This window comes from Lutjanus erythropterus, chromosome 18 (assembly GCF_056507025.1).
Source record: "Lutjanus erythropterus isolate fLutEry1 chromosome 18, fLutEry1.hap2, whole genome shotgun sequence".
NCBI lineage: Eukaryota > Metazoa > Chordata > Actinopteri > Lutjaniformes > Lutjanidae > Lutjanus > Lutjanus erythropterus.
In genome coordinates, this window is record NC_139334.1 from 15,185,713 (window position 1) to 15,256,419 (window position 70,707).

Sequence of the window (70,707 nt, forward strand, 5' to 3'; positions counted from 1 at the left end):
AATTGGAAGCTACAGAGACATTTTTGTTATGTTTCTTGAAACTATTAAAATTCATAATTGATACTTTATGAAAACTTCTTGTATTGTTGGAAAAACACAGCCTTTACAGTTAACAAAAACATGACATTAGCATTCTGTGAGGAATCCAGTGGGAACATCTCTCTGCAAGTGAATGAGTTTCTTCAGTCTCTCAGTGAAGAATAATGACCCAGGCGGCTGACACGCTGCCTTCAGACTGATATCTGTTGTTGTAGCTGCTCCAGAGGGCGTGTTGTTCTGCACAAACAAAAACAGTGTACTCATACAGTCAGGGAGACAGTGGTGCGTTCGAGGCTTCTTTATACCTAAAGGATAAGGCGGGTATTATTCTATATTTTTCTTATTGTCAGAAAAATCCTAAGAAAAGGCAAGAAAAAACATTGTGTTTGTCTGTCTGTCAATACTTTCTGACTTCCATCCCCTATCTGGCACTCATGCTGCATCATATTGGAGTTATCTTTCTGACTTTCATGTTCATGTCAACATTTACATCATAATTGCATTACAGCAAATTCTCCCACTACATGCAGCTTCATACTTAATGATATAAAACCAAACAAAGATGGATACCTCACATCATAGTCTGCCACCTAACGAAATTACACCCAAAGTTAATGGATACAATGTCAACCAAGGTAGCCATCATACTTTCCCAGAACATAAAGGACTTGACTTTGTCACATCCCTAGATGGTCACAATGTTGAGTTATTTGGTGGACTTTTAGGGAACATTCAGGATGTTCTGGGAGTGTTTAGGGGACCATCGCAGCTATAAAATTGCACATTCCCAATACATAGTCACTGGTGCTAACGACATTGTTCCTAGGAGGTTTGCAGACGGTCACGATGTAAGGAGACCATTACTACAGGACGTTCCCTCAAGGTCTCTACACTATTTTCACATAACCTTTGCAGAACCTTTCATGACATTACAGGAGCCTTTAGGGGACTAGCCTAGAATCTATTGGTCCTATTTAGGTCCATCACATTGCTAGAGCATTTTCAGAACCTTTTTTTTTATTTTTCAAGATCTCCTGCAAAACCTTAAGGGAACCTAAATAAGTGTATCTAGAACACCATTAAAACATGGTTGTAGTTGAGCGATCCTTTATTAATACTAGTAGAGAAATTCCTTCCAAGTGTTCATCCTAGGCGTTAGGAGCATAAAGTCATGTAAAGGCAATGTGACAAACCATATGGGAACACCCTGTTAAAGTCTTCTTTCTAATGTTGCAGTGTGACCATAAAATAACCAAACTGGGACAACCTGTTAAGATTCTTTAAGGAACGTCTTCTGTATTCTGTTAAGGTTTGGTACATTCCTCACCCTTAAAGAACATTTAGGGAACTTTCTGCAAGGCTCCTAGAACGTCTCCTGCTGCGTTGGGTAACCTCCTCCAAATATGCACCCTTTTGTGTTAATCTGACAGAAATTGAACCTGTCGGTCTCATGTCTGGGTAAGATCTCTGCTCACCTTCACATAAAGGTCAAGACAGCAGTCATACCGATCACTTTCAGGACAGCAAGTCTGAATTGAATGCAGATTAAAGTAAAGGCTACAGAAGCAAAAACATGCAGAAAAAAAATCTGTTTAATAGACTATCAAATACCATGAAAGAGCCACTTTTAAGTTGTTGAGAATATCCAGTTTATAAAATCTATTTTCTCCTTGCGGTGCAAATGGAACAAAAGAGGATAAAAAAACTCTCACACAGCAATGGTTATAATTAGATCTGCACAGCCTCTTTTATATTTTCAATTTTCATTCATGCAAACTGTTGAATAAATTAGTATCCAGCGAGATGTTTTAGCTCCTGCGTGAGCTAATAAGAATTATATGAGAGTTGAAACTTAACGGCCTGTTATTCAATGGATCTTAATTGGATATTATTTTTAAAAAAGCATCATAATTCCCTCACTAACTTTAATTATGAATGATGATGGATTAGCGTGAGAGCATCCATCAAGCTCATTAATTAAGGCTTCACCGAAAAAATAAATTTTAAAATCCAGCACTGATGCAGCCTGTGACAGAGAATAACCTTCCTCCTTGTTATTGTAACATTTTTAACTTTTTCTACTCCTTCTCATGCATCAGGTGCCAAATACTACTGGAACACTGTGTCTGTAAATCCAGCCCTTACATAAAGCTGTAACTTTAACAGATAAAGCCAACAGTATTACATATACTATGACTATATTCATTTTAAAAATAATGAAACCAGTAACCTTAAAGAGATACCAACACTGATGAAGAACGGTTCTTCTTTGGCTTGCAGTGGCTGGCTGTGAACAGTCGATTCTCTAAAGGTATTGTTCTATATTTGATCACACAACTGCCTTGAATTATTTGTTGATGTGAACTTTTGCAAGCCGAAAACATCAAAAACCACAATACATACACAGTGTAGTCACACTTTTGAAAATCAGTGAGCTCAGCAACTTCTAGGTCAGGGTGAGAAAAACAGCGGGATGATTCCTCTCATTAGAGAAGTGCCTGCTGAACCTAAACAAACAAAAATCAAAATCTATTGATCCTACATGTATTTAAAGCTTGTCTCCATGTTTTTAAGATCAATATTAACATCTGTCTGTGCTATTTAATATTCTGTTGCACTGATCCACATGCACTGCAGGGTTCAGAGGTAGACAATATTTGGAAAGTTATGGATGTCAGCTTAAAGTCAAGTTTAAAACAAGGTAAGGTACAAAGTTATTATACTCCATTAAAACTTTCCATCCTCTCCATCCATTTAGCAGCTTCTCTAAAGTGACATGTTTTTGTCTTGTGGATATGATAATAATACAATAACATCTTTGTACTGTGCTTTACAACCAGGGAGGGGCTGTAAGTTTGATCTTTTAAGTGTTTAAAGTGGAGAGGCAATAAAGATATCTGGTTCCTTCTTGGTAAATCTCCAGGAGACCATAATGTGCACACTCATCCTGCTTCATCTCCCACTACTGTACATCATATATCACTCTGTCAAATAAACATGTGACAGGATTTATTGGAGTCTCACTGTGAACACATGGCGCTACTAAAATGGCTTTCAGTAGCACTACACCTCACTGAGAGGCAAATTAAGATCAGTCTATTTGGAAGAGAGTAATAACTCAAGGTGTTTTTATTTTTCAGGTATGAAGTTTTCATGGGCTGAATGCATAATTTTTCATAAAGAAAAACAAATAAATTCAATTATATTATATTACCCATTGCCTAAAGAAATTAGGTCTCAAAATCATGAAAAAGTGAGCAGTCTTCTCTGCTCTGAAACACTGTGGGTGTGTCCGCTCCACTGTCTCAGTGTATGGAGGATGCCAGCAGGTTTAAAAAGGGATCAAACCACATGAGACACATCTAGTCTTTTTGTCTCAGTGCTGCTGGACTCGTCAGTTGACCTGTCCAGTGTCTACTGGGAAGAGAAAAAACTTTCAAAACTCCAAATGGCCTCTCCTCCACCCAAAAGGACAACGCATTAGTGCTCCTCAAAGTGTCTTAAAAGCCACAATTATTATTCTTATTTTTCAGACTCATCAATTTACCCTTTAACTGAAATATCAGAACATCCCATGACGGTCAGAGAAAATCAACACAGACACACTTTTGACCCGCCGTTTAGAGGGAGGTGTTTCAAAGGACTAAACTGAAAAACAGGCCTGCACTGTATCTCATTCTCACGTGGTCGCTCATTTCCCCAGGACGGAGATGATGGGATCAAAGACAAATCTATCCACTTAAAGCTCAGCAGTTTTTCATTTCCACTTAAAACAGCCCAGAAAGGGTGTGTGTGTGTGTGTGTGTGTGTGTGTGTGTGTGTGTGTGTGTGTGTGTGTGTGTGTGTGTGTGTGTGTGTTTAGGTATGTGTGTGTGTCTATGCCAACATGTGTGCAAGTGGAGAGCTCAATTTCTTCATTAATGTGTTTTATACTTCAAGAGCCTGCTAATTAGCTTTCAAGGAGCTGGTATTGATTCGATTAACGATAAAATATACAGAAGATGGGCGAGAGAACCAGCAGCTCGATCACAGCATTTAATGAACTAACAAGAGCGCTCTTTCTGTGAATTAGTATGGATCATGTAATATGATTTTAACAGACTTTATTCACACATAGAAGTTGAGCTTTTCCGAGAACTCTCTCGAGATTAATCCTCTGATAATGAAAGGAAACGCAGCAGTGTGATGATAGTGGAAAATATTAGGTTAAATGAAGATGAGGCTGCCAGAGATATTTAACAATATTGTCAATACCAACCTGAATACTGCATTTGTTTAATTTGTTATATTACATGCTCCCTAAGGCCATGCTGTTATAATTATCCCTGATAGAGGATCATGCGATCGCTTCTGTGTGTGCGTGAGTGAGTGAGTGAGTGAGTGTGACTATGAGTGATCATTGGACTGGTACAACAATGATAATATAATAATAACTTTATTTATATAGCACCTTTTAAAAACAGTTTACAAAGTGCTTTGACAGACAAAGCAAAAAAGCAGGATCTCCAGGAGGCAATGTGAAAATACAAAGCCAAAACAATGAGGCCAAACAGAAGCAAGACAGAATCTAAAAATGAAGTAGACACTAAAACATACAGGAAGACAAGCAAACATGTAAGTAAGAATAAATGGAAATAAAAACATGGCAATAAGAATCAATAAAATAAAGGGCTAAGAATGCAGGGATGATGTCACATGATGTCATCTAGTCAATATAAATAAAGATGTAATAGATAATGAGACAACATCATGTAATGTTAATATAAATAAACATGAAAAAATGGAATAGAGGAATATCATTAATAGACAGGATTAAAATTATTTAAATGACAAAATTACATACATGCAAGTCTATAAAAATGGGTTTGAAGAAGCAATTATAAGGGGTTAACATTTCAGCTAGGGCCAGACACATATAGGCCTTAAAAGGGATCAGTAAAATCTTAAAATCAATTCTAAAAACACACAGAGAACCAGTGGAGGTAAGTCGGGACTGAGGTAATGTGATGTCATTGCCAGTAAGAAGCCTAGCTGCTGCAGTCTGAACCAGATGGAGGCATGACAGTGATTTTTGAATGCCAGAGAGAAAAGAATTAGAGTAATTGAGTCTGAATGTAGCATGCAGAATGTGGCTGTATGGGTATAATTTTGGTGATGGTTCTGAACTGAAGGAAACGGGACTGGACTGACTCGAAGGTTACCCCAAGATTTCTGGCGGTGGATTTGATGTTAACGGACAGGGGAATCGAACAGTAGGATTTCTGATTTTGAATTGCTGAGCTGAAGAAAGTTCTGTGCCGTCCAACAGTTGATATTGTTTGGAGAGTCTAAGCACGGCAGCTAGGCCTCTTGGGACAAACGAACACTTGGACTCAAGTATGAACTAATTAGATTTTGGCAGTCAGCTGACTTTTCACTCTTCTTAACCAGCCACCAGGAGTCGCAAGAAATCAGCAACTGTTTCAGTTTGAAGTCTTGTTTCAGCTAGAGACAACATATGTGGAGGTCATGATGATGTTGATCTCCACAGGTTGCATCTAGCATTTGTAGTGGCATTGCTGGAGGTGCTACTGGTGCAGCAGTACCATCTTTTGTCTGGGAGGAATCTGCACTCTACTGAGGGCACTCTTCCAGTTAAGTCTAATATATACCCTCAGGTTTACTGGTGTCTGGTGGTGCTTAAACTTTGATGCTTAATATACGACCCCAAATCTTCAATATGCCAGCCATGTCCTCAAGAAGAGGTTGCACATCATGCAGGCTTCTCTTAATGTATGCGGGCTCTATAGCTGAGCAAAACATGCATTTAGGTTTTCCTTCATCCATCCAAACAGAGGCTTCCCCAGGGGTCAAAATATTTCCTATGGCAGCTGCTTATTCTTTGTGACTGCTCATTATGGCCACCCCTGCAGAATCTCTGAGTGTGGTATCATTAATATAAAAATCGGTGAGATGCGAGTTTATCATCCATGGCATTTTCAGGATTCCTCTCTGCAGGTAGTTTTCTCAACTTTTGGAAATAATTAGAGTTAAGTGAAAACTGACAAACAGCAATCAACAACCACATTCCTGCAGCTTCATAACTAAACAGCTCCCACTTCAAGTGGAGGAGGAGAATATATAAACTGAAAGCTGTGATTATCTCATACAGGTTCAGCCTGGTATTGGACTTTCCAGTCACAGACATGTACTCACTGAAAATTTGTATATTCGTAGCCCGCCAGTCAAGATGCCGCTAACAATATGTGTGCGACACAGTATTTTAGGACATTTCCAGACTGCCTCTGCATCTTCTTTTTGTCAGTGGTGAATTTGCCCACTGTCCACTGTATGTTTCTGACCCTCATGATAACTTGACTGGATTGGGTGTCTACTTCTGCCATAGCAGTCTTGTTTATAAAGAAGAAGGAAGGCCATGGCCGGGCATACAAGCACTGAGTTCCACCCAATGTGTCCATAGAGTTCATTAGAGTGCAGATTTCTATGTAAGATAAAAGAAGGTTCTGATATTGTAAACTGTAAATATTAAATGTAATAATTGTAAATAAATTTGCTATTGCAAAAGCTTTCAGGCTGAGCTACTTTTCTCTTTTAATATGTTTTTTTCCCCTTTTTTGCCGAAACACACATCACCTGGGGTGGGGTTTCAATTAAAGTGAGGTGAACAGAGACAAAAGCCATGCTACAGCTGGGACTCAAGGCTGCTCCCGGATAATGTCCGGTCAGGAACATGAAATGGATGAAATTGGACTCATGGCTGGCTCAACAGGAAACCAGAGACTGCAGTGCCCACAGAGAGACCTGCTCCACAGCATCCTGGATCGGGCTGTTGAACCTCAGGGGCAATGTGCACGCCAACCTGACAGGAAGCAAAATGCAAGACTCTGGCAGGATGAGGGGAGGAGGACTCTGTGTTTTACATCTGTGATGTTTTGTGCAAAGAACACAGTCACAGTCGATGGAGATGCTGAATTTTGTTTCTGAAGATGTCCACCAGATATCATCACCATCTTCTTGCTGCTGTCTGGATTCAACCTGACACTATTTAATGCACAACAGAGTTATTGCTGCCTTCAATGGAACTTGTGAACTCAGAATTATGACTCAGGAAGTCATGTCCACAACATGTCATCAGAGCTTTCAGTAAACTTCTGGTTGATAATGTTGTGAATATGACACAAGGGGACTCTTTTCATAAACACAATGAACACAACCCTGTTTGAAGGCAGCCTGTATTTAGGCTGTATGTACATAAAATCACTAAATTTTTATCCAATTCCATTCTGAATTTAATTACCTGTATACATACTGTATTTTGTGTGTATTATGAAGGAACTGCAGCTCTAATTTCATTGTACAACACTGTGTTGTATAATGAAAACAAAAAACATTGAATCCTTGAATACTGTAATAATTATATTATGATAACCTTAATTTTCTACATTGCTTGAATTTGAAAGAAACGTCTCAAACAACCTGACCACCTTCCTTTGATATAAAAAGAAGTTCTGTAATGAAGTTGGAAAACTAACTAAAACTAACGAGAAAATATTACATTATCTATTTTTTTTAAATCATTGTTTGAAAATTTCTAATGGCTCAGTAAAACTACCAGCAGTTTTGTTCAGCTTACAACGTCACTGTGCTACTGAATTGTTGTCATGCTGCATTACAACAACAGTGTGTTACTGACTTGCATTTTCACTGTAAAAGAGGAAATCCAATGCATGCTGAGTCAGCATTACAGCGCATATCATGTCAGCACTGTATCGACATAAGAGTCATGTTTGTGTGGACGAGGCTTTACAAATCATGAAATTTTGATGATACCCATGCACGCAACTACTCTCAAGCTAAACAAGGTTCTTGGTACAGATTTAGACAGAGCAGATGCAGTGTATTAGTGTATCAGTGTTGTAGGAACGATTTGAGAAGTTTCTTTGCATATTTTCATACCTTTTTCCACTTAAAATCCACTGTAACTGCTTTAAATAGAAACTGATCATAGCTGACACTTTAAGTCTTCATGAGGTCAGTGTTTGATACTTGAAGGACTGATTCTGGGTGCAGTGTCCATTTAAAGTCAGGACTCTAAAAATAAAAGAAAGGATTATATCAGGACTCTCATTCAATCTCATAAAAAGGTTGGGTAGTAATGGATTACATATAGTCAGAAGATTACAAAAAACAGCAACTATAATCAGCCTTGATGAAAAATGTGTGTTTAGATTAAAGTTGAATTGTCAGTGATTATTTGCTTATATGTAGATCACATATTTGAAATGTTTAAGTTTTAAAATAATTAAACTTTTTTCATGATAAAAAAAAATCCTCTGTTAACCCCCAAATATGAATACAGCAGTCCAAATAACAAGTTTTTTTTTTTTTTTTAGTATAAGGTGCAATATTTCCATGGTTTGATTTTGAAGTAATCCAAAAGTATTCAGATAAAGATGACATTTTTTGTATTCCATTATAATCAGTAACTGACTTTGTTTCAACGTAATCTGACCCAACCCTGCTAATCCAAATATAATTCCAAATATTTCAAATGTTGTTTAACACTTATCCTTATTTATATCTTCAAGTGACTTAACCAGAATCAGATAACCATTTGGCTGTGAGAACATCTGAAAGTGTCAGGGGGCCACTGCAGGGTCCCCGCTCCCAATCTGAGAGTCTCTGCCCCACATACTGTGACACTAACGGGGCGGACTGTCAAAGAAATCCACTGAATTACTGAAACACACACGCCTGTGTGCAGTCGATTAAATTCACTGTGTGTGTATGTGTGTGAGGTGGGAGCGCACAGAGGACGCTCTGCCGTGCTGCCAGTCCCATCGAAACCTCCCTGAGACGCAGATTTGGATGCAACTTGTTGACGTTTGTCTGATCTCCCCCGGAGCGGAGCAGCAGAGTGGATCATCAGTACCGGGAAGCCCCCGTGTGTGTCTCTCCTCTCCAGGAGCTTAACTGTTGATGGAGACAGACAGTTCACAATGAGCTGCGCCTTGGTGCATCAGTTGGAGCTCTGCACTTTTTACACTTTTCGTTCATTCTGGCGATCGAACTCAGGAAAAGCCATTATTGAAGTAACTGCCAAGTCGAGAGCAGGATACACTCGACTCGTTCAAGTTTGTGGGACAACTGAAAAGACTTTTGAATCCTAAACTGTGTTCCGATGCGCTCTTTTTACACGAGCAGTCGTATTTACAGCAGCAACATCCACAGAAGCTGCGCGCTGCTCCGCTCTGAATGTAACCAGTCCGTCTTTCGTTTGTTTGTACCTGACGTGCGTAAATGAAGGACGGACTTCCCTGTTTGCTTTTCTGCTCCGCTTTTATCAAAGAAAAAGAGGAGATAAATTCGCTAAATAAAGAAAAACATGGTAAGTTTTACCATTTTTTTCCTTTTTAATCCACCACCAGTCTGTTTGTTACCATTACGCACGGATCTGAGTGCGCAGAGCAAATGATTCAAGTCTATACGGAGTCAACGCTGAAGTATACTATTTAGAAGTATACCTTTACTATGTTCACATGTAAAGATCAAGCCCTCTGCAGCGAATCCTGATATAATCCCATACACTGAAATGCATCAGAGCATGATAAGGTCACTTCTGATTACCGCTGGCAACGTGTAAGTCCGGATAGCACCACTTCAGAGACACCATAGGAGGTGAAAATGTCACAAAGTCGGCTGCGATAAGGTCACTATAAGCTGTTGATTTCCCAATGGTGAATTAACAAGAGCTTTACATGGCCTGAAGATGTTACGGGATGCAAGACATCCACTAAAACCTGCATGAAGCCTCAGTGTGCCACAGCTGATTTACAGGGTGAGTAAACAGCTAGAGGATGCTGAAGGATGTTAACCTGAAAATTTTTTTAAAATTCCAGTTCCTCAAGGTCGTTTTTTTTTAGTTTTGTAAAACTTTACAGACCTGTCCTTTAACTTTGATCACGTATTTTTTTTTTTTATGAAAATAATGCCCATGTGAATGTAGCAGGGACTTGTTTTTCTTGTTTTGTTTGGTTTGACCTCTAAGTTAACAGGGTTAGACTGACTGATGACATGTAAGGAGTTAAAAAATGTGATAGATGTTATTTAATTTCACTTCAAAGAGCTCTTACCTCATAAGGCTTAAATTCCTATAAGGTGACAGCTGATAGAGTGTAATATGCTACACTCTTAGAAATAAAGATGCTAAATAGAACCATAAAGTGTTCTTTGGGTTGTTCCTAGAGGAACCACACAGGGAACCTTTTCAGAGTTATACCTATAACGAACCATCTGTGAAAGGTTCCACCTAGAATCCCCTACAGAGTTCCACCTACAACACTCTCTGGTGGTTTTATCCAGAACCTTTCCACCTTCTAAGGGTGCTAACAAGAACCCACGCAGGGAATTCTAATAAGAACCCTTATATATATTATGATCCAAAACTCTTGACAAATCTTTGATGAAAGATTTCATTTCAACAATCCTTAAATAACTCTTTCTTTCAAAAAGGGTTCTTTGAATGAAAACTGTTCTTAACCTCTGGGGTTCTACCCAGAATCTTTTGACCTTCTAAGGGTGCCAATAAGAGCCCACCCAGGGGCTTCCATGGAGAACTTTCTTATATTCCAGGGATTTTATCTCAAACACACTACAGATAACCTTTCTATGGTGTAATATTTCCACCTAGAACCCATCCTGGGGGTTACATCCAGAACTTTTTCTTCTAAAGGGGCTAACAAGAGCCTACTCAGGGGGTTCTACTGAGAACCCTTTCATATGGTGGTACAAAGAACCCTCAACAAAAGGATTTCAACAGTCACTGAAGAACTCTTTCCTTCAAATAAGGTTCTTTGGATGAAAGGGGTTCTTGAAGGATCCTTCTATGGTGTAACGGTCATACCTAGAACCCTTTCTGGGGGTTCAATCTAGAGCCTTTCTACCTTCTCGGAGAGCTAACAAGAACCCAGCCACAGGGTTCATACTGAGAACCTTTTCATATACCAAGGGTTTTTATCTATTGGTTCTACAGAATGCCTTTTAGTTTTCAGTGGTTTTATATAGAACACACCACAGGGGTTTCCTCAGAGAATTCACTCAGGAGGTTCTACAGTGAACATTTTTATATTCTTAGGGTTTCATCTAGAACCCACCCAGGGGGTTCTAATGGGAACCCTTTTATCATATGGTACAAAGAACTCTTGGCAAACCCTTAAAAAAAGAGTTCTTTAGGGATTTCAACATTCGTTGATGAACCCTTTCTTCAAAAAATGGTTCTTCAGAAGCAATTGGCTCTGGGTAGAACCTCAGCCCTTCAGGAAGAACCATATGGAACCCATATTCTAAGAGTGTAGTGTAGCAGCAGCTTCAGAGAGAACGTGCTGGTTGAAGGTATTTAACCCAGCACAGCCCAGTTGTATCACATGCAGCTGAATTCATTAATAAACAAATATAGGGCAGGAGAGTGGTGGTGATTATCGGTTATAGGTCAACCATTAAAGCTTATATCGTTTGTAGGAAACATTAAAATGCATGTGTGTTGTGGTTATTTGACTTCTTGCTGAATGAGGCGCTTTTGCTTTCATTCTCATATTCAAATTGGCTCTTTGCGGACAAGAATCCTCATAATTTCACAGCCTCTTTCCATCTGATCATCTTCACTTTGAAGAATATTTGAATAACATGAGAAGATGCTTCTTTTGCTGGTGAGGAGGAGAGGTGAGCAGCCCCGGCCAGCATTAAGTCCACTTCAGGTTAGGAAAAAAATAGACCTGTCCTCTGTGCTCTCAAGCTTTTCAGAAACCCACCTCGGGCTCTCTTCGCAGAGGGAGAGTGTTGCATTTTTGCTTTAAGTAGCTGACTGATGTGAGGGATACTCAGCAAAATGAAAGAGAATCACCATCACGGTGCTCTGATGATGAAAAGTATGTTTTCAGCACACAATGTCCCTCCATTTCATTGAGAGACACACACATGTGGGTTTTCCTTTTTTTCTTCCTCATCCTCTCACACTCAAGAAGCTTGCCATTGTCATTGCCATTGAAATGACATAAACCCATATTCACATCATACCATCCCCTCTCCCTGCTTAATAATGACACTAAATTAAAAAATATTTGAAAACAATGAATCCTGAGATTTGATACTGTTGAATATATCACTTTCTTGTACAATGATGGGAGAGTTTTCTGCCCTCATCTGGGGCACGAGTAACCATATCACAAAGAAGACTCATTTGTAGCTCATTAAGCAAAGTATGAATTTCTGGTTTAATAATTGATGTAGGACGAGGCAATTAATGCCTGATGGTTTCAAGAGGGCATCACACGTGCATAGAGGACAGTCCTCCCTAATGTCTTTTTACATGTAGGCTAGACGATACAGGGGTAAAAAAAAAAAAGAAAGAAAGAAAATTAAGTCACCATCGAGCTCTGTCTCCCTCACCTCCCTGGATTTATATTTTTTGTTCACCTAGAAAATCAAGTCAAGTGAAATCCAGCCCCCCCGCACCTGCTTGAACATTTGCTTTTCTGGTCCACAAATCACTGTCCGTCATGTACAAGTGAAGCTGACAGTCAGGGTTGTATAAGATGATGAGCTGAGGCGAATATAAGGAAAATCAAAACTCTCAATAATGTCATCTTTTAAACTGACCTATAAAGATACACCTACTCCTGTCCCAGAACAGCATTACATATACGCATGTAGATAAAGAGTTTGGAGGATGGTATCCTTTTTTTTAGCTATCTTTTTTTTAAGCCCCAAACCAAAAAAACAAGGGAACACGTGTAATGGCTTAATTCCACCAGACACGGCTGCATTGCGTTACAGCTGTGCTGCATCTGCCAAATTTGATTGCGTCCATTCTACACAGTGGGTGCGATTCTACCAGCAAAGCTGCAGCGTGTCCCGGCAGCAGCTTTCTGCTCTGCTCTGCTTAAAATACACGCAAAGTCTATGTTTGAAAGATGCGGTGTCAATCTGCACAGAGCAGATCGAGCGGTCAGGAAGTCAGACAAGTATAAAAGAGACATCTGTAAAACTGTTGAAATGCTTAAAAATCTGTGGTGTCATCACAATGTAAAGTCTGTGGTCCAACTGGAAACTTGTTGGTGGCACCAGTGAGAGAAACACTGCTGCGTATATTCAGTGGGCTGCATCCTGTGGAAGTAAACCCAGAAGCCAGAAAACGTTTTGGCTTATGTGCTAGCAGAGCAATTCTCATTAGACTGAATAGATGCCACCTTTTCACCTGAGATCACGCTCTTCATAATACATTCATGTGTGCTATTTCCCCTGGATGCTACCAGTGTTTAGACTAACATTAGCAACTCTGTCGTGTTCTTTATTGGATTTGGACAAATTTATACAATTAAGCAACCTCAGCTAAACTTGATACTCTACAACTGTGAACAATGTCAGTTAGCTTAATCTCTTGTAATACAAGATATGCTGTTTCTTTATTTCATGTCCTCTACATCAATAATCAATTATGAGGAAGGTGACGTTTTGTTTATGGCATGTCGCTTTAGCATGACATCATGGAAGTAATTATCAAAATTATGTGGATTAGAGCGAGTCAGCTCGAAAAATGAAAAAGTGAGGCAAAAAGCATTTCCTGCTTCTCTTTCCAACATTGTATCTCATCAAGCTAATGTTAGTTTATTTATTTGGCTAGCCACAAGTGATAAAATCTCCCAGGGACAGTTTTCATTTTAGTCAACAAAATCATCAGTTGTCTGCTAGAACTGAGAAGTCTGCTTTCTTCTACCACGGTCTGAAATCAAGGACTGTTTCAAAACATTACAATGAATTTTGAATGGTTAATCTGCCACTTTTATCAGTATAAATGCATGATGTGCCAGAGGAATGGAAAGCTTGACAGTCTTAGCAACAGTAACTATGGGGGGCAGAGCTAATAGTCCATTGTAAAATCATGACTTACATCATAGATATGATAATTAGTGTAAAAGCTCCCAGTTAGACACATACAGAAGCTTCCTCACAGCATCTTCATTGTTATTCACAGGAAGGACCAGAAACATGAACAGCCCTCCCTCTAATGTACTACATGTTTGCTTCAGCGTGGCGATGCATGACAGATAATTCACTGCAGGACTGAGCTGAAACTCAGAGAACAAGAAGCAGATGTACGAAGGCTTACAGCGTCATTCCACAACTTTAGCTTTGTCGCTACCTGGCGTAAACCTTGTAAATTCAAAATGATGTCATGTTTTCAACATAGCAAACACACTAAAACACTTCACTTAGCACAGTGTCACATCATTACATTGTTTGTCCTGCAGACTGTTTACAATACTGTGCAGCACGTGAGTAACAGCCTCACAGCTGAGCAGATGGTGGGGCAGCGTCTGTGAAAAAGACTTTACCATTCATCTGTAAAACACCCTGTCTGACTACATAGCTTTGTCACAGCTCTTTGAAGTATCAGAGAACCACATAATCATGCAGTGGAAATGTAAATATTAGAATAATGACCAGGATATACTGGAAGTGCAATGAGGAAGGATGATGAGATGAGCGCCTCACCTATTAACTGGCCCAACTGCTGGCATGAAAGAGACCTAGCAACTGTTACAAACTACACTTCCTAAAGTCAGTGCAAGAAGCGATCAGACAGTGTAACAGCAGGCCTCAGTGTCAGTCTTTCTATGGTCGCTACTAATACACAGGACAATTGGAAAACTGTACACAGTGTCGCTCAATGAAAGCAAGATTGAGTAAACAAGTCAAGATAAAGAAAACATGAAAAGCTTTAAACTGTGGCATCAAAGACTGAACCTAAACACTGCAGGAAGAGCAAATGGGAGAAATAATCGTCACATAACACCAATCATTAATGGCACCCAGAACAGAAACCAGCCACCATCACACTATCAGGCTACAACAAGCTATAAAATAAAAGCCATAAAAACAGCAGCACCGAGACCCAACATGATTCACAAAGAAACAAATGAACGCGTAGCAGTATTAATAATTAACTAACATCAGGCCAAAGACTGGCTAACATAAGTAATCAGGTGATATAAGTTTAAGTGGGCACGCCATCAGCCTCCTCCTCTGCGTGGACAACTTTTAAATTGTGAGCATGAAAGTGGTAAATGACTGACTTAAAGATCCACCTTCACAGAATCTATAGCCTTAATATGAAGATGTTGGTCAGACTGGAGGTGGGGTTAAACAATACAAAGCTGCCTTCAGATGATAAGAAATTTGTTCTTCATTCAGCATGGGGCAGGAGGCTTGCAGAGGCAAAGTGAAGCCCAAGTATTCATCAGATCTGCCTGGCAAAACTAACGTACATAAACAGCTAAGCTAACTTTACCAATGGTTCACAAGTCTGGTAGTCCCATCTGACTGGGGCCCCATCTGATATTTTGCCATTCATTACTTTTGGATGGTATCATGGTTATGTTGTTATTATTTTGATATGGTGTTTTAACTTTGAAGGACTGTATGAGTTTGGTCAGCGGCAACCGAGGTCAAAGTTGAAATAATTTGCAGCTCTCAGTGGCAGTGGTGCACCACAGCAAGGGAAGTACATTTTCCTAGTTGAGCGCCTCTGCTTTCTCTGAAAACAGTGACACAGAGGAGCAGGTGATTGTGTGTGGGCACATTAAAGGTAGAGAAAGTTGAGTTTGTCAGTCGTTCTTTGTAATCGTGCCAGAAAGATAGTTAGCCATTAGCCATTCCCGGGATGTGAAATGCCAACGTTTTGGGCTGGTAAAACATCCTTAGCACAGCAAAATAATGAGAGAATACGTAAGAAGATAAAGGCAGAGGGCAGGGTTTTAGCAGATGCAGGTGCTGGTATACACTTCCTGGTGTGATTAAGACAAATTATTCTAGATTTATTTTGAGTCTGTGCATTGTTTCTTGGGAAAATCCTGCCTTTAATCAACATAGAGGGCCGTTTCAAGAAACTATGGGCTCCAAAAACAAAACAATAGGGCCAAACATAATGACAAAGGAGCAAGAAATGCATATAAAAAAAAGAAGGTAGCCATATTTAAGTACCACCACAGAGTAAGACAGGTAATAATGTGAACAGAACACAGAGGTTTAGATAAGACATGGAAGCTGCTGAGAGGTTACAACACTAAAGTCCAGCTCAGCCCAGAGATGCCATCACAACATACATGGTTTATTTTGCAGCATTTTATGGTGGAGGTGGCTCACCTTTCCTGAGATAAGAGGCGTCAGAGGAATACATTTTTCTGAAAAGTATGAGTTTCAGCAAAATTCTGCAACTACTTATTATTTGCCTTTCTAGTTGAGGTTGTTTGCTCAATGCATAGATTCACCTCTCACCTCACTTAAGTTTAAAGTCCAGATGAATTGGCATTTCGAGGGTATGTTGCTTTCATATGAAACAGGACAGGCAGGCGGGACAGAACAGCGGGAGGAATTTGATTTGAACGTTGAAAAGCAGGCAAGTCATAATTTGACATACCATGCCACAGTTAGATAACTAGTGAATTTTGCTCTTGATGGATGAGCTGACGTCTTTTAATTTCATTAGTTGTAATTAATTAGACTAGCAGCAATTTCTTTTACTCCTGATAATTCTGTTTATTAGCCCCAAATATCCAATGTTATCCTGGTGTCATGTTGACTTTCACATGTATAGTTAAAGTCTTCCCTTTGAGCTTCACAAGCATGAGTTTCAAAATATGAATACATTTGCAAATCCATGTGAACGTGCACACAAATGCGCATATCACCTGGTTCAGCCATCCCGGTCTCTATTTCATGATATGCTTCACGTCTCTCGTCAAATCCTCTTGTCACTGTTTGTGCTGCTGAGTTTTCTCTTTACACTGGAATTAAAGGAATCCAGAAAATTGAGACTGTATCAGTGATAATCCCAACGGATTTACAGGCAGGATTATTCACGAGGGATTGGACTGTGTGTGAGGAAGCAGTCTTGCACACACAAAATAACATCCCTCTACCCGTCTCTCCTCCTCATCATTTTCTACACCATTGTTTCAGCAGAGGGTTCAGTCCACTGCACTGTGGCTTCTCAGGATGATGTTAATCATGCTTTGTTTTTATTCTGGATGATTTTAACCTCAAAGATCTTTGTGTTTCTGCCTTCTTCGATCTAAACTTTCATTGCATTCTTCAGTTTTCACAGTTTTCTGCTCGTGTCTGTTTTTTTCGTTCCCTCCTCTCTTTTACTCCATATCCTCAAATTATCCGCTTGTATTTTTCCCTGCTGTATCCCTCCGTCTCTGACCAATTTAGTCAGGCAACCCGTATAATTAGAGCCGGATCCTAACATTGGGCGCTCCAGATAAAAGTCGTAATTATACATCATGACAATTTGTCACTTAGCATGAAAATGACTGCAGGGGTCATATCAGAATCCATACGAGCCTGCACTCACAGCCACTCAGGCCATTAGCGGTCAATGCTTGAAGATCGACTACTTGTTGAGAGACGTCTGTTTCCATTACTTGAACCAAGTTGAGGGAGGTGGCTGAGAGGCTGTGATATGTGGACTGAAAGCCTGTAGGGAGACAAGATTAGATAAGTGAAAAATACCACAATGCGGTACAGAAAAATACAGAGTTTTTGGAAGTGTCTGCACTGTAGCTCTCACCTGGATGGAAATGCACAATTTCACTGTTTCTACTTGAACAATGAACAGAAAAAACTTCAAATATTATTAAAGCTTTTGACCCTGTTTTCATGGTATAATTATAATGACTTTAAATTATTAATCCATCTTAGAGAATTTGTACTAGGGAGTATTATTACTATTCAAAACATTACAGTCCTAGTCATAATAGTTCTTTTGCTATCCTACGAATGTTTCAGCGAGTGCTGAACTGTATATGAGCTTTGGCTGCAACAGATACTGGGGAAAAAAAGTTATTTGTGGGGTAAATCACATTTTTAATAGTATAATATAACATGTATATATAATATAAAAATATAGGCCAAACTAGAGGACAAAGTGCATCATGCAACAAGCACTCTTATAAGCTTGTTCTTAAGTACGATGTACAAGCAATTTAGAGAGAAGAGAGAGAGAGAGAGAGGGAAAGGTTTTTAAATGTCTGTGTGTTCAGCTCTCAGTCTAGCTTGTAGCTTCTAACTGAATCTCTGTAAAATACCTGGGTGATATTATCGTGAAGAGGTAATAGGAAACATTGTGTTCAAGTGGGTGCAAACTCCACTGTGCGCTCTGAGTCAAACTGAGTCAAGCCAAGCAGCACATGTGTATGAAAAAGGAGCAAAAGAGTCAGAATAGTAAGCTATGTAGGTGAGAAGCCTTCATTGCCTCCATCAGAAAAGTCGGGTCGTTGACGTGCGAGGTGCTGCTCACATGCATGCACATGAATCAGGGACACACGCACATATTCTAGTTCAACTGCTTTACTGCACTCATAATCTCGGTGCAATACATTTTTGTCCAGATACAAGTGATTTCACAGAACTGCCGCTTGTAAATTTTCCCTCTGCAGATGAATAAGTCTATTTATTCATAACTAATATAATTTTCTAAAATCAGTTTTGTTTCTCTATCGTTGGAAGACAGTTGACTGTTTTCTTTCCAAAACTCGTCCTTTCTGGGGGATATTCCCATACCAAGGCTGCCGTGAGTCATATAAAATGTGCCTCTTCCGAAGCCCGTTAATTACTTTCTCATCCTCCCTGTTCACTGCTTTGATGAAAGGAAATAGAACCTTCAAGGATGTCAGCATCGATTTTGACCAAATGAAATATGTAAAGCTAAAGCAAGTGCCCGAAACTTCGCTAAAATAGAACCAGGGCGCGTGTGTTTTCAAGCTGACACATGGAGCAGATTACGTCATCCTCATTTAAAAGAAAAAAAAAAGGGAAAATGAAGCAATTGGCTGTTTATTCCCTCGCTCGTTCACATCAATTTCAGTTAGGAAGGTACGCTATCACAGTAAAGTAGCCCAGTATGCATGCTGGGGCTCAGGTATATTCACTTTGATTTTCATCTCATTTGCGTCAGGCATGAGGTCCTGTAGAGGGACGAGGCTTTGTACAGATGCACACTTCGCACAACCCACGTGACGGTTCTTTGACGGTCAGTCAAACTGTCAAAGTCGATTGTACCGTTCACTGAACACAAAAGCATGATGTTAGCTGGTGTTAACGGGTTAGTCTAACAGGGTCCTGTGCGAACCAGTTAGTGCACTTATAAAAATGTTGAGATTTGTGAAAGAGGTGCAGCCACAATGTTTGAGCATTAGAGTCAAGCATGTGCATAATGTCAAATGAAGCTATAATGAGAACAGAGAACATGAATATAAAAAACAAACAAGCAAACCCCTGTGTACTTGTTAGGTTCAAAGAGGCTCAAAGTTTGCTTAATAGACAGGTGGCCCCTGAGTTATGGTGTTTGCGAACCTCTGTTTTAAGACTCAGATGAGGTTGAAATGTTGCAGTGAGTATAAAATACTGACCAAAGACAATAGGAATGGAGTTGTTTCTTAAATTTGTTAGGACTATGGTTATATCTCTTATGTTTAACGCATAACACACACAACCATAGACACAGAGGTTTCAAAGCCTCCGGCATCTTTTGATTTTAGACAACACTTGTGCCCCTCTGTCTCTTGTTCTGTTCATTTTGTTAATTGACAGCTTCTTCGTATCAGAAACTTGATTCTAATTTTGCTCGGTAGTTTGTCCAAAATCAGAGTCAAGATGTCAGAATGTCTCTTCTTTTTACAGATGGGCTTCTGCCTGATTTCTCTGCTTAATTGACAATATAATCAATACAGCATCTCCATGAAAGTTACAGCCGTCCGCGCATGACTCACCAACCAGCCTTTGCAGAAATATTAAAAACATGGAACATTTTTGACTGAGAATATGATAAGAAATGTGACAGCTAACACTTTTTTAATCAAATAAAAGAAGCCATTAGCTCCTTTCTCACAGAAAAATACTGTAGTTTTTAATTATTCTGAACCTATTTTCATGTCAGAAACAAGTTTATTTGTGTGGCATGTTTCAAACAAAAAGGCATTAGAAGAATGAAAAAATGAAATCACAATGAACAACAGACAATGCAGTGTCTCTAAACTTACATTTAGATGAAAAATCTCAGTGAAAGTACCTGTTATCCAACTCATATTGCTTATTAACAATATTTCTGAGCAATTCAAGTCTAGTGGAGCTTTCCATAATGCACACAAGGCACCTTTTAAAGAAACTAATTACCTTCAGTAAATCGTGGCTTATTGTTTAATGATAAACTTTGGAAAATGCTTTAATTTAAATTGCATGCCTGGAGTTATAACCATCATAAGCCTATATACGGTGCACAAAAACTCAGACGTTTGTGTACTTGGCAGGAACCATACAGTGGGTTGATAAGATTGTGCAGAAGATCAGATCAGCCCACATGTGAGCGTCTCTACTGAGATCTCTCTGCACTGGATCATCTGCTGCTGAAGCTACAGAACAATCTCTCAGAGCGGCAGCTCTGCCTCCTCACAACATTCACAGTGCTGCAGGGCTCAATTCTCGGTCCAATTTCAATGCATGTGTTAACCCTGAGCCATATATATGAATCTTAATGTTTCATTTCACTGACATGTTGATGACACTCAAGTATTTCTCCTGAAGAAGCCGTGCGTCTTAGGTCTGACTTCTGAAGATCAGAGAAATAACATAGTTCTTTTTTTTTTATTTTAAGTCTGAACAGTACAAACTAAACCCCTGAAAACTTGAGACAGTCCAGAAAATTAAAATTAAGAGGTGCGGAATTCTTTGCATTTAATCAGCCTGTTCTGATGGTTCTGAGGTTGTCAAATAGCTCATTGTCACGCCCGTCTGCATCTCATACAAGTACCTTTGAGCAGCAGGCTTTCAAGTGACCTGTAATGAGCCTATAAATAAAGAGAAAGACCACGTATGTTGGGGGTGTGGTGGATGGATGGGGCAAACAAACACAGGACTTCATCACCCAGGAGCCCAGGATTCATGTCCTGTTTGAAACCAAAAGCCAACATTATCTAAAATTTTAAGTTACATATTCTACATGACTCTTTTGTTTTGATGCCTAAACCTAACCAAACTGCAACAGTTTAACAAAGAGAACCACATATTAAAAAGCCTTTCTGGCAGCATCTCACACAGAGAAAATTGCATTTAACACATCAGTATGAGATGTCCGTGACAAAGATTTAACCCTAAATATTTTTTTCTGCATGAAATTTGATTACTTATTCTGATCTTACCATAGCATGAAAAAAGTGACTCACTGTCCCTTTTTTTATACTTTTTATAAAAGCTATACACCGTCAGGGTACAAGAACCCTTTCTAAGAATAATTTACAGATTAATTAAGTGTTTATTAAGGGTTTATAGAAACTACAAAGTACAGCAAAGAACACAGAGTAAGAAAGAGAGGATGCATGTGCTTGAGAAAATTAAAACCGGGACAGGTAGTCTTACAGTAGAGGAGTATTGGTTGGTTTCTGGGCATCAAAATATAATTAGTGTAGTTCCCATTCGGAACATGTGCCCGTTCAAAAAGGGACGATTGGAAATTGCTGCTTGCAGCGCTGTTGAGAACTGAGGTACGACTGCTTGCAGCATTCTCAAGAACCTTTCTTCCAATTAACTTTACACTTGAAACTCCCTCGGGTCTTCAGAATACACCTGCCAAGTGTGAAGTCGACTGGATGAACGGTTCTTGAGATATGTAAAGAGAACAGTCAGCAAAGACAGACAGAGATTCCTTCCTTTATAGATTAATGTAATTTACAGTGCCATCTATCCGCCAAATGGTACCTAATTTGTTGTTGTGACTCAAACACCTTTGTATATCCACCAAATGTGTTTTCAATAGCTCAATGCGTTCAGGAGATATAATTTTTTTTGTAATAAAAGCCCTGCCTGCAGCATTTGAGTGAACTTTGAGGGCCATCTGTCATAAAAGTGCATGGAATTTGAAAAATCAGAAAAAGCTCATTTTTCAGGCTTCACCCAGAGACATTCTTTACCAAATTTGGTGATAACTGTTCAAAATTTCCAAGTAATGAAAAAACTGATTTGGACACAATTGAAAATCAATCTATATGTTTATGGCTGTGGCTTATATGGATGGAATTTTTCTTTCTGAGAGTGAGGCTTTGCTCCCAAACAGGTTCATCCAGCCATCATTGTGATCATGGGTCTGTTTAATATACAAACATCACCACAAACTCCCTGGAAAAACTCTGTTTATATATAATTTTCTTTTTAATGAAAGACATCAGCAATCTGAATGTATGAAATGGATTTAGTTTTCAGCTGCGGTGTTTGTCTTCAGTATTTCAGGTCTCTTGATCATTTTTATTCCCTATCTCATATATTCCATGTGTTTTTACTTTCTATGCAAAACAAATTGGGTTTTTTTTTCAGTCAGGTGCTATCTATATTATTTATTCTTCTTCTACACATTCTTTGTATCATTATGCCTGTCAGTCTGGGGAAATGAAACCTCTAATACACTCTCATGTTGTCCTCTTCAGCACTCTCAAAACAAACATCCGCTGTTGTCTGCTGGATGGATCATTGTTTCCTAACCTCAGTTGTATCTCTGCCCCTTCACTTCTATGACTCACACACACACTCAAACAGATAACAGCCCTCCAGTTTGTCATCATCCGTTTCCTATGAAGTCATACTGCAGAACTTCTTCGCTTACGCTCATCAGATTTAGATCTGTTGATACTGATGAACAACCATCATGACATGCAGAACCTGAATGATGCATCTCACCACTGCAGTATTTAATATTATTATTATTATTGTTGTTGTTGTTGTTGTTGTTGTTGTTGTTATTATTAGTATTATTATACTGATTGGGCAAATTATGTTTTTTTTGGGGGGGGGCTTTCGGACAGACTGACAATTTTTAAAAACAACCCAGCAGAGCAAAGAAAAAACAAGCAAAAAAGGAGAGACAGACAGAGACTGCATGAGTGGGCAGGGTCATTTTATGTAATTTACACTGTATGTGAATGTGTTTGTGTTTCTGTGGCTGAGTAGTGTTACACATGAATCTACAGTTTTACACTTAAACTGTAAACAGTCATGACAGCAGTCTTATTTTCAGGGTTAGATATAGGTTGAACGCATGTTCACTGAAGCCTGTAATTGTGATCCTGATCTCCTGTAAAAAGGGGATATTGAATTCTTTATATGGTTTACATGTATTGCCTTCAGGCAAGTTCAAATGCGAGGCTGGGATGGCAGCTGGAATTTGATGTCTTCAAAATAAAAATCCCATCGTATAAAACCCAATTTTTGATGCTGTTCATGGCTGGCTTTTATTCTGCTGAAGCCTCTCTTTATAGAATTAATCACAATATTTGTTTACAATAACTAGGTGGAAAAAACCCTGTGTCACATACATGCATTTGACATCCATAGCAAGTCAGGGGAGACTAAGACTATCCACTGTTGTTAGATGAAAAGGTGCCAAGCAAATCTCATAAATATAAATTCTAATATAAATAAATACTCAAGGCTTGCAAAAATGATAGCTAAAAATTAAAATGTTAAAAAATAACTTATTCATTTCCATATACTCTTTTGTCAAAGCCGCAGGTAGCCACTGGAAAGGGGCAGAAGAGCCACACGAGGCTGTGGAGCTGCAGGTTGCAGACCCCTAGTCCAAACAGTGGTGATATGTCACTGCTGGTTAAATTTGGTTCACCAAAGACTCACGGTAAATAAAATAAACACAGCAGGAATGTCAGACAGGTCAGACTACTGTAAAAATGACAACCGAAATAAACAAATTTGCCAGTTTTACATATCTCTGCAATTCAAATCAAGATATCAAGATCAAGATAGAGGAGATATGTGAGTTCTATTTCTATTTTAGGGGAGGATACATTCACGGCTATGTGAGATGTTGTGCAGAAGATCTTAACTGACTGCATGGTTTGTGTCAAATACACAAAGGTCTGTGTTTTTGTGTACCGTAAATATGATGGTTATAACTCCAGTCAGCACAGTCTCCAAGTTTATATGCAGCAAATCATTACGAGTGTTCTGTTAAGAGACGGGCTTGACATCATGAAGACTCACCAGACACAGTAGATCATACAGAGCTGTTCTAAAGTCTGTCTCTGTAACTCTACATCACTGACATTCCTGCAGATCTGCCTGTTCTCAACTATCTTTACTCTGTGTCTTCATACTAAAAGGCTTTGCTGGCAGGAGAGCAGCATCGATATACTGCACGTCTCCTCTGTGAATTTCTGTGGGGGCTAAAATATTATGTTTTTAATTATGAACAACATTAAATGATTCACTTGAAGTGGTGTATTTCTGAAAAATGGCCCTGATTTCAACATCTTTAATGGATAATTACCTCAGTCAAGTAAACTGGATTAATATGGGGAGCTCAAGCACTTTGAGTTGAATTTCTTGCATTAAATCGTACCCTGAAACAAATGAATCTGCAGTGCAGTTCACATCCATTCTGTGTTATTTGGCAGAAAGTAGCACTGTTTAAAAATGCAAGTCAGAGGGGAAAATTGTGAAATCATAAAAATGATTCAGTAGTTAACTCCTGGATAAAACAAGAGTTTTTGTGCATAGTCCTACTTAAAAAATGTGAGGTAGATTATAGTTTGGCAGCTGAAGTAATACTTACTGTATAGCCTGGATGTCCTACTCCAATAAAATGAATTTAAAGTTAGGGTACAAGGTTAGATTGTTCATAGAAATATTCAATTTAGATAGAATAGAAATGGTTTGCTGATGCAGAACTTGGTGGAGCTTGTTGGGGAGATGTGCTGTCTGTGAATAAGCACTGTCTGTGAAGATTCAACACTTTCTCACTCCCAACAAATGCAGCAGTTTGGTCAGTGGCCCTATGCTTCAGACTATTACACTGTAGGTACCCCTTTAGCATCAGCATTGCACGTACAGGGCTCTGTGGTTATGTAACTTACATAGGTTACATAAAGTATGTACGTTGCGTACGTTACGTAAGTTAAGAAGAAATCAATGTTGAAAACAGGTTGGTTTTTAGCCCCACTTCTTACGTTGGTGTCAAACCAAACAAAAGAAGGTGATTTAAGTTGGGTCCACATATTTTCACAGGAAGAACTTTAGTTACACCATCGCTAAGACTCTTTTCTGATTTACTTTGATTTACAGGACACAGGTCATTTACTCACTAACGTCCTTATCTAACCTCTGATGAAGTGTTGGTCACAGATGTACAATTCACATATTAACTGGCCCGGCGCTACAGTGCCTGATTTTACCAGATGAAAGTGATGTATGTTGTTTAAACCACTTGAGACAGAATTCAAAGAGAATACCCAACACTTCCCCATTTTCTACACAGGGTGTACAATTTTGACTGATTTCGACAGGGCCATGTGATGTCGCAGGTGTGGCATAGTGTTGTTACCCCCACCCCTCTAACCCCCTGACCCTCACTTCTTTTGTGATTTTGGTTGAGCTATGGGGTATTTTAGTCAAATTCACCTTTACTGTTCCTGTTTTTGTCACTTGCATTACTGTAAAATCACATTTTCCTGGCTTGTGTATTGTACACCAGCTGTTAGCATGGTGAGCGAATTATCAGGGCTACCTACAGCATAGTGGCACGGTCCAACTTCCTGTAGGACTGACAATGGGCTGGAAGGCGGCATTGGGGTAAAGAAATTTTCCAGGCTTTAATATGTTTCCAAAAAATTTAGTTTGTTAATGGTGAGGTTAAATTTTATTTGTGCTCACAACAGTGGGTGGAAATCGGATTATTTTATGTGGAAATTTTTATTGTACTGGAGCAATTTCCTATATTTTGCAAGAATACTGCGAGGATTGGGAGAAATCCAAACTCTCACAAACGATGCACAGACTGGTTGAATCTGTGTTGTCTCCTGTTATCCGACACAGGATCACAAATTTCATGAGCACCTTCAATTTATTATTTGCTTTGTTAATGCACAGCAGGCACTAACAACGTGCTAATTGAAAGCTCTTTTATCACCACAGATTTAAACCAGATCTCCATTTGTCCCATCAGTTTCTCCTTGTCTCTCCTAACACAAACACACATTTGTACACATTCAGCTGTGACAGATAATCTCTGCATCAGCTCATCCCAGGTCCACTCTCAGTGAAGGGCCTCTCAGGTGTCCTAGATTTGTTCTGGACCTGTTCCACTTTCTAAGGGTCATGTACATAGTGTATATATATATATGTGTATAAAGTGAGCAGTGTATCACTGTGGAGTGGTGTAAAAAAGCACTGGTGGGAAGGTTGTCTCTGCAGTAGGAGGCTTTGGTAAGTTGTTAAAGTTTATTTTAGGCAGAAATGGATGCGGGAAAAAGATGCTGAGAGCTGCATTTGAAACAAAATAAATTGGGTGATGTTCATTAACAGAAAAAAAACATGCTAAGAGGCTAAATTGTCCCCTTTTCAACAATCTGTTCATTTTCTATCGGCTTACAGAAGAGCTGAGATTATCTCTCCCAGCTTCTATAATGAGTGCTGAGGTTTTTACCCAGAAGTCTGAGCAGGCCGCTGTCACTGTGTCACTGGTTAACTCCATCTCCCTCACACCCGCACTGCAGTTCATTTACCAGCACAGGAATCAGTCACCATAAATCAACACAAACCTATGAAACCCCCTCAGTGTCCTCCACTGCCAGCTCCTCTGAGGATTAATTGGTATTTTATGTCCATGCTTACATTTGTGTGTGTGTGTGTGTATGTAGGTGGGTGGATGGTTGGAGGGGTGGTGTAGATGGTCCATGTGTGTGTGATTGTACATGTGCATGGTTTTGCACACGTGCAGCCCACGCAGCTGGAGAAAAACACCAACTCTCCACGCTCCCAGGCACCTGCAAACAATGGAGATGAGATAAACCCCCGAGAAATAATGCAATTTCATTTTACTATTTCCTGAATTGTAGCGTGACACGCCAGCACATTGTAATTCATACACACCAACCATTCATGAAAACTGCTTCCATTATTCTAGAATAGCATATGCCTACTGGTATTGCTGTTGTTGATTCTGATTTTATGGACTCCATCTCCTCTACAGTCTCTTGGGATTGGTTCTACTTTAACCTTTAGGCTGCACTTTGACAGATATCAGTCATGAAGTCATGGTGACTGTTCAAACATTCCTACTAATCTATATTTTATACTCTCATTTTCCCATACATGATGTAGCCCAGCTATCTATAATTCAGTCTACAGTCTATTTCGGGCTATAATTCATGGTGCTGAGCAAACTGCATTGTAAAAAAATAATTCTGTTGCTAAATCAAACAGTTGCATCCTGGACTACTACATAACGAGTGTACTGATGAGCAAAGGGACCCAAAGACTTTGGCTATGGCACAGTTAAAAGGTAGCTGAATAAAACAATTCAGAAGTGGGGGGGTGGGGGACGAGAGATGGGAATAAAGAATTAGTTCCAGTTGAGAACCTGTTCCAAATTGTCCGATCCCTCAGAACATCGCATGCCACTGAGCTCCTTTTATTGATGGTGGGATGTTTTTCTGACGTCAAATTCATGCGTCTGTATTTCTGGAAACCGATTAGTTAGGGAATAGATAAAAAGTCCTTCCAGATCCTCCCTGATTGCTCCGCCCTGAAAAAAACATATTGGTCGATCCCTTGTCTGCAGGCATTTCTTGAGGCTGCATGTAGCCCCAACAAAGTTAACACTAGCCTCTATGTAGCCCGAGAGACAAAACCCAGGGCAATAAATGTCTGCAAGGCCCCTCACACTTTGGCTGCTGCTTGTTATGATAACTGCTTTGAGCATGTGGTGACTAAGATGAGCCAGTGTTTCCTCTACATTCATAAATCCTAGCCGCCACTCCTTCAAATTTCTTTTTTTTTTCTTTTTTTTTCTTTTTTTTTATTGTTGACGCAAATACACCACCGCCGCATCTCTCCACCTTCAAAACAGAGTCCTGCTACTTGCAAGCACTAAGGTAAACTGCAGATATCTATCTTGCTCAGTATGGAAATATACTTGTGCGTGCTCATTTGCATGATGCTAGCGTTGTTTGGGGGGCGCGGTCGTCAAGCACGTCAAGCACCTAGGCGACAGGGCAGAGTCAGAGGAGCGAATTCCCGAATTACAAATGAACAATAAAGCAGCGAATTACCGGCCGGAGAAGAGGTAGACATAAGTTATTAGCTTGAGATAACTCGACATAGATTTTACAAGTTAAACAGACATTCACAATATGTTGATGACCAGCTAACGTTACGTAACTTATCGGTAGTTTAAGTTAATTTGGCCCGGTGCCAACTCAGTGTCACTAATGTGAGTAAACTAATTGATAGTATTAGGCTAACGTTAATATCTACACACCATTATGTAACAACTGACTGCATTTTTCAGATGAGTTTATTGAAATATTTCTCTAAGAAGAGAAACGGAACGCCTGCCCCCGCTGCTGAAAAAAATCCTAGAGGAAACACTGTGAGCCTATCAACATACAGTACTTATCAACTCAGATCTTCTCTCATCTGGACTGAGGTGGCAGGAGAGAAATATTCTGCAGCACAGTGAAGAAAAATGTTCACACTTTAGAAAATCGATCTGAAACAGTAAAAGTGATCAGTGATCAGCCCCAGTGGGAATGATTCTCTTGTTTGAAGCTGAAGTGGTAATAAACTGTTTCACAACATGATTCCTTGTAAAGCTGCACCACAGATACCCTGACTCATTCATCAATTTACCCCATCACAAATCCCCAGCCTCTTATGCTATTGATGTGAACTTCCACCTACACACACACACACACACACACACACACACACACACATAGGCACACAGAGTACATCCCTGCTCACCTACCGTTTAGTGCACGCTTGAGTAAACACCAGACATTAGCTGACAGCGGAGGTAGCGATGGCTCTACCTCCTCTGAGCTAAATCAATTAGCCGGTCTCCAGTGGGGCCATGCGGCATTTGCAGGCCTGCCAGGTTCAGAGGGTATTGCTGTTTCACCACGGCCAACAAACAGGCTGCCGCACACGCTGCAGCATCTGCTTGGATTTGGCCCAAGACTGAAAGAGATGAATTGCATTTGTTGTGAATGGGTGTGATGCAACTGGGCCAACTGGGCGGGGCCGTGATATCTTATAGACATCCACTTCTGCTTTTCCTCAGACCCACAGGAACACATTTCTAATGTTTTATGCATGCTTTTATTGTGGTCTCGCTTTGTTGTACCTACTTTTTGTCATTTTTATTTTGTTTTAAGGATGATAAATGTACATCTCGTCTTGTTTGGCTTAGCCATGCCTTGCTGTGTTACATCTTTCGTTTCAAAGCCAGATGTAGAGGCTAATATATTTCGCACAAACCGTATACAGTCCAATTCAGGCAAGGTCTGCTCTTGATTGAAAATCTTTTCCTCTCATTCATTCATTATGAAGCTCATTATCTCATTGTGCTGTAAACCAGACCCATAGGAGATAAGCCTTGTCCTTGACTTGTTTGATGTGTAAACAGATAAGCTATTCAGCCATCGATCAAACATGCTACTGTACGTGCGTGTGAAATAATATGCACCAGGAACATGATACAGTGTGGCAGCTTGCAACAGTGACAAGTGAATGAACAAGTTGCTGTCTATGACAGTCTTCTTGCTGGAGCTCACTGTGTGGTGCTCTCAGTATTGCAGCACTTGGACTGAGCACTGTGCTCATCAATCTCTTCTCCACTGATGCAATGAAGCGTGACTGTTAGTAGCCATGCTGTGCGCTGCTTCACCCATCAGTAGTTGCAGCGATCTCTAGTACACCTGCACATGGGGTTCTCTTCTTGGAATCTACAACACATGGAAAACAAAAAATATTACAAGTTATAAAGGGGCGCTCAACCCACTTTACACATGAAACCAGTTTCTCGTCATGAGGAATACTACCTTAGCTAGTCAGGCTCGATATGACTTTTTTTTTTATGGCCCACAAGAGGTTGCCTGCACATCAGGCTGGCATGTGTGTGGTTAGATCAATAAAAGTAAGGTACATATCTCTGGGCTACCTGAAGACATGTGAACAATAGAGTGTATGAGCTTGTTCAGTATGATATTTGTTACTTCTTTTTAAAGCCCCAGTGTGCTGTGATTGGCTGCAACAGGATTACACCAACTCTGTACCTGCCATTCGCTCAGTCAAGCCTCGCACTGCACTCTGGGCTGCTGGGTCACAGAGAAACTCCTGAGAGCAAAGCACAACAAGCACAATAAGCTTCAAAATGTCTCTCTTGGTGCTAAGATGACACTACGTTAATTGTGAAAATGGCCAATTCCAGAGCAAATGGATGACAACTATTTATATACTTTCTCAGCCGCAACAAGTAATAAACTTGTGCGTTAATTGTGGAACAGATGAATTGCTGTGAGCCATTACAAGTCTAATCATGGTTCATCTGACAGTCTGACAGTGTTTGTGGGGGCTCCAGTGAGAAGTAAAATACAGAGAAAAGTAGGATCCAGGTTTTATGGGGCATGACTGATGGTAGGGATCGAAGTCCCCCGCCTCCATCTTTATTTAAGCACAATACTAAATTGCAGGACTACTCCTTTAACATCCACCAGGTGTTCAGGAAAGAATAGCACAAAATGTTTGTACTCTCAGTTTAGCATAATACTTTCACACTCTTACTGTGGCTCAATTGGATTACATAAAGTTTTTACTTTGATCTTGAACTGAGATGTATGGATGCACCTTGGGTTTGGACTGTTTATTCTTATGTCTTATGAATTTTACAGGATACTGTTTTGCCATAAAAACGCTGATGATCCTGCACATGTCATCCAGTTCATAAAACTTCAAGATTCACAAGATGCAGAGGCACATCATAAATTAATTAAACAGATTAAAAGGAATAAGCGTTATTGTCTAGGTACTTACTGCTATGTAACCTGGGGTATAGCATTGGTAACCCCAAGTAAACTCAGTTTATCCACTTCTTAAAATGAGACTGAGAGTTTACTCATCTATTTTCAGATCAAATGCATCAATCAATAAGGAGAAACCCACCTCTGTGTTTACAGCTACACCCCTGGATATAACCAGGAACCTCAGCAATTAATTATTCTCAAAGCATAACTGCTTTTCCACTGTCTCAACATGCAGAGCTATAGGGAACATTTTTGATCCTTGGTAACAACCTTCTTTGTATTTAAATTGCTGCATGTAAAGTGAGAGAGTTAGTACACTTAACATCACACAATAACTATAAAGAGATATTCCTGTTTTGAAGGATTATTTAAAAAGGGCTCAGTGTGTTTCAGCCTGTGTTGAGCACGTGTTTGCCTAGGTGGGTATGATCAGTGTTCTGTGCCCTTTTCTTTGCTGCGAAACAGTACGTACAGGTCTTTGATGGAGGGCAGCCAGTAGACGTCTACCCTCGCGGCCATTTGAATGTCACGGTGCAGAACAGACCAGAAGCAAAACATATGTTTTTATTATATATATGTGGCCACATGTTTGGAACCTTTAAATGAAAGGTTTTCACATTTCCTGCCTGGGTTCTGTTGGTTTCCTGTCTTTTTAGAAAGTTAAGAGAATGTCACCTGCATGCAAGGTTTAATTTGTCTCTGTTAGACTACCAGCTGTTATAAAATGTCTTGTATACATACTTTTTATTCCTCTGTATAAACAATTTATCAGTGACAGGAACTGAAGAGATATTCAGGGTTCCAAGCCAATCATTTCTGATGTTGGTGATCCCCTGACTTTGCCTCGAGTGCCACCAAGAGGTTGACATTTGAGGTTTTTAGTAAAATTTCTCAGCAACTACTGGATGATTGCCTTGAATTTGGGTTTCTTTTTATGTTGTCCAGTACTTTGATTTATGGCCAAATAACAAATGAATGACATTGCCATTAGTCTCATCTGTGCTGTGTTCAGTGCTAACCATAAACTGTATAAAACATGGATGTAGTCTCCATGGGGTCACCCATTGGTTTCTGAAGAGCCATTCTGTGCTCATTCTGAGGTCACTATGTGGTGGCTCCCACAGCAGCCACTTTGGCAGCTCATCAAATTCTGATATTGAAATTAATCATTTGGGTGGATTGTGACACTCAAAAAAAGTCCACCATTTTACAGCTGCTTCTTTCACAATGTACAGTATGTCTTTTGGGGCTGAAGGGCATCATGCAACGTTGTCGTACACGATTTGCCAAATTGGTTTCAATGCCTCACTTTTGGTGCCAGCCTCAGGTGGTCATTCAATGAAAAATTTTTGGCATTTCCTTGATGGTTTCATTTTTCAACTCAATGGTAGCATCATTATTATTTGCATGCTAGCATGCTGATTTCAGCATTTAGCTCAAATCACCATTGTAGGTACATACAGTCTAACAGACCTGCTAGAATAGCTCTTAGTCTTATTAATTTACACATTTAAAAACAACTTATGTCTTTTATAGTAGTCTGTGTCTCATATGGAGGAATGATAGAAAGGATCCTGACTGGCAACATCATAAACTGGCTGAAGACAGGAAGACTCTGCGGCAGGTGAATAAAACCTCCCTCTTTTGAGCATCAGTGATACTGATGAAGTTAGGTGTTGGTGCACAGCCTGATACTAAAAGACAATATCCACCTGAGCTACAGCCTGCTGCTGTCTGACAAGAGATACAGGAGTATCTGCTGCTGTACCTCCAGACCGAAGAGCAGCTTCTTCCCTCAGGCTGCAAGACTGCTTAATTCATCTTCAGCAGTCCACTTTACAAAATAGTTTGTTTTTTTGTTTTTATTTGTATCTCTTCAGCAAGTCTGTTTATAATTTTAAATGTTTCCTCTATTAGGAGCAAAGAGGGAACGAAACAATGAAAAATAAATAAATAAATCTTGTAACTTGTGCAACATTTATCACTGAGGACACTTATTCATTTCTGACCCCCAGAAACTGTTTTCTCCAAATCATTTAAATCAGTGAATTATTTTTTTCCTTTAAGAGAACAAAAGGAGATTTTCTTTCAGTGATTCTCTAAAATTATCACCACTTAGAGGGAACACTGCACCCAAGGCTCCAAACTGATCAATACTGAGTTTGGTTCATAAAAAAAAAAAAGTTCACCTGGGAGTCATTAAACAAATGTGCTAAAGAGACACAGTTGTTTTCATCCATTATTTATTATGCCTATTTATCGTCATAGCCGAAACACCATAATCCCCCTCAACAGCCAGCTGCCAATCAACACTTGAGTTAATGGAGAATTTGACAATACAGAGTTGTATCAGGAACAAACATGCTCTCGGAAATCAGCCTTGACACTCGTAATGTGCCGGCAGAAGGATGTGTTTACTGTGAAAGAGCAAACATTTGTAATTACTTTGGCAAACAGTGTTGTTTGTTTGTTGGTAGCTTTGTTCCTTAATATTCCAACATCACTTCACAGCTTGTTGATGCGTGAAATACAAAAGAGGCCTAAGAAAATAATTAACAACTTTACAAACCTTATCCAAATAAGTGAATCTTGTGTGTTTCTCTCCCTAATCCTTTACTTTTAATTGTGCAAAATCTGGCTTTTATACACACTTCAGTCACTTTGGCTTGTGCAAAGCATTGAAAATCTCTTGGTGCACATGTGCATAACATTTAGAAATACATGTTACTAAAGCATTTACAATTTGTCACAAGGTTCAGTATAATGCTGTAAAGTCTCAGCAGTATTTGCTCTGAGGGTTGCGATACAGTAAAAGGTGGTTTCAGCAGTGAGTCCATTAAATTTGTCACTTAATGTATGTTTCTCTTTTTCCTCTGAATTACAAGTGGTCAGTTTTCATGCTGCTGCTCTTAAATAATAAATTAAAGCAAACCTAACATATACAGTAGAAGGAAAGCTCAGGGGGAAGGAACGCCCTCTGCGATGATTAACAGTCATCTGAAGTCCAGATCCCCACTGGGACGTACATAAGACCACATTTCCACATTTCACTTCTCTTTCATTCTACTTGAAAGTACGTCCGCTCGCCATCCTGCGATAATTCTCTGTTTCTCTTACCTGGAGGCGACATGGTCAGTTTCTCTTTGTACCACTGTGCTCCAGTTTCTGAGCAGCATAACATTAGCAATAATGTGAAACAAGTAGTGATTATATGATACAAGACCAGAAGTCTATCAGAGTCATTCTAACGCTGGTGACACACAGAAACAGAACCAAAAGCGCATTTCTCCGCACCAGTCAAAAAACGATTCTGCTACCTGATAAAGCTGGCCTTCATATTAACCTCACAAATTCAGCTTTTTAAAGTGTTCCTGGATCAGCAGACCATCACTTTGTATGATCAACTGATCTGCAGGGAAGAGCTTTACTCTTGTGTGTGGAATAAGTACAAGTTAAATTTAGTTGCAGTGGATTGGCAGGTTGTGATCGTGATGTGGGGGGAAAAGAATCGGAGGAACTGAGGACAGCAAGGAGAGAAATCAAAACAGTTGAAAAGCATGGGATGCATATTTCATCATTTATCAAAATCAGAACATTTATATTATATGTATCATCTCTATCATTTAGAATAGATTACTCAGTGTGTTTTATTGCCAGATTTGCAGTTTATGATTTAAGGAATGCAGGAAAAAAAAATAGAACAGATGCTAAAATTATCTTTTCAGTTTGCAAGTCGGTCACCCTCGCCCTCAACCCTTTGGGGCACTTCTGCCTCTGTTTTTTTTTATATTAACAGTCAGTCCAAAATGAAATCCAGCAGGAATCAGACTGAAATGAAAATGTATGAAACCAATCGTTTCAAATATTTTAAGTGGTTTTTGGAAATGCCACTTTTCCTGATAAAAGAGACAGAAAAATACATGCCAAAAAAGTCTCCAGCCAGTTTCAAACCACAGAAGTTGCAATGACATAATCAGCAACACAAACCACTAGGCAACCAGAGTGAATTTTTAGTGAATAGTAGGTAAATAGTAGGAATAGTAGGTAAAACCTACATCTAAAGCAGATAGCTCTCATAGCATTTTCCAAATATAGGGTCACAGGCCCATTTTTATTGCATTCCCAATTGACAGAGTAAATATATACCATATTTCTTTAAATACCATTCATAGAGTATGGTATAAGAGACAGAAAGCAACTTCAAGCAATGTCAACACTTTATGTAGGTGATAATATACAGTAAAGCATTATGGCAAAAAAACAACTGACAGAGAATCTGTAGTCCATATACACCAGAAAATATCACATCACGTTTATGTTGGAAATTTATGCACATGAACACTTTAGTTTCAAAGTGAACTGTTAACTGAAATGAAATGATTTAAATTCATCTTGACCTGATTTCAATGACAGTCTTACAACAAAAGTAATCAATCAACATAATAACTGGAGATTTGTAGGTGTTAGGTCCGTATATCAAGTCATAATGGTCCATTTACGGGTCGAGTTTGAGTTTACATGCTGTTCATGTGCATTTATTGCCCTCACTGTGCAGTAGTTGTCATGTAGGTGGTTTGTTTGTGTCAGCATGTGTATAGAGTGGGGGAGGGGATGATGGTGAAGTTGAATATAACCGACATTCCTTTCTATTTCTCTCTCTTTTGTCTCGCCTAGGATGAAGATGCTGCAGAGGAAGCTTCATGAAAGTCTGACAAAACCTTCTCAGCTGCATGGACACACCAACCGAGAGTTTATCTGACAGCGAGGAGGAGAAGCAAACGCATTTAACACTGGGAACCTTAAAAAAAGCTTTGCTGAACACTGCATTTCTGCAAAGTTCTATTTAACTGCCAAAAGCTGTATGGATATCGAACCATTATCTCCTGGATGTCTAGGATTTTTCCTCGACTGGTTTTGATGTGGATCATGTGACTGTAATGTTCCAGCTTTCCAGTCTCATCAAAGCCAAGTTTCAGTAGAAACCTCAATTTAGAAGACGTCACGTGGACTCGAGGACAGATAAGAGAGAGAGACAACAAGCGAACCTGTGTATCTGTCATCATCTTCTTCCCACATGCAGCTCTCCGCTTGGCATTATTGAAAAGGAGGAGCCCATTAAAGCATTTGATAGATAGGAAGGTTTGGTCTGAAGGTGTTGTTCCCGGCTGGCTGCCGGTTGGAGATGAGATAAGAGCACTGGGATGAGAGAAAAGAAGTGTCTGTCTCACAGGAGCTGAATACAAATTAGGCTTCGTCAAATCAATATTGGAGAAGCCAAATGGACAAATTAGTTGGCTTCAGTTACAAGAGCATAAGTGAAGTGTGAAGTGATGGAATTATATGTTTGCTAAAGGTTGATATGAAGCCACGTTGTAATACAAGGGATGGGAAATTCATGGAAATAAAAGGGATAAAAGACAAGCTTCTGCAGTTTTTACAGGCAACACCAACAGTGCCAAGCCACTGTACAGCCTCCGTCAGCGTCATGCCTGACCTGATCCATGTGTAGTTTTAGATAACAGTGACGAGGCTGGTCTAAACCTCGGAGAAAAGATGGAGCTGGATAATAGCTCACTGGACTACTTCAGCAGCAACTTCACAGAAATCCCTGACACCACTACGACACCACCCTGGAGCGAGGCCACGCTGCTCGGCTTCCAGATCTCCCTGTCTGCGCTGTTAGCTCTCGTCACTTTGGCTACTGTGCTTTCAAACGCTTTCGTCATCGCCACCATCTTTCTCACCAGGAAGCTTCACACACCTGCCAACTTCCTGATTGGCTCCCTCGCGGTCACCGACCTGCTGGTGTCTATTTTAGTCATGCCGATCAGCATCGTCTACACCGTCAGCAAGACCTGGTCACTGGGGCAGATCGTTTGTGACATCTGGCTGTCGTCTGATATAACCTTCTGCACAGCGTCCATCTTGCACCTGTGCGTGATCGCGTTGGACCGCTACTGGGCCATCACAGATGCGCTGGAGTACTCGAAACGCCGTACCATGCGCCGGGCAGCAGTCATGGTCGGGGTGGTGTGGGTGATCTCTATATCGATTTCTATGCCTCCACTCTTCTGGCGGCAGGCCAAAGCCCATGAGGAGCTGACGGAGTGCATGGTGAATACAGATCAGATCTCTTACACCCTATACTCCACCTTTGGCGCCTTCTACGTCCCCACAGTGCTCCTCATCATCCTCTATGGACGGATCTATGTTGCTGCCCGCTCCAGAATCTTCAAGACGCCGTCGGCCTCTGGGAAACGTTTCACCACAGCACAGCTCATCCAGACCTCCGCAGGCTCCTCTCTGTGTTCTCTTAATTCTGCCTCCATCCAGGAAGCACACCTACACTCTGGCAGCGTGGGAGGCGGAGGAGGAGGGGGAGGATCGCCTCTGTTCATGAATAGTGTGAAAGTGAAGCTGGCAGACAGCGTGCTGGAGAGGAAACGTCTGTGTGCAGCCCGTGAGAGGAAAGCAACCAAGACGTTGGGCATCATCCTGGGCGCGTTCATCGTCTGTTGGCTTCCGTTCTTTGTCGGCACGCTTGTCATGGCCATTTGTAAAGATTGCTGGTTCGATCCCGTGCTTTTTGATGTTTTCACCTGGCTGGGATACCTGAACTCCCTCATCAATCCAGTTATCTACACCGCGTTCAACGATGAGTTCAAACAGGCTTTCCAAAAACTTGTCAAATTCAGACGGTGATCCTGAAAAACGTTACGGTGGATTAAAACTGACGTTACCTGGAAAGCAAGGAGCAAAAAAGACAAAGAAAAAGATAATGACGATAATGAGAGGACAGTACACTTAGAGGGAAAATTTGGCACTTTTCAGGTGGCTGTCCAATCAGTGTTGATGATAAATGTGGTCAACAAAAAAAATAAATTCCTCATTTTTTGCAATATTGACAGAGAAAGCAGAGCGCAGTTTGGTTTGCCAAGGAGCCAGTTAATTAACAACATTAATAATGTTATTTATCAGATAAAATGAATAATCAGGAAAAGGCCTATAACTCATCTTTCTTTGCAATTACATATTTCCATATTAAATCACTTAATAACTTAATTTATTAACTAAATTAAGTTGGTACAAGGATTGACACTGGGCCGATATGACAGATAAATCAGATATTTTAATGCATTTAAAGGAGAAATGTTTAATATATTTACTGTAATAAATCACAATGTCCATTATATGACATCAGAGATTAAGGAAACATGCTGTTGAAATAGCTGAAATACTACCACGAAATAAATACTACTACGACTTCAGCCGCAGTGTTCTCATTTGAAATTTCTATTTCAAGCCAAAATAACTGTTTTAGTCTGCCTGTTTCACGTCAGTTAGAAACGAATGAATTAGTGTCTGTTTATGAGTTGTAAGAAATCATTAATAGTATTTTGTAATGATTAAACTGAGCAATATGTTAATGGAGTCTCGCAGGCAGTAAGACAGTAAGACTGAACTTAAATTGTGTGTGACTGTGTATTTTCAGAGCAGTAGGCTTTTGCTTTCGGGATAACTGGCTGAACTTTACATTAACAGACAATGGACAGTTATAAATAGCTGATCAACTTACAGTGGAGGACTTGTCGTCTCTTGTCATTGTCAAGTATAATGTTGTGCTCGTCTTGCGCTCGGACAGTTTTCTTGCAGCCTGTCTGAGCTTCCTCAAGTCTGGGAAGGAGGGGGCAGGTTAAAACGAGTCATTTCAACCATAGATCATGGACATGCAATTGCTACATATTGCTCCTTTAAGCTCTTTTATTGTGTACACCAATATGCAACATCCCAAGAAAAATCTGAGCAACATTATTGAACATTTACTAATTGGCATAAACAAACAAACAAAAAAATCCCAGTTTGAATCAATTAATTTTTGAAACAGAAAACGGTCACCCAGCACCCTATTGTGGGCCAGATTTGGTCCTCAGCCCTAAGCTGAGTATCACTGAACCACAGGGTATTTCATGATGACATTACAGCCTGGATTTCTCTGAGTAACCAGGGTGGTGATACACGGCAATATGGGCGTGGGAGTCGCAAGCTCATGCGCAATGCTCCGGTAGGCACTGCCAGCATGGCTCCACAAAGCAGGAGGACTCACTGAGAAATGTACTGCTGCAATTAACTACATTTACCATCAACAGTGACTGGACAACCACATGAAAAGTGTTGAATTGTCCTTTTTAATGACCCATCTTGTGAACACATGCTAATTGTTTTTTTTTTTTTACATCAACCAGTTCTGTGCCATAGCTCCTTAGATTCCTACAGCATATCCTTCATATAGACTTATGCATGCCAAAAAAAGAGAAACTCTTCACCCCTAACAATTGTGGAACTTATCTTAAAAAGATTTTTTTTAAAAGGGGGGGGGTGTGTGAAGTCTATTTCATGTCACAGGGACTCTGCTGTTATTTCTTGGACAAAAGCAAAGAAAGAGAAAAGGATTTGTGTAACTGTACGGAACGAGCAAACTCAGAGTGACTGGATTTAATCCTGCAGAAATGAAAAGCCATGAAATATATGTTGTCTTACTCTCTGTGTCATACTGTATCTGCTGCTCACATATAATGTTTCTGTGGTACAGTAAAATACTACAATCTCTAGAGATTCAGTAAATGTCGCCATATATGCAATTATATTTGAAAGTGGTGTGTCTGTGTGTGTACGTGTGTAGTTACTTTGCTGTAATATATGCGTGTTTGAGGACGGGAGGACTGTCAAGTGTTCGACATTTATACATGCTATTCTCCAGCGAGGCTCGTCTCGTCATTACACAGACTGAAATGGAAACGGCATTTTTCACCCTGAATTTTAAGCAACACCCAATGTCATGGCAACAAATAAACCCTTTCAAAAAATTTTAAGAAACCACATGCTCAAGCGAAAAGAACAAGGTAAGGGCAAATGCTCAGATTCACGGTTACTGAGGGCAAAATTGATTGATTTAATGTATTTCTTTTCTAAATGTAAATGCTTGTCTTACTGTCATGTGAAAGAGTGGCATTGGTGGATACTTGCAGGGAAACTGACTCACTGATTTTAAACATAACCATGACAAATATGACATGGCTAATTTCAGTGTCTTTAATAATGTCTTCATGAAACTGATTTCATTTTAAATCAACAGAGAAATTTTCATTCTTCACAACAACAGGCTTACGGGATGCAAAAAACCACTAACGTTTATGAGAGATGGAACTCAAGCACTGGCCATTTAATATGCAGTGGCTAATCACAACCCTAGCTGGGGCTAGTGAAGTATGGGTTTACTAAGCCTACTCAACCTGCTAACACGATCCTTACAGAAGAACCAGAAACACAAAAGGTGGACTGTGAAAAAACAAGATGGCAACAGAAATACAGACTCAACATGCTACTTACTGTTAAATGACAAGCACACAAATGCAATCTTGAAGGTTTCTTTATCCATAAAATTTACTATCACTGTCTTCTCAAGTCAGTTTTCTACAGGTGTCAATGTTTAGCCCAGAAACACCAAGGGCTTATTGGTTTAAAACCAGCTAAAACAAAACAAAAACAAACAAAACAAAAAAAGACAAAACAGTAATATTAAATTAATAACTAAATTGCACCATTTGTCTAAAAAACTACACCATCTTTATTTAAACATATAAAGCCTATGGAACAGACTTTTAAAATATTAAAATGAGTTTTTAAAATAGTACTTCCACCCACCAAAGACATGTCTCCCAAACACATCGAAAACCCAAGAAATCATGTTGTTTATTTTGTCAGAGGATGCCTTTCATTCATTTTTGTGTTTACAGCGGTAACAGTCTGAATAATTTAGCACCTTAACATGAATTTCTTTATTAAATTCTACAGCAGATATAAACAACTTTTAACGCACAAGACATTCAATGTCAAACTGCTTTTCTTGTCATTCTAATTTGCAGCCAAAACACGAGAGATGCAACTTTAAAAAAGTGTTGGTTCATAGTGGGTCATAAGCACCGTACAATATTTCTCTAAAGATATTATGTTACAGTGAATGCTGCATATGGTTGTGATTTCCGCTTACCTTTTCATGAGTGACAGGCAAAGAGAAATTCCATCAAATTAATTGATTAACAAGTGATGGGTTGATGGATTTTAAGAAATTAGTAAGTTTGAGGTAGACTATGGAAGAAAAAGTAAAAGAAAACAAAAAATAGTAAATATAAGAGACCTCACTGGTGGTGAATGGGAAAAATGTAACCTGAAATGCTACTTTATTTGCTGCAGGTATGTATGTGTGGAGAAATCAAAAAAATAAATCTCATTTATATCCCTGATTTTTGTCAATAACTTAGACAATAAATCTGAAAAGTCGAGACTTTAATCTGTGAAATCAACAAACCAGGAGTCAAACAGAGCAAGCTGGATAACCTTCACAAGTTTGTCCGTTGGATTTCCAGGAAGGACTACTGGAGTGGTCATAGTTCAGTGTTTGCCAGCTGCCTTAAATTTATTGTAGGCAACAGTTCAGGATGCTGGTGGGTGGCAGGAAACTCATATGAGTCAATGACTTTGTCTGTTCTTTGTTCTTTGTTCAGTCCAGGAGGATACAGAAATGATTACGTCACTAAATAGACACTCTGACATGAATGGTTTCAGTTTTGATGCACGTATGTTGAGTGATGCAGTGTAGCCTTGCTGAGAGAGTTGCTCACAGAGTGACCTAATGGACCTCCGCCTGGTTCTGACATCAATTCTGCATGTCCTTCTCACAGAGTGCCTGCTGAGCATACATACTGTATATACATCTCTTTGATACCATAACCTGCTCTCACTCTGTCTCCACTGGTCTGTAAATGACTGTCTGGATGAAGCAGTGGAGTGGACAGACCATTTCTGAAATTGTCAATGCAATCATGCTGGACCAGACTAAATTAAGTTCACAGGAAATATAACTGAAGACTAGCTTAGCCACTTACAGTGTATGTAATATTAATGTGCAATTTATTTGTTTGCATTTCCAGTGAGAGCTGAGGTTGAACTTATGGCCCACTAAAGACAACTGAAAAGTAAGACTCTTGTAAGATGCTATATAAGCCATGTTTCCAGTGAATGGTGCGGATTGGTTTGACTTGTCTCTACTGGGTTTTTTCCTTTTTTTGTGGATAGTATCTGGTAGCCTATCTGGTACATTTTTGCATCACATCGTAAAGGTTTCAAGGAAACTGAGCCGATATAAAAAGGTGACGACTAGGGACGTAATGATTTACTCATGCATATACGAGTGCATCGGTTCAAACAGCCTGTATCAGTAAAAAGATGAACATGAATTAGATATGAGAATGGATTTATTATTTTCATTTATGGATTTATTAAAAGACACCAGACCAAAGATGGTGCCTGTTCAGTCCAATAAGAATTGCTGTTTCTCCTACTATTAAAAATTCACAATAGAAAGGGTCATAGTTGACCTTGTTGAAAGTTCATGGTGTCCTGTTAACAGGGTTACACACATCTCTTTTACCGTGGCGGCTTCTAGGGAAAATGTTTTTTGGGCCACAGGGGTAATTTTTGCTGTAATACTGCCAGTGACCCCTGGGAAAAATTGGAGACAAGGCTGAGCGGCAATGTTGCACGTAGGTCATATTATACATTCATTCATGTCGTCATGTGTCATGTTGTCACACTATTTTACTATTATGAAATGGAGGAGCAGCTCACAGCTGGGCCAAAACAAATAAATAGTAGGTGGTGGTAAGCAGCTCAAAAACTTTTATTTAAAAGAATAAAATCATAGAGTATGTTACATATTTATAACAGTATACAGTGACAATTATTAATGTAGGGCATACTGTACAAATTAGTATGTAGGATGGGCTTATTTTTATCTGAGAAGTTCAGCAAAGTCTTCTCCACGTTGGCTGAACATTAACATGTAATGGATGTAATTTTAATGTGATTTTTATGTTCAATTGTCTGAGAGAATTAAATCAGCCTGTGGTCAGACTTGTGGTCTCAGTTGTGACTGCAAAGTAGGACAGAGGTAAGAAGGGGGACAAAATGCATTCATACTTTTCCTTTTAGCTACAGCTTTAAATAAATAATCAATTGTCGTGGAAGCTAATGGCTAATGCAACCCTCAGAGTGTCCAATTAATTACCCTGTGAATATACCAACCTCTGTGAAGAGAGGCCACATTACCCTCGCGGTGCAACAAAATGAATCTTCCCTCCAAATTTGTAGGTGGGTCACATTTAACAGTGTTAGACAAACCTAATTATTCAGTATACAGCGTTAAAGATACCACAATTAGCCCAGCAGCTATTGATTTATGCCTTTGGGAATCACTGAGGCGAATAAATGTCTTTTAATTAATTAGTATGTAGAGAAGATATTGAAACAAATTACATTAAAGGGATATGCATGAACCACGATAAGACACAACAAAGGCATCCTGACAGATGTGTTGGTTAAGCAAATGCCATGAAATTCCCTACATCTTGGGTTTAAATCAGACTGCATGTGGCTCCCTACATTGTGATCTATTAAATAAAGGCTAAAATGCCAAAAAAAACTGTGTGCTTAAAAAAGAAAGTGAGCCAAAAGTAGTTCTGTCACTCTGGATCAGCACGGATTGGAGATGGCTTCAGATAATATTAGGCTGCCTTGAGCAGTGAAACCAAAAGGTCAGGATGCACTTAACCTCATGGGATGGGGACTGTCACTTCTCGACTCGTGTACGGAGTAAAGCTGAAAGGGAGCACAGAGGAAAACAGCTGGAGGAGGGGAAGTGAATGGAAAGAGAGCGACAGCCCTGCAAAAAACAAAATTATTCCCCTGAGACAGAGTCCAACAGGCACTGTTAACCGAGACAGGCCAAAGGATAATAAGGTGCCACTTCAACATATACATCACATTACTGAGCCAGCTAAACATATCAGGTCCAACAGATACATCAACTCCATATCAGCTACTTTTTTAAAATAGCGCCTCTATGGGATTTATTTCTCTGCTGCTGTTCCTGAATAACTTGTCCACCGAGTCACCTCAACGACTTTGTGTTGTTTAGTTGGAGCGATACAGATCACTCATGTAAATGTATGCAAAGTGATGGTATGCAGCCTGATCCTAAACTGTCGCGTATAATTGGCAAGGTTCATTTATTCATGGTGCCTCCTCTGCTTCACTCGACTGACAGCATAACAGCTGCTTCTTGTTTGTTTCTTGTTGTGGCAATGTTACTCTAAGGCAGCTGCATTTGATACTTGATTTTTATATGTTGTCCAGAATGCCTCCTCATGTTTACTGTCAGATAGTGTGGTGTCATTATTATTAGTTCAACACAGTTTTCTCTGATGGGAATAATAGCTGTATTTATTTTTTCCACATTCAAACATGTCTGTGAAGATTCTCTGTCATCCAGGTCATGGTATTTTTGAGCGGTATGCAGGCAACTGTACTTGCTCTTGACGTCTAGTTGTCGAGGTACAGCTCTGGGAGAGAACACGATCAAACAATAGTTCAAATTGTCAAATATTAAGACTAAGAGTTATGCTAGTGGCTCTGTGAGGTTGTAGCTACTTGCACACAATTGTGATCTGAGATAAACATCAGCATGCTAACATGATCAGAATGACAGTGCTAACAGGTTTATGTTCAGCTGGTGTCACCATCGTAGCTCAGCATGTTAGCATGCTATCATCTGGGAATGTCAATGGATTTGCAGGTCATAGATATTATTTGGTCATAAATAAAGTATTGGAAAAAATAAAATGTATCCTGATGGTGGTGTTAGATGAAAAGTGGAAGGATCATGAAAGTTGTTAGAATGAATACTGAGTGTTGATAAATGCGTTCACCATATTCCACAGCAGTTGATCCAATAGTTAATCTTCTGAGGATCATAAACGTTCCTATAATTATTAAGCATTTTTAGTGCAGACCAGACATTATGATCCCTAGAGCTTGCCACTAGCATGGCTAAAAAAGTGGCAGTCCTGATACCATTACATTACGAAAGTACTACCATTAAAAAGAACTTATTACATTATAGTGTTACATCCTTACTGCTTCTTTCTGCCATCTCGCTAGCTGAGCTACACATTCTGACACTGACACCACCACAAGATCTGATATCGTTCTCTAGTCCACAGCTGTCTGCCAAGAAGGATTTTGGATTTTCCTTTTTTGTCGCAACAAAATGAACATTTTAACAGCAAGGGATTGAAGAACTAGTAATTAATAAACTAAATAACACATTACTTGTTATGACAAAGAAGTACTCTGAGTGCTCTAACATGTTACTTTGTAGCATGTTACCCCCAATACCGAGCCCTTACAGCATGAGTAAAGATATTCTCACTTCAAATTTCTGAATTTCTCTCAGTCAAAATGCCTCTTTAATCAGACTATATCTTTCCCCAAAACCCAGATCTAAGTGTCAACATCCTGTGAGAGAAACACCTTCTTTCTCTAGTCTGAAAGAAAAAGTTGCAGTGTGCTAGAAAGAGAGGATACAGTATATAAATAAATGATGTAGTGTTTTCAACATGAGACGGAGTGCTGTCCACAACTGGCTCACATTTTGATTAACAAGCACATATGGAACCTGACAAGCTCCTCTCCTCCTACACACAGTCGCTTAGGCTGCACCATATGCATATATTCAACACGGTCTATATACTTTCAGTGTATACACGTCCACACACACTCATAAAAACACCTTTGCTAACACAACATACATGATCGGAAGATAAATGTTTGAAGAAGCTGCATGAATATTTTACGTTTCATGTCTTGCGTAAGACAGTCCAGTCACATTCATACATACTGTACTGTGAAGACAAGAGAAAACATGGAGTAGTAAATGAAATGCAAAAACATGCCAACTGTTTTGGAATGAAATTAATTATAGTGATACAACACCAAAACTACTGCAAGAGAACAATTCTTCTTACATACAGAAACAGAGGAATATTTTACTCCAGGGAAAGAAGAATAAATAAAACCTCCCTCGCAACATAAACCGAAATAATCAATCACTGGTTAATTAAATGCATCTCCCAAAACTCACAGGAAAGCTGCGATATTTGAGTCTTAACTGAAATTCATTATGAATAAACCAAGTCAATACAGAGATCAGTGTCATCTGTGTTTACTTGCACTTTTTTTTTTTTTTTTGTTTGTTTTTTTACAGTTTTCACAATAGAAATGAATAAGTAATGATGATAGATTGTTTCAAAGATTACTTTGCTCTTTTCCCACTCCAGTGTGTGGACAACAGTTTCTCCACACAAGTCAAGGAGTCATGTTTTATTTAAAGAGCCAAAGTAGCAGGAGTCCCTGAAAACATTTGTTTAAAACTTGCATGAGCTTCTGACACTTTACTACAGACCTCTGTCATATGGCAAAAGGGTAGTCTGAGTTTTTTAAGGTGTCATCTCAGCTACAACATGAAGGAAGTACTGCTCTAGGTTTTATGGCAACCTATAGGTTCCGACCAAGGCTTTGAGGCTTTGATTTTGACCAAATGTGGCGTAGAATAAGGTAAGAAAGAGTTAAAAATCAGGGAGCACAGGGAGCGTGCTGCTGAGTATTTGCTGATTCTACAAGAAGCTCCAGATTGGACTAAGGTTAACCAAGCAAGAAAATGGACTCAGAGGCAACAGTGTTGTGCAGAGGTTGGTTGGCAGGCCAAGGGACTGAAAACATGATAAATAGCTGTAGGGGCAGAATTTGTAAGTGAGTAAATCAGGGTACGGAATGAGCACAAGTCAAACCATCTGTCTAGTTATCTTCCAGCAATGCAGTTGCTCACTCTACTCAGTCTTACCAGATCGTTTTTTAGCACCAGATATTGGCTGTTTGGATATTGGAAAAAACATCCACCAAGAATCAAATAAACCCAGGAGCAGGAAGCAGGAGTCAGTGAAATCTGGTGTGTAGTTTATATATTTATGACTCCCAACAGCCAAAACATTGTGATTCAAACGGAGCGTCTTTGGTTTGAGGCTCTGAATAAGTTACAGGTTGGTTCAATTGGATGTAAAAGATTTTGGCCTAAATATATCAAAGATGCCCCAAACCAAAACAATGTTTTTCAAGACCATACTGAGACTGCCCACTATCCTGAAAGGCCCTAAAGGCCCATTGCTCTGAAAAATACACACTCTTGACTATTCCTGGAGTTTTTGCCTTTCAATAACTTTGTTCACCTTGATGTGCAAATGTTAAATAAGCTTTGTCAGGTGAGCATCGTCATCACGGTGACAATCATAAACACATGCTTAATGTTGTGAACAGTTTGGTTAGGTTTAGGCCCCCAAAAAACTTACTGGGTTTGGGCAAATATCATGCCAGTTAGTTACGTCAGTTAGGTTATGTTGGTCATGTTTCATTATGTTTTTCTATCCCAGCTCCACCACCATGTCAGCACATAGAGCAACAGTGTCTTGTCACTAAAGAAATGTACTATTTATAAATGAAACACCATCATGTTCTGGGTAGAAACACTTTTTCTTACATTTAAATGAAAATTGTCAACATCAGTTTTTGAATTTGTTGTAGTGAGACATTCAAATATTTTAGTGCTTTCAGTTTCAATAAGTCATTAGCTCCTATTTTCAATATGAAACCTTCAATATGTAACATTTTCTTCTTTCTTATCTTAAATTTATCCTTTTATTCCCTTACATTCCAAGTTGGATTCACAAACTCTCATAACTTGACAAACTTTCCGTACATCACTTATTTCAGCCTGATGAATAATACCACCTGTTCAGGAGTAGGTACCCGTTTGTGAGATTTATGATTGCTGTCGCTCATACTGTTCCACTCTGTGTGGCAAATTTGATTCACAATAATGTTTCCAAAGAGTAAGAAGAAGAATGCAGGGTGAGGCTTCAAGTGCTGCTTGAAATCATCAAGTCTAGCAGTCTTAATATAGAGCTATTAGAGGACCTGAAACAATTAGGAAATATCAATAGTCAGTGGCAGACTGCAGATAAAATTGTTTTATCGTGTGACTTAAAGTACAGCAACAACTACAATTCTGTAATAAAAACAGACAAAGAACTATTAACTCTTTAGCCATTTAGAAGAATGTAGAGGCCAAATGATTTTCTAGCATTTCGAGCTCCCTTTCTGGCACTGCATCTCATTTTCTCCACTGAATGGACACCCTTGAGTGCACTATAACATATTGTCTCAGAAATTGGGCCACCCTTGAGGCACGTAATAATGTTTTATCTACCATAGTGGCAACTAAGAGGGCACTTTTCCTGCCGATTGTATCAAATATGGGGTCCCTGGGGGGCCTTGGGGTAGTTTGCCTTCCCTGGAGTCCACCAGTTTTAATAGCACAGGTGTAAATGTACTGTGACAAAAATAGAGGGAATGGTTTAACACGAGGATACATGCTTAAAAAAGCCTTTCTAAAGCAGATTGATCCATGACTGATATGAGAGGTAGTCATAACATCATGTAACAGTGGTCATAACATAACGTAACAGTCACTAGACAAGAGGATATTGCAGCCTACATGCATAAATAACTACAGCTGAAAGTTTTTCGAGAATATGCCATTTGTAGGGCACTGAAGCTTCTTCTCCTATCCATTTTCTATCTCTGATTCTTTGAACACTTAGAATCAAAACTTTCTAGCCCCATTTACAATCAATTTGTACCTGTTATCCTTTGAAATGGGTTACATAAAAGCAAACCTTCGAGTAGCCTAAATATTCAGCAAGCACTCCCTCTGAGAGCTCTTAGTCCCTCTTTGGCCTCTTTCTCCTCTTTCAAAAGAATCTGTGATACAGCAGTTTAGTCTTGTCTCATGTGCTTTTCACAGTCAGGGAGAAGTCTCACGACAAGGATTTATACATTTTTAAAGCAAGACGAGAGCAGAAAGAAACGTTAGAAACAGAAAGGTTAGAAAATGAGGACTTTTTATTTGCTGCTAGGTGGCTCTTGATCAAAACAATAACAAAATATAGACGTTGATGGCATCAAAACATATAGCGATGGGATCACTGGAGTTGTTTCTTTCATTCATTTATTGACATTTAGTCATGTTTGACAACCTTCTTTGCTCTCTCTCTACTTTAAATAAATCTGGTTTTGAACATTGTCGGACATTTGGGATAATGTTAAGTACCCAACAAAATATGTAACATAGGCCTGGTCATTTTGAGACATTTTATAGGAGCAATAAGATATAAGACCCAAACATTCAAAAATGTATTTTGTAGTCCAAATGTCAAAAAAAAAAAAAAAAAAAAAAAGTTGTGATGTTGTGTAAGATGTAAATAAAAACAGAATGCAGTGAATCTGCAAAAACTTTTTGATCTTATATCTTTATGTTCAAACGGATTACCTTTATTGTTTTTTGCATAATAACACTAATTCTGATTTTGATGCCTTCAACACGTTTCAAAAAACTTGGTATAGGAGCAAGTATGTGAGAACTGAAGACCCTATTTGTTGGAATTTTCAAAAGTGAAATTCTTTCTCATTCATGCTTAATATACAACCTCAGTTAATTAAGCAACCAGGGTCTCTTTTGTTGTATTTTGTGCTTCATAATGCACCACACATTTTCAGTGTGAGACAGGACTGGACTGCAGGCAGGTCAGTCTAGTACCTCAGCTGTTTTAATACAAACCCACACTGCTGTAACATACGCAGAATGTGTCTTGGCATTGTCTTGTTGAAATAAGCAGGGTCGTCTCTGAAAATGCATATGTCGCTCCACAACCTGTATGTACCTTTTAGCATTAATGGGACAGATAGTTACCCATGCCTAGGGCACTATAACCCCCCCCACCCCATACCATTGCAGATACCGAGTGTTGGTAACAGAAATGTTTGCAGCATTTCTGTGAAAAACAATAAAGTTTATCAGTTTCAAAATTTAATGTCTTATCTTTGTACTGTTTTCAGTTGAATACAAGTTGAAAATCATTGCATTCTGTTTTTATTTGTGTCTACACAACATGCCAATTTTTGGAAATGGGGTTGTGTTATATATTTCTCCTTTAATGCAGAAATGCTACATATTATTACAGCTAAAACAGACTTTACAGCAGTGTAACTTTTCTGGTATAGCTAAGTCTCCGATTTTTGTATTTTGTAAATTTTGAGCTGCCTAAAATATAAGCTACATTAAAGTTGTATTTCATAATGTCAGCCTTGCAGTTAGTTGTACATTGCCATGACACAATTAGCCTTTGATATTCTCTTCTTTGGGCGCTGGTGAGGTGCTGGACAGGAAAAGGTCAGGATATTAAAGGTGACTAAAGGTCCCCGTAACATTTTGGTCACTGAGGCTTCAGCAATTAGCCGACACATGGCAGGTAAAGCCTTTCGTAGAGGAAATGGGCAGTCACTATGGAAGAACAGATTAACCTTACGGACCCCCTTCTGTAAATATAGACGCCTGTTTGCTCAGTAAAGGCAGGTGAGGGATTAGTTTGGGGAAAAAAATGCTGAAGATTAATGTCAGCTCCCATAACAACAGAGAGCGATCCGGAAAATGAGAAGACCTTTTTACATACATGCACACGTGTACGTGCACTGACCTGGGAAGACAGGTCACACATACAGACACACAAAGACAGACAAAGCAACTACGAACACGGCTGCCATAACAACTCCGCAGTGACAGTGTGTACCGCTCACAACAATGTTAATCATGCTGAGGAGCTGCTGGCTGAGAAAGTACGAGGTTTTAAACTGAGAGGACAAAGAAAGAGAAATGGAAGGAGGGACAGACATATAGTAACACACACACACACACACACACACACACACACACACACACACACACACACAGAGCCCAGAGGTTGTCTGTTCCAGTCAGTGATCTGTCTAGTTTAGAGCAGATGAACCACAGTTGAACCCAAATGGAATGAGGCATGGCAATCATCTTTATTTAATGAAGAATTCACTATTCAGGTTATTTAAAGCAGATGTTTTCAGTGACTGTGGATCCAGAGGTGGGCCATGAAACTAATTAAATAATCTTCCAATTATTTTCAACACTATTTTTAATTACTATTTCTTTTTCTTTAGCTAAAGAGGAGCTAAAGAAGAGCTGGAGGAGCTGTCATTTTAATTATGACCTCCAGGTAATTTGAATAACATTTTACACAAAGTTAGAACTGGTGTCATATTTAAATAGCCACACTAAACCTACTGCATTGGATTGCTCGTAATTTGCAGCTCACAGACCACCAATTAAACACCTGAGACTATAGTCAAGCAAATACATGGCTGCCTTTATGTTCCCCTGTATTTAATGAAGAAAAAAATTGTGAAAAAAAGACATCAGTCCTGTAATCCTTATGTCATAAAAACAAGAAAGAAGCCTTTACATCCTTTAAAATTTCATTAATTATTTAGAGGCAATTTTTACATCAAAAGTCGCCTTACAATCAAACTATCCAGATACAACATGATCTTAATATAAAATATATAAATCTCATACTAAAATCTGTCAATACTTTTACAAAGATGACTGTATTAGATTCTCCTTTAAAGGAAGAGTTAATATTTTTTGAAGTGGGGTTGTATGAGATACTTAACGATAGTCAATGTATTACCTACAGTAGATGGTGTTTGACACAGCCTCTGTTTGGAGTACAGAGTCAGCAACAAAACATATTTTAGGCACTTAAAAAAGGTCCACCAGTTATGCTATATTTAGCATAATCTTTTAAAATTTTTCCTTGCCATCAGTTTTTTTCCCCAATGGGAAACCACTGTTAAATAAGCCAATATTGCTTCCTTCAAACCAACCAAACTCCAGTGGCAAAATCAGTTATTTTGCCTGGCATAACACAGGAGTTGCTGGTCTGCTGCTGCCTTGATCTGTTAGCTAGTTTGTGTTACTTTGTGACTTCCAAGTTTTAAAAAAGGTTACTTCAGAAAATGATTTTGCCACTGGAGTCTGGTGGAGCAAGAGAGAGAAATATTTGACTTACCTAACAGTGGTTTTATGTCAGCAAAGGCTGTCATACGGCAAAGTAAAGCAGTGAAAATATTCTAAATATAGTGCACACACTGATGAATGTCTTCCTGTTGAACCTGTCCACAGCAGCACTTGCTTAGCTTCTGTGCTGGTATTCCTCTCTGCTTCTCCAAACTGGCGGCGTGTCGACCCTACAACCATGTATGTATTGACTACTGGTAAGTACCCTGCTTCAAATAATTCTAATTATCCCTTTAACAGGAATAATAATAATATATTATAGGCTTTTCCATTTGACAACTGAAGAAACCGAAAGTCAGAGATTGTGGAATACATGATTTTATATATATATATATTTTTGCATTCCTGTGAATTAATATCCACTTTTATGTCTGTCTTTTCTATGTTGTATATTTTATGGATGCTGGTAATAGCCGCTTCAGTTGCAGCTTGAATTCTGTTACAATAGGACTGATGCCATCAGTGGTGGGCTGCATCTGCACCACAGACTGTATCATGCACTGAGTGGACAAGCCAAACACACTGATTCTCCTACGCTGTCCAGTGCAGCTCCAATAAATACTTCATAGCTCCTGCTCCTTCAGGAAGCTCCCCCAAAGATAGAAAATGCGTTATTTGTCAGATACCACAGCAGTTTTGTCAATCAAATTCACAACAATGCCTGCAGAGGGTAATGTTTATTTTGCTTATATATATTTTAACAGTTATCAAGTTGGCTATCTGGCCCAGACAAGCTGGGGGGAAAAATCCATTTTACTGCATTAGTTACACATTTCTGTTTGTGTAAAACACAACTAAGAATCTATGGCCATGGAAACAGTTCTCATGGACGTACTGCGGAGCATTAGATACTGCATTCAAAGATGGTGCCTCTTTCTTTCCTATAAAAGCTGCTCACTGGGCACACACACCAAAAGCCTCAACAGGCTTCCTATACTTCTATGTTTTAGGGCTCTTCTCTAGCCGAGCCAGCTGAGATCACGCATGTCTAAAACTTCCCCTGGTAGAGCCGTAGGATGACCAGATGTCCAGTCCTGAAATATGAACAGTTGTCCCAAATCCCGAATGTTGTCCTGTTTGTCCCGAAAATCAACTGTTATAGTAATAGATAATATGAACAAGCTTAAGCAAGAGCTGTCTGTTTGCTGTATGCTGAGATCTGAAGGGAAAATAAATGGCGAGGACAACTGACTTGGTGAAAACTGAAAACTGCTGCACTGAATAGTCATTGTGTTCTGTTTTCCAAGTGACAGACAGCTGACTTCATGAACAAAAATAATACATTTAGTTTTGAATTTCATGCATCTTACTGTTCACTGACATTGACTGCAATGGACTAGAGGCCACACCCACCACTGCCATGTCACCGCATGACCATTCCCAATCCAAAATCCTCTGTCCCAAATTTCACCCATTTCACCCACTTCTTGTTGACCCCCAGCACACATGAATGCAATGAAATTCTGATAATAAAAGGAGTAATTTTGGGGTGTTTGTCTGCTAAAGTAGCTCACTGTAATTGTGACTGTAGCTCTTAGCTGCCATTAGCCAGCAACAGAACTGGGCTCTGCAGCCTCCCAGTGAACACGACGATTCACTGGGATGAACAGAGCCTCCTCCTTATGGAAAGACAGGTTCATTTGTTGCTAAAGTAAGTTAGCTAACCCGTTACTGCAATCAGATCTGTTAGCCATGACTCGGTCTCATCATGCTGGGTACCAAACTCATCAAGAAAACCTCAGTTCTGGAGCCCAGTGGCACCAACAAGGCTCCTTGAAAAACAAAAACAAACAAAAAAAAACTGTGAGACAACATCCCCTCAAACTGGGGATCTGTTGTCTAAAGTGAAGTACTGAAAAGTTTGGGAACTCCTGCTGTAGCTTTTTCCCTGTCATCAAACTGGCCTCCGTTGGTCTCAGAGGCTGTTTTGTTCTGGCCATGTTTGCTTGGCTTGGAGCTCTCACTTTAGGAAGAGTCAGCCAGTGGGAATGCTCTCCCTCCTAACATTACATTCATGGACCGCTTTAGCTGCATGGTGGGCGGGAGACGTAACGCACAACGCTTTTGGCTACTGTAAACACCAATCAGTGTCTGCAACAAGTCAGTCCCTAGCAGCCTGTTTTACAGGAAACACATTAGCAATAAGCACTTCACTAGCCAATTCATGGGAACTCTAAGAAAGTTTGTTTTCTTCCAACAAACCCTCAGCGTTAAGGACTAAAAATATTCTGAGCTGTCCTGAAAATCTGGTGCTCCCTTCCAGCCAAATTGTGCACTCACACTCACAAAAGCACACGCAGGCAGACCATCTCAACATTACTTTACCTAAAGGGCACCAGAAATCCCTGAAGATTTCCTCCCTGCCTAACTTTGCCAGAAAAATAATTTCATCCCAAGTTCCTATCTTTGCAAAGTGCTGCCTTACAACCATGGGGTGAAATTAAATGGTTAAGTAATTTCCATACTTGCTATATTGCCTCCAAAGTAACAGTGGGACTAATTAGTGTGGAATGGCATAACGAAAAGTCTGGTTTTCTGCACATTTTGAAATACCCCATTAAGACTAATTATGTGAATCCATACCTGGCAAGGATCACATTTTTACATTTTCTGACTCTGTGCCTTGAGCTGCAACATACAACCCAAAAAAGTTCTCATTGCAGTGATAAAAGGATCGAAGCATGAATTAACAAGACCCTCATTAGCAATCTACAACTCCCCCACACACAGTAGTACAATTATGTAATTACCCATTCAAAAAGCTACTTATCTACAGACGTATGATTGATGTAAAAATGCTCCATATTATTATTCCTCTGTTGATGGTTTATGTTTTTTATCCTCAAAACTGCCAATAAACAGAACCATCTTTCCCATCATTCTGAGGTCCTAATGTCAAATTTAAATTCTTACTCCTGCAGGCTGATTTTGAACTTCATTTCAGTGATGGAGCCTCTCCAGACTTGAAGCTGCGTTTCTTTTTCTGTGGCGGTCGAGTACATTTATAGGTCAAGCTGGACGCTATCTGATTTGAGACACGAGCACAGCCTTTTATCAATGTGGAAAAACTGGCCTTTCTGTCAACCTCTGTCTCGGTTTCCAGTCGCCTGTATTCTCCCGATTAGCCCGGGCAGCTGGCTCATTTTCTGACCCGAGAAACGCAGCAGCAGAGAGGAACTGAGCCGAGGCGGAAGGAGAAAGCGGAGGGTGGAGTGTGGAGGAGATAGGATGAAGAAATGTGAGGGGAAGAGAGAAAAGACGGTATGAGATAGTCGGGGTGCAGAAGAGAGGGGTCGAGTGACCACTGACTGACGGAAACAGAGAGTTATTTCATTTCAGAAGCACTTCTCTGGAGGACTTTATCTCTAATGAAATGTGGTGTCTGAAAGCAACGAAACAGACAGTTTTAAAAGCTTCAATCATAAGCCACTAGCTCCCACACTCACTTGTGAACTAATAATTAATGCTCTTGTGGACTACATCACAAGGGTGGACATATTGACTAGGGCAGAGGTCTTTTTTAGTTTGCTGCTTTGTGTTAAAGGAAAGCTCAGTGTCTCTTCATTTGGATGCTCTTGTCTTTAAAATGAGTATATTTCAATGCTTCAGGAGTTGAACCATGCTGATGCTTTAATCATTTAAGAACTGTAACAGTATCAGCATGTTTCAACCAGAGTGCTTGTCAGATGTGCTAACAGCGTCTAAAACTCCCACCCCCCACATATTTCTGATGGGAGAGCTGAAAGGGCTGCATCCTTTTCAAACCCAACAATCCTACAATTATGTTTCATATTAGTTCAAACCCCTGTGATGTCATTACCAGAGACGCCCCTCAGTCAGGTGGCATATCATAAAGGGGGCAAAGTCTGCATATGGAGGAGGTGGGGTGGATGGATGGGTCAAACAAACACTACTTTCACCCAGGAGACCGGGGTTTTGTATCCTGTGTGAAAGTGTTGACTTCTTTTTAAACTTTTTAAACATGTAAGTTTTTTTGATAGGAAGGAAGAACGCTTGGAATTAAAAAGACAATAAATGTGGTTCTGCTGCATCCTCTTTTTTTTAAACTGCCCAAGTCTGATATTATTGATGGAGAGAAATGCTAAGATTACTCTTTAAAGAACTTAGTTTTGTTTTATCATCTGAAGCGACAGAAAAGTCCTGTCATGAGTTATGGTAGATTTAATTATCTATCTACCGGATGTTTCACTTTGAAGAGCAGTTAAAACATAAACTGTGTGCTGTGCTCTCAGAGCTTACATGAAAGTGTTTCTTCACGTTCATGAAGGACAAAATTCCAGTCAGTAAATAAACAGTCTCTGGGGTGTTAACCAATCAATCACAGCAACTGTTGGTGAGAAGAACAAAGAAAAGAAGCTTTTATATTACACCGCTGATATTATTTTTCTTAAAGGGATAGTTTGAATTATTTGAAGTGAGGTTGTGTATTATCCCTCGTCATTATTACAGTATCAGTATTGCCCCCAGTTTGGAGAAGCAACAGGAGTAATGGTGTAGGAAGCTAAGAGGGAGGTACTGCTGTGGACAGGGTCAGCAGCAAAATGCATTTTAGCATCCTGGAAAAAAGTCCATCTAAAAAAAATGAATCAGTTTAAGTGTATGCTATATTTAGAGTATTTTCACAACTTTACCTTGCTACCAACCAGCCTTTTCTGACAGGACGCTGTCGTTATATAAGCCAGATATCGCTCTCTCTCACTCAACCAGACTTATTTTGCAACAACAGCGGCTTTACCTCTCAGAATATGGCAGTTGCTGCTCTACTGCTGCCATGATTTCTTAGTTTGTTTGTATTGTTGTGTGAGTTCACTGAATGTGAGGAATCCTTACAATTAGCCACACAATAAAAATGAGAAATTAACTGGTGGTAGAGCAGCAACTCCTGTGTTCTGTGAGGTAAAATTACTGATTTTGACAATGTCCGGAGTCCAGCTGGTTTGAAGGGAGTGATATTTGGTCTTTTTAGTTTGCTGGCATCTAGATAAAGTGGTGAAAATATTGTAAATACTGTAAAGCATACACTTAAACAGCTGACTAATATATATTTTGTTGTTGACCCTATCACCACAGCAGTTCATTGCTTAGCTCTCCTACACCGGCACTCCTGCTGCTTCAACAAACCACTGACCACCACCAACTGAATATCTTTAAGCACCTCATACAAGCTGCCTTCAAATCTTTAATCTGAAGTATCTCTTCCAGCCTTTCCTCTTTTGCTCTCCCTTCCTTTACTCCTTCTTGTACTGACAGCTGCAGCTGTGGCAGGACTTTTCATTCCACTTTCCTACTTATTTTGTGCTGGATAAACCGAGGTAAAGACAAAAAAGAAAAGAAAGGTCTGACCGCCACACAGGGAATTCAGTTACATCGCAGACATGTCCCCCTGCTGTGTTAAAGCAGTCTGCAGATTTTATCTCTTGCTGCAGCAGCAGGAGAAATAAGTGCCACTCTATTACAGGAATCCAAACTCCAAGGGGAACCTCAGCTTGCTCCTTCATTATAAACCAACAAACCGGTGCTAAAACAAACGCTGCACTGAGATGACAGCTGTAGCAGCTGACTGTCAATCCCTTCCAGCAGAAAGAGCCGGTCACACACAGATGACAGCAGGTACTTTATGAGGTAACTTACAGGTCAGAGAGTTCACCTCGACCCTGTACGTACTGCACTGGACAGTAATTGGGGCTTGTCAGAGAGATTATTTCATGTTTGAGAGGATGTTTGTGGGTGCCTGTGCTGCTCTGTGTCTGTCCATGCAGGCATGTGTGGGTGTACAGATGCTATTATAAAAGCAAAAGTCTAGATATTCAGAGGTTAACATTTGAATACTGCAAAAAAAAAAAAACTTTTGAAATACAAACAGCTCAAGTTATCCAGCAATTTTTCACATAATTACATGAGTTATAGTTGAGAGCCACAATAATGATCACATAAAGCTGTTTTAATTTGAGGTTTAAAGAGATAGTTCAATATTTTGGAGGTATGCTAATTCACTTTTATGGTGAGAGTTTGATAAGAATATGGACCACTCTGTCCATTACATAAGAAGATGGTTAGTTTAGCTTAGCATGGAGAAGCAGCCAGCCTGGTCCTGCACAAACAAAGCTAACAAATTAAGCTCACAAATTAACATCTCGTTATCTTGTTGTTTATTTAATCTTGTTGTCTTGTAAATTCAATCCACACAAAAAACTGAAGTGAAAAACAATGCGTAATTTGTTGTAGTGAGTTGAATCATGCTAATAACACAAAGACAAGGTAAAACATGAACTTAAATACAACATTAGGACACTCAGAAGATGATGGACACCTTGCATTGTCACAGGAGGACAAAGTCGCAGCAGCAGACTGGAAACTTGACCTGAATTCTTCCACCATCGCTGCCTTAATAAGGAGATTTTTCCAGAGTCTCAGTTAAAAGATCTATTTCCCCATGGAAATTCTATGCATGTATTATGTATGTCTTTAACCTTTCTTTTTTGTCCTTTTTTGACAATGGAGGGATGTAAGCGAAGGTGTTTATAATCAGGATGAAGGAGCAGCTGACATGTGTACAGATGTTCTGAGGTTCATCTCAGAGGTGATAGCTAAGAATGTCTTGTAGGATATCTGTCTGAGGAGTGTCCATGTCCTCAGCATCCTCCAGCAAGTACTTGTCTCTGTCACAGCGCTGCTCCGATACTCCTGGAAGAATTTCACTCATTAGTAGCCATTGCTGAGCAAATCTTTAGAAAGCTCATTTATCATAAATAAAAGTTCACTGACGTCCATCACTTTTGACATGTGTGAAAAGGTTAACTTAGCAATGTAACGTTTAATTTCAAGTTCCTGAAATGTCATTAACGACCTTAATTATCTCCAAGAGCAGAAAAATGGTCCCCTCTCAGTTTTATCTCCAGCATTTTTATAAGAGTACCATTTCCTTGATACAGTGGAGTGTCTGAGTCAAAGAAATGCACAGAATCTCTCATATGCCTTTCTCGATATTCACATTAAGAAATAATGTAAGTACTGTAAATACAGAGATGATCAAATATCCGGCATGTTTTATCAGTTTATATCATGCTGGATGAGAGCCAAGATGTTTCAACCTCAGGGATGTAAAAGTAATTTATCACATTTTGACATTTACACAGGATTTAGTCTGGGTGATATTTTTTTAAATGAGAGGTAATATCAGGTAAAGTTAGCAAGGATGTGATTGTACAAATGGAACATTATTGGTGCTATTTGAGTAAAAACTGAAACTGACATGCTTGGGAGTGTGACTTTGGTGAATATGAACTAACACTTAAACAGTTACATAACTAACCAATGGAGGCAACAGCAGACCAGCAACTCCAGCAACTCCTCCATCTGAAAAGCCTGTGAATATATTCTAAATATAGCAGACACTTAAATTGATATTGATTTTTCTACAAAATAGCCTGGTCCTCCTTCACTGTCAAGGTCAACTCTGTACAAAGCCTCCATTGTTCATTCATTAATGACATATACACAGAACAGAACGACACCTTAAACCTGAGGGATTGATGTGGCAGCGTTTCAGTGACCTGCTGTCAACCTCTGTGACCACTACTATATGTACTTCTGTACTTCTATATGTTCCCACAGAGTGAACACTTAATCTGAAACAGTTAAGACACTTAGTCAAGATCAATACCAGCATTAAACTCTTAAACACCTTCTCTCTTATCCTGGATTAGTATGGTTATATATCTGCTGATGGTGGACTTCTGTGTCAGCAAGAAAGATGTGAAAAATGAATGTTGTGTTTACTGAGGTTTAACAAAGTTGGTATAATCATTTTTTGCAGGATTATATAGGTAATGCCATGCATATGTTGTGCTGAAGGTGGACCTTTATGTGTTTTACTATAAAAGAGAATGACCGGTGCCTTCACAGAGCATCATCTTGCTACTTTCTTATCTGAAACAAAGAGGTAAAAGTAAGTGGATGATAATCCTGCTGCACTAGTTTTTGCTCTGACTGGTGGTTTGTTTCAGCCTGCAAGTTGTTCTGTAGCATGGCAGCGATGAAGTGCATCCTGGGTCGCCTGGCCCTGCTTGCAGTCTCAGCCTGGACAGAGGCGGGGCTGAGTCTCACAGCTGGAGCTTTAAGTCAGTCAGACATTAAAAGTTATTTCTCCTGGAAGCTTTTGACTGCAAACACATCTGTAGCTACAGGAAAAGTTGTCCAGCTTTGCTGTGTTTGCTCAGTACTAACAGGATTGTAATTTCTATTTTTCTGACCATTTATGCCATGTTTACAGATATATAAGGGCATAAGGGTAAAAAATAAAGGTGAAAGATGTTTTTTTTTTAATTTACCTTTCAAGAATAACAAAGTCATCATTAAAAAAAAAGTCAAAATTTCAAGGATAAAGTCAAAATGTCATGAATAAAGTTGAAATGTCATCAATAAAGTCAAAATGTCAAAGATAAAGTCTAACTTTTGATATTAAAGCCAGAGATAAGAAAAAATATATCAGAGGATGAAGTTTGTTTTTGTTCTATTTTGAGAAAATAAAGATCTGGCTATTGCTACACAAAACATCTGTCATGGTAGCATTGTCTCCTCGGTTGCTTGATAACACAATAGAAATGCTGTCGATTTCTGTTTGCAGGTTGTGAAGAATTATGATGCAGATAAAAATGATGAAGATGAGGGAGACCTGACGGTCACAGAGCAGCTGGAGAGAGCCAACAACAATCTCAGTGAGACACAAACAACACAAACTGGAGAATATTTCTGGGTCATGTACTTTGTAAACTTTTAAGGAGCCACAAAACCACATTTTTGTAGCTTGACCATCATTGGTTTCTGAGTTTCATGTCCTTAAAGGGACAGTTCAACCCTAAATCAAAAATACCTCTTCCTGCCTGAGCCTAGTGTTTATTCCTCTAGCTGTTTTGGTGTGAGTCAGGGCACTGGAGATATCGGCAGTGGAGAAGTCTGCCTTTTCCTGAATTTAATGGAACTAAATATCACTCAGCTTGTGGTGCTCAATGAATCTGCTCACACCAAGGTCTGTGGATGATCTTGAGTAACCAGGTCATGATTTCTGTAAAAAGACATTGCTATTGAGTTTTTTACATTTATTTTTTATTGCTGTGAACACTGAGCTGAGTGCCATCTAGTTCCAATATATTATAGAGAGGCAGACATCTCTACAGCTGATATCTCCTAAACTCAGCTACTCACACCAAAACAATCTAGAGGTAAAATAGCACTACATGCTAGAGTAAAAGTATTTTTTGATTTTGGGGTGAACTGTCCCTTTAAGACAGAGCTGGGCTATAGGATTGAGGTCATCACTGTATAAACCTTTTTCACTGCAGATGTTTTGACTTGTCATAGTTGGAAAAGTACAGGTGGGATTTAGGATTTATGTTTCATGAATATACACATAATTTGATGTAAATTTAATTAATCAATTTCTATATTAACATGTGGCAAACAACCTATGTAAAATAATTGAGATAAGATCTGGGATGTGAAAATATTGCATCAGGAAAAGGCACTTCAGCCACAAGAGGATATTTAGTGAAAAGAAGGGAAGGAGGAAGGTAGTATGGTTTTTGATGCCACTCGCCAATTAAATACCTTAATTGCCTTCCTGGGCTGTGTGTCTCGCACTACTGCCGCGTCTAACCACTGACTCAGTGAACAGACTGCATCAGCTGCAGACCAGCAGTCGCTGGATACAGATTGGTTGCTGTGTGCTTCAAACCCAAATAGTTTCCCTAGAAGACCAGTGTCGAAGGCATCATATATTGTAAGTTTTGACTGACTTCATGTCACGACTATTTCTTCCTCTCACACTCTCTGCAGACAGTGACCGCGATGGTATTCTCAATGTAAAATGATGGTCGTCTCTTCCTTTAAGGCTGGCTTTCTCCAAGGACAACTACAACCCCACCATGATGGCTGTTCCAAATCCCAACGCCGTGTTTGGCACGGCGAGACAGATGAGCCACAACGACATCAACCGCATCAACCTGCTGTACTGTAGGAACTAGCTAGCATTTACACTGATGCTTCTTTGACCAATATTCAATTACTAATGTGAACTTCTGTAGGAGGAGAAGTCTGTCATTACAGTGGGTTCAACATCATAACACCATACTGGGATGAATCATTTAAAATAACTATGCAGATAATTATTCATTCTGTTGGGTAAATGAAGTCGCATGATTGCATGCAGTTTTTCCTCCTCAACAAAGAAAGTCTGAATTAATGTGAGTGACAGATTTTTCTGTTTGGTGGTGGGAATCACATTTCCAGTTTCTTTTAATCAATAAACATTCATCTAAAACATATCTGTTTAATGTCTCCTTATTTAAAAATCTATTTTCTCATGATTATTTTTCTGTTTTCTTACGAGTGTTGCTGTGAGCAGTGAGTTTGCTGCGTTATGTGAACTTTAACCTTTTAATATAATTTAACAAGATTAACTCTCAAGTTTTAGCAGAAGAAATATTCTTAACTACACACATTTTGAATTCAAGTTTGGTTCAGTTCAGTAACCAAAATAAAACCCCCTAAAGTATGTAGGGAATTTTGAAAAGCAGCACTTTCAGAACCAAAAAAAGACATTTTAGGAACGCCCCTAGTCTTTGGCAAAAGACATTTATCACCTTTAGAGAACTTTTAAGGGAAGTTACGCAAGGTTTCCATAACATCCTCTCCTACACGGATTTACCTCCACTTTAAGGTCAAGTTGAAATGTATGTTTTAAGGAAAGATCCGTGGTCCTTGAGTTTTTCATGTAACCAGACTGTGTGGACCCAAAGAGTCAGCTGTTTTCCTCCATTTTCCAGTCTTTATGCTAAGCTAATCTAACCAGCTGTTGGCTTCATCTTTCTGAGTCGTTGTTGACCTGTAGATGGTCAAATTTCCTTTCTTTCTGAGCACTTCAAGTACCTCTCGTCCATTAAAAAATACCCTGGAGGTGGCTCTTTATGCTGCTACGTGTGCAGACACTGTTTCCAGTCTTTATGCTGAGCTAAGGCTAACCAATGCTGACTTCAGCTTTACATTAAACTGACAGACATGAGAATGGTGTGATTTTCTCATCTAAATCTTGGACCTATACTGTTGTCTTTAAATGGAAGACCAAGTAATATTACAGGAACCCAAAGCACTTTTAGTGGCCACTTAACTGTTATGATGCAGTATTGATTCAAATGTGTGTATGTTTCTGTGCATGCAGGTGAGGAAAACGTGTGTGATGACAGTCCCTTTTAAAGTTTCATAACTGTCTCACAAATATCAGTGCTTTTACAGGCTTTTCTTCACTCCTGAAATCTCGGACATGCTTTTCGTCTAGAGCCCTTACAGACAAAAGGCAACAAATATCTGCGGTGAAATCATATTATCACCTCAGTCCCAGTTCAGTGCTCAGGGGAGAAGCTGAAATCTCAGGTTTCCACACAGAGACTTTGCCGGGCAACAATGATTCAGCTAAAGTACAATATTTGATTCAACACAGATTCTGTATGTCTGATTCACAACTTGAGTTTAAATAATGCTCACCTCAAACAGACCTACATTACCTCAGATATGCAGATCTCAGAACTATTACCGTAATGTCATGCAGTGTGAATGTTAAATGCTAGCTGTATTCACATTTGTATTCATGTGTGAGCTTTCTGAGAAATAGATAAAAAAAAAAACCAAAGGCTTTTCTTAAAAGGCAGACCCTTCTGACCCACCACAATCCAGACAAAGAGTCTGTGCAAGATGCTATTTGTGCTCTCAGGGTGATGAAAGAATTTAAGTTGAAAGCTGAGGATCTGGGTGGTTCTCACAAAAACCTTTCCATGACCTGAATTTACTTCTTATTCTCTACCTACATCTGGATTTTTAAAATCAACAAAGTTTTGTACAGTTTCAGTCAGTGGTTACAGACTTTTAATGAGTATAACCAGACAAAATACATGCAAGACCTAACAGCCCACACTGTGAGTCTCTAACTTTTTTCTGGTGCTGAAATAAATGAGGAGGTCAGATACCGGCGCCAAAGGGGATGTACGACCTGAATCTGAAAAGGCATTAATTGCAATAGCAAGACAGATGTGAGTATGTTGGTATGAGTCCACTGAAACAAAGTGTAACAAGTCAGCTAATCGATAGCCATTATGTCTGTTTCAGAGCTGAACAGTTGGCGTAATTGTTCATAATGAAGTTGAGGATTAGAAGTGACTTGTCTGACATCAACCATAATGACATGTAATGGATGGAAGATAAAAAACAAACTTCCCCTCTGACGATCCTTACCCTCACATTCCCTCTGTTAACTTCTTGCACCGTACAGGAATCTACCTAAAATTAAGAAAGATTAAAAAATGTATGATTAACCAGCCCTGTCTCCCAGAAATTACTTTTATATACAACTAATTTGCACCACAAAATATGTTTTGAGGGAAACATGATGCTGACTAAATTACATCTTCAATTAATATATATTTCATTTTATTTGTTTTCCACCAGAATAAGCATTCTTGCAATACTCTATCCAGTCGTTGTGACTAGAGCATTATTCAGAGGTCAACAGTGACTTTAACCAAAATTTGTACTGCAGTGTTGCTTTTATTCAAAGATAATCCAGGCAGGAATTACACTGTCACCACAATTTATATTATGCAGACAAATCAGCAATATACAAATGCAATTTTTAGGAGATAGGATTTGAATATCAAACCTGGGAAATGTTTATGTGAGTTTTTTTGAACCACCGGCAGCAGAATTTACATAGAGTGGGTTCAAATGCTAAAAATCAAAGTATTCGGTTTTATTCCAAGGGATACAAATAAAGCTGATGTTAATTTGAGAGTGAAAACACATCCTGGGTTTTGATTTTGGTATCAAGATGAATGCCAACATTTCAAGATCAGCTTTTGAAAAAAAAAAATCTGAAAACTGAAGGTGTTTTGATGTGCAATCAACCTAAATCTTCTGGTTGAATGATCAAAGGTGTCTGAATGTACAAAGAAAAATCAGGCTACAAGACAACTGCAAAGGGTAGAGCCCAGGGAAGAGCTATCTGGGGAGCTCTTCAACACTCCAGGGAAAAGAAAAGAGGTTGAAGATGGAGCAGCCTGAGATGTAGGCTGCAGAACATGAGAGTGGGCATCAAACTGCAAGGTGAGTGTAGCTACAGGCAAAAAGAGTATAAGGTCACCTTGGAGAAACTGGAAAGTTGAATCCCGGAGGAGGATGTTCCTGCAGCAGGCAGTACAAGATGTTCTCCCAAGCCCATCAAACAAGCCATCTGCCAGGGCAAGGTGAGGTCACCAGGATGCTATCTCTGTACCTGGAGTGAGAGTGCTCCATCTTTCTAAACATAAGCATGTCATCATCCACCAGTTGCTATTAATGTGCATGATAACATGCTAACGATAGAATGATGGTAACATGGATGGGTTCTCCTCTTGCCCCAGCCTCAGACCAAATTACATTTTTGCTCCACTAGGTGTGTCCAGCATTTAATAATTTCTTCTGCTGATGAAGATCGTAAGAGCTGCTAAATACTCATTGAGGCCAGATTTATTTGTCAACTGCTGTTTCCAAGGGCGAAAATGAAACTAAAGTTTGAAACTAAACTTTTAAGCCAACATGGATGAGAAGTCCGAAAAAAGAATTTAGGTCCGAGGCAGTCTTCTGGCAAAAAGTTAAAAAGCTTTTATTCAGATAGTTTTTTCAAATTCTAAAAACATAGAGCTGCATTACAACCCACGCGTAGCGGCACAAACACTTCTTCCGGGTCTTTTTTTATTAGATGAGAAAGTCCTTGAAGTGTTCACAGAAAAAAAGAAATTTGAACATTTACAACAGATCTTTTTCATAGCAGCTACACTGATAATGAAATAGTATGGTAAACACAGATGTTGCCAATAATACTAATTAAGGACCTGTTCCATTTAGTAGCAGAGTCTTCCCTGTGAACCAACAGACACAATAGCAGCACCCTGTTTGACCTGAATGGAATGGAACCGTAATTAGTGTCATTGATAACACCTGTGTTTACCTTACTATTTCACATCAAAAGGAAAGTCAACAACAACTAAGAGAGCTGCTGATGACTATCATGTGACTGGACTGAAAGCTGCAGAACAGTGATTAAATTGACCTTGAGATGAGATTTGTCAAAAAAAGGAGCAAACTTGTTGTAAATCATCTACCCAACCATTTTTATTGTGTAATGAGAGCCTGCCACCATTCTTAATCCCACTCACTAATCTCCGATTGCTCAACTTTTTCTCCAACTGCTGTAAAAAGCTGTTGTTGGCGGCATCATGATTTGAGAATAACAAGACTTTAGTCTTATTATTCTTGTGTGGCTTCAGATTGCATTATGCTTTCATGGCTTCAGATTTAACCAGGAAACTTAAAGCTACTACAATGAACGTTCATATAAATATAAAATTATCTACAAAAAAAACTCCTCCTGCTCTTTAGAACTGGATAACATACTCACTGTGTAGCTTTGCCCAGGAAAATATAAACACAAAGCAAAATGCTAGCTAACAAGCTAGCTAATCTACATCAATGGCTTGCAAGCTGGTACATCTGATAGGTGAAGTTGGCAAAATGCTAGCTAACTAGCTTGTTAACTCTTTCCCCGCCATTGACGATATATTTTGCCATTTGTTTTCACTGCTAGGTGGTAGGGGACGCTGTGATGGACAAAAAATTGTTACTTGAAGAAGAAGAGAACCACCAGAATTGAGCAGCATCAGAAGTAGACGGTGTTATCTAGCATGAAAACATCGGTGCACAGTGGCAGATCAGTGCTGCAGGCCCTGTACCTCCACAGCAGCCAGGACACAGTGAGGATGCTCACACCGCAGCCCCTGGGAGCCACACAACAGTCGGATCATAGAGCACTGCGATTTGAGCCAGAGCCCGGGCACAGAGCAGGGTTGCTCGTACTGCAGTCCTCGGACCCCCACAGGAGAGCACAGAGTGGGGCTGGACTCAGGGCACAACCACTGGGGCAGAGAGCACTCCAGCCCCCAGGCCTCTTGGACAGTGTTTCAGGTGGGGGGGCGGGGGGCACACACCTAACGCTAGCCACACTTGTGACAATGATGTCTAACACGTAATATGAAGTGATAAAAGATCAAGAATAAAAATGTGATGTCGATATTCTGCTTAAACTAGAAGACTTGTTCTTTCTTTTGATATATTCCATATTAATGTGTACATAGAACTGAATATTTTGTGGGTGTTGAAAAGTCTGTGAATTTTGTCAAAAGTGCTGGTGCTGGCTGGCAAATTTTTAAAGAAACACCAGCCGAGAAGAGTTAATCTTCAGTTGTTAACCTAACTGTTTGCTAACATTATATAACTTAAGATGTGACTATATTCACTTTTACAGGTCAGCTAGGAAGATTTTTAACCATCTCCAAATTTGGTTTTCTTTTCAACATAAACAAACCTAGCACATCACATATCTAAGTACAAGAAAGGAGAAATTTAACCGAGGTTCTCCAAACTAGCTTGCCTGTCAAAAAGGGGCAGGACTGTTGTTGGTGGCAATTTCAACCTTTTAGTGGCACCCAATTAAGTCAAGGAATCACCAATGATGGAAAAATATGTTAGTAATGGAGACCAAAAAAAAAAAAACAGAAATATTGTGCTTTCTAGCAGTACTTGAACATCAAAGTGACCCCCTGTGAGATGACAATACCATCACTAGCCCAAGGCCAATCTCAGTTTGAGACCCCTGCTCTAAATCAATCTTCCACACAGCTCATATTTCACAATAAAAGCAGATAAACAGACAGGCCTGCAAGTGTGAGCTTGTGTGCGACAGGTTGTGTCACAATCGATACACATTTATGTGTTATCATTGGGGATCGTGCACCTGTGCTACAACATAGTGATTACTGTCAACCAAGCCATCTTTTCCCTACTAACCCGAGGCTCTCCTTTGTTCTCTCCAGCAATCTTCCTCCATCACAACAAGCTGTCCAATCCTCTCTCCCGTTACCCGTCTCTCTTTCTCTTCCCTGGAAAAGTAAACAAGCTCCTGTTGAGCAGCCACGCTCATTAGCCCCATTGGCTGGAAAGCTTTCTCATAAAACAAGCTGGTGTTATGGCAACTCACACTTCGCTGCCTGTGCTGCACAGCGCTCGTGTGAAATAGGTTAAATCATTGTAGCAAAGGTTAAAGAATTTAAACCAGGTGATTCTTAAAGAAAGGTAAAGAACGAATATAATGAAGATACTGAGGAGAAAAAAAATCTGAGAGAAAATTGTTCTTAGTCAATAAATAAGAATAAGCTATTGGGCTGACTTTTGTGAAAAAAATATTTGATTCATTTATTGAGGGAGAGTAGAAATACAAATCTTCTCTCACATCACTGATATTCTTCATTAAACCAGCTGCCTGTGAAATACTAGTCCATTTATTGCATTTCTTTGTGAATAAAAGGACATATTGTGCTGTCTCACGCACAGTCATACAGCCACCCAACCATGTACGCACACATGCACGCATTAAAAAAAATAGAAAACCCTTTTTTTCTTCCTTACGTTGTTGTATTCACTGCTGGTGCTGCTGAGACAGGAAATGAAGGCAGCCGTATCACCCAGTAATAACACCATGTTGACGACGGAGCGATGGACACACAATGATTCGGAGAACAGATCACTCTCACAAAAACCTGATCAATACACACCAGTGCACTGCATCGACAACCAGAATAGAAAACAATCCTACTCTGTTTGTAGCCCACACATGCATTCATTGCTCATGTAAATCTTTGCTTTCTTCTATTATCAGAGACAAAAAAAAAAAACATGTGTGCATCTGTACATCTGTAGAAATGTCAAAACAACCGGCAAAGTGTAGTTTAAACTCTCTGGATCAAGTGGGAGTTTCTTAATCTTTCAACCTACAGGCAGAAGTGAAGACATTCAACAAAAATAATCCCACTGAAGTTGGTTTAATGCAACTGAGCGTCAAAGGATCATATGGGTGGTTCAGGTTTTTGTGTAATTTCACTGAAAAGAAAAACATTTTTTAATTCATTCAATCATTTTTGTGGCCAAAGTCAAATCATATCTGCATGGTAATTTCATATAACAGAATTTCAAACAAACTCCTTGGCCTGAAATATAAGATTTATTTATTTTTTATCCTCATGTACACCTGCCTTTAGGTAAATGGAAACCAATGGGAATGAACGTTACAGAGTTCAAAAGCATGCAACACTGCCACCATATGGGCAGAGTCATGTATTACAACAACTTAAAAAGCTAAATGGAGAAGACAACCACGTCCCATTGCTGTGTTCTTTATGAATAACTGAGGACAGATCAACTGAGGGAGCCAAATAAACAAATGAGATCACACCTGAATAAATTAAATGTGGATTTGTGGGCTCCATATATGTGATGTCATCTTTAAGGCAATTTATATTCAGTCTAGTTGGAGATGCAAGGATCTGCTCTCTATTAAAAGGTTTTTTTTCCAAGATGTGAAAATTGCATTAGTGTTGAGAGGACATGTACATTTGTTGTATGAAAGTTTCTGTATTTTCATTCTTTAATTGTGCCAAATTTGAACTTTTTCAGCTATCCGTAACAATACATGACACTGTTTGCCTTAAAACTACTATGCTCAGTGTTTACTAAAGTAAAAGTATAAATACCCTGGTATAAAAATACTCCACTACAAAAGTCCTGAATTCGAAATCTTACTTAAGTAACAGTACAAATATATTGTCAACAAAAGTAAAAAAAGAAAAAGTACCCATTATGCAGAATATGGTGACTTTTGCAGTATTTTATTACATGGCTTGGTTACATTTTCAATTCTGATTGGTCATTCACAGCATTGCAAGGTCTGTTATTTCTATATAACAGATTGTTGTTATGAAGAACAGACTTATACTATGGAAAGAGCTCTGATCATTGACTCTGGAGGAACAATAAAATTATTGTTAAACTAAAATCATTAAATTAAATTAATATTTTGTGTCATTTCTCCCCTTTTTGGTACACAAACATGTAACAAGCAGGATACTGTACAGTGAGCCATAAAATCATTTTAAAATTGATATTTTGTGTCGCTGCTAATGTTAATAATACATTAAGATAATAATAATATAAATCTATCTGGACATACAAAGTCACTGTTGGTAGGGTGCAAAGTAGTTACACCCCTTACCACCGTCTGTAGAAGAGAACTCTTGATTTGGGAAACTCTCGCGAGATCTGTTCACTTTTTTTTTTTCATTGAGCACCCTGTCCCAAGTAACTGTGTTTTACAATGTAACAACGCTGCGGTTAAACCTGGATACGATTAGAAACAGAAAAGATCCTGTTAGGGTTAGGGGATGAGCATGCTTTGTGTTAAACCATTTTACTCTCGCGAGATCTTTCGCAGGTCTAGGGTTACCTTCTAGACTTGACCTTCACCTTTGCGGTTAAAGCGCTACCTTCGCCGTGTGAAGATACAACACTGCCCTCCTGCGGAAATCCCTAAATATTACAACCGGCAAAGGACACACATCTCTGGCTCAGGCTGGAGGATACAGCGGCCACCAGAAAGTGCAGCCACGGCAGCAGTAAGTTGGACATTGACCGCGAACATAAATCGGTATTTTCTTAAATAATGAGCTATATCTTTTTAACAACGCTTGAGTTGTGGTATGCAGCCACCGCGGAAATAGGATGACACCTTGTTGTGGCTCGGACTTAGTCACATGGTGTTTGGATGGTCAGTCGTGAAAGCCACATCAGTGTGTAGCTACAGAC

General features: G+C 39.4%; 1 protein-coding gene across 1 annotated transcript; it reads left to right on the forward strand.

The window, feature by feature from the left end:
* The first annotated feature begins 8,845 nt into the window (after positions 1-8,845).
* htr1d (5-hydroxytryptamine (serotonin) receptor 1D, G protein-coupled) lies at positions 8,846-38,181 on the forward strand. Its single transcript, XM_084743014.1, has 2 exons — positions 8,846-9,427; positions 35,634-38,181. The coding sequence occupies exon 2, from the start codon at positions 36,513-36,515 to the stop codon at positions 37,659-37,661; it is 1,149 nt and encodes a 382-aa protein (XP_084599140.1). The 5' UTR covers positions 8,846-9,427; positions 35,634-36,512; the 3' UTR covers positions 37,662-38,181.
* Positions 38,182-70,707: the final 32,526 nt, after the last annotated feature.

Excerpts from the sequence above, each read along its gene's own strand:
- htr1d (XM_084743014.1), top strand. The coding sequence starts at position 36,513 with ATGGAGCTGGATAATAGCTCACTGGACTACTTCAGCAGCAACTTCACA.